The 72,089-nt window shown below is 40.7% G+C and overlaps 5 protein-coding genes and 1 pseudogene across 5 annotated transcripts; 2 read left to right on the forward strand and 4 right to left on the reverse strand.

The window, feature by feature from the left end:
* Positions 1-6,394: 6,394 nt before the first annotated feature.
* Positions 6,395-9,499, forward strand: LOC143441008 (trace amine-associated receptor 7c). The gene has a single exon (XM_076928035.1). It carries the CDS (start codon positions 6,634-6,636, stop codon positions 7,708-7,710), a length of 1,077 nt encoding a protein of 358 aa, XP_076784150.1. The 5' UTR covers positions 6,395-6,633; the 3' UTR covers positions 7,711-9,499.
* Positions 9,500-13,721: 4,222 nt separating this feature from the next.
* LOC143441009 (trace amine-associated receptor 6) lies at positions 13,722-15,989 on the forward strand. The gene is made up of 2 exons (XM_076928036.1): positions 13,722-13,835; positions 14,086-15,989. The coding sequence occupies exon 2, from the start codon at positions 14,164-14,166 to the stop codon at positions 15,199-15,201; it is 1,038 nt and encodes a 345-aa protein (XP_076784151.1). The 5' UTR covers positions 13,722-13,835; positions 14,086-14,163; the 3' UTR covers positions 15,202-15,989.
* A 7,924-nt stretch (positions 15,990-23,913) lies between these two features.
* On the reverse strand, positions 23,914-29,463 carry Taar5 (trace amine associated receptor 5). Its single transcript, XM_076928037.1, has 2 exons — positions 26,512-29,463; positions 23,914-25,393 (listed from the first exon to the last, which is right to left on the reverse strand). The coding sequence occupies exon 2, from the start codon at positions 25,345-25,347 to the stop codon at positions 24,334-24,336; it is 1,014 nt and encodes a 337-aa protein (XP_076784152.1). The 5' UTR covers positions 25,348-25,393; positions 26,512-29,463; the 3' UTR covers positions 23,914-24,333.
* A 4,462-nt stretch (positions 29,464-33,925) lies between these two features.
* Positions 33,926-41,448, reverse strand: LOC143441011 (trace amine-associated receptor 4). Its single transcript, XM_076928038.1, has 2 exons — positions 41,353-41,448; positions 33,926-37,456 (listed from the first exon to the last, which is right to left on the reverse strand). The coding sequence occupies exon 2, from the start codon at positions 37,401-37,403 to the stop codon at positions 36,360-36,362; it is 1,044 nt and encodes a 347-aa protein (XP_076784153.1). The 5' UTR covers positions 37,404-37,456; positions 41,353-41,448; the 3' UTR covers positions 33,926-36,359.
* Positions 41,449-46,959: 5,511 nt separating this feature from the next.
* On the reverse strand, positions 46,960-47,868 carry LOC143440622 (trace amine-associated receptor 3-like; annotated as a pseudogene).
* Positions 47,869-55,016: 7,148 nt separating this feature from the next.
* Taar2 (trace amine associated receptor 2) lies at positions 55,017-59,055 on the reverse strand. The gene is made up of 2 exons (XM_076927477.1): positions 58,652-59,055; positions 55,017-56,251 (listed from the first exon to the last, which is right to left on the reverse strand). Exons 1-2 carry the CDS (start codon positions 58,673-58,675, stop codon positions 55,256-55,258), a joined length of 1,020 nt encoding a protein of 339 aa, XP_076783592.1. The 5' UTR covers positions 58,676-59,055; the 3' UTR covers positions 55,017-55,255.
* Between the last annotated feature and the right edge of the window lie 13,034 nt (positions 59,056-72,089).

The following is a 72,089-nucleotide window of genomic DNA, read 5'->3' on the forward strand; positions in this document are numbered from 1 at the left end:
ATATTTGTCTTTCTGTGCCTGGCTTATTTCACCTAATTTGTTAACTTCTGGTTCATCCATTTTCGTATAAATGATAGGATTTTATTCTTTATGGTTGAACAATACACCATTGTGGATATATGCCATGGTTTTTAAAATCAGCTTTTAAAATCAGCCTGTTTTCTAGTGGAGATCGCAGTTAGTTTTTTTTTTTTTTTTTTTTTTTTTTTTTTTTTTTTTTTTTTTTTTTTTTTTTTTTTTCCCGAGACAGGGTTTCTCTGTTTAGTCCTGGCTGTCCTGGATTGTAGACCAGGCTGGCCTCGAACTCAGAAATCCGCCTGCCTCTGCCTCCCAAGTGCTGGGATTAAAGGCGTACTGCCCTGCCACAGTTAGTTCTTTATTATAGCTATTGGGACTAGAGCTGCAAAGACCCTGGGATCCAGGTATCTATTTTGTGTGTTGACTGACTTTCCTCAGGCACACTCAGATCTGTAGAGTAAGGCCATATGTTAAGTCTACTCCTCAGGTTTTTTGTTTTGTTTTTTATTAAAAATCAAACGTATTGTTTGTTTTGTTGGGAAATTGGCATGTGCATTTGCTATTGTGTGTATGGATACTAATCTGCTATTGGACAAATCGTTGTTCGTGTTTTTCCTCCCATGTGTAGGCTTTGGGGCTATTCCACTCTTCTTCCCTTCGTTTGCAAAAGTCATTTAATTTAATGTAATCTCAGTATTCATTTTTTTTATTGAATATTTTCTTTATTCACATTTCAAATGTTATCCCCTTTCTTGTTCCCCCCACCTGGAAACTCCTTATCCCATCTCCCTTGCACCTGATTCTATGAGGGTGTTCCCCCACCCACCCACTTACTCCTGCCTCCCCAACCTCAAATTCCCCTACACTGGGGCATCGAGCCTTCCGAGGACCAAGGGCCTCTCCTCCCATTGATGCCCGACAAGGCCATCCTCTGCTACTGCTACGTATGCTGCTGGAGCCATTGGTCCCTCCATGTGTACTCTATGGGTGGAGAATTAGTCCATAGGAACTCTGGGGGAATCTGGTTGGTTGATATTGTTGTTCTTCCTATGGGGTTGCAAATCCCTTTAGCTCCTTCAGTCCTTTCTTTAACTCCTCCATTGGGGACCCTGAGTTCAGTCCAAGTTCTGTTTTTTTCTTTAAGAATTTTGTTTATTTATTTATTTATTTATTTATTAATATGGTCTCACTGTGCAGCCCTGGCTGACCTGGGGCTATGTTGACCAGGGTGGCCTTGAACTCTGATCTGTCTGTTTTTTTCTCCCTAGTGCTGGGATTAAAAGTGTCAGCTACAACATCTGTCTTAAACCATTTCTTTTACAGATTCATTGCACTTTTAATTTTGCATGTGTCTTTTCTCTGTGTTTCGTGGGCATGTGAGTATAGGTAGCTGTGGGGAAGAGAAGACAGAGTTCCCCGGAGATGGAGTTACAAGGGGTTGGGTCACCTAATGTGGATCCACCCAGTGGATCCAAACTTCACCTTCTGCAAGAGCAGCACACTCTCAGCCATCAAACTATTTCTCCAGCCCCTATAAAACATTTTTAATGAAAGTTCTGTATTTGAAAGCTATTGACGTATTGTGTTAAAGCCACAAAGAAGCCAGACTTTAGTTTTGTGGCGATTTATAGACACCTTCCTTGTGAGCTGGCTACATCTCAACTACTCCGTCCCAGGGGTCCACAGTAATCCTCACTTCCCTCCCCCCCTCCCCCCGCCAAAAATACAAAAAAATTCAATCCCTAACATCAGCAACCTTTTATTTTGTCGATCCACACTCACTGTAAAAGGAATTTGCACACCTCTTGAGTCTGGAGAGGGTAGGAGAAGCTGGTTTCTCTGCAGTGGCTGCAGATTGTGGAGTCACAGGATGTCAGTGAATCTGGTAGCTCCATAATGGCTTACAATGAGTGGCTAGCTATGAGACTGAGGGACTCTGATAGCAGAGAATGGATGGCCTAATAAAGAGGGCTTCGAGACAAAGGAAACAGCAAGGTGAAAATTACAATATCTAATTGGCTGAATGAAGAGAAAAATTCAATTAATAAGAAAAAAAATCAGAATAAAAATTTGGGGACACAAGATGAAATTTCTAGCTTGGGCTACACATGGCTGGCAACAGCTTATATAAATTCCAACCCTGACACAGACAACCACAGATGTTGTGCAATGTTTGAAGCATCACAGGTCAAGCAAGACGGCTGAGATTGTTGGGAAAACTCAATGGGGAAGAAAAATGCTAAGTGAGATTTTCTCCTGTGATTCTTACGTTCCAGCATCTAATCCTGTGGAGGCCATGGAAACTAAGTAAAAAAAAAAAAAAAAAGAAAAAAAAAGGGTGTTTTAACTGTCCACTTTCAAGTAGGAATGGAGAAGAGTTCGCTAAATTGTACTGAAGCACCTGTCAAAACGCATGGCACTTACAGCTTGGCTTAAGGAAACTGCAGATCCTCTGGAAGGAGTCCAGACCTCAAAAACAGTGAGTAGTCTTTCCTCCCGTTGAGACTAAAATGACTGCTCACCAGGACGGGAGGAGGACTCACTGGGAGCCTAGATAACGCAACCAAGACACGGAGCTTAAAGCGAATTTCAACAGGAAACCAAAATGTACAAGAAATGAAAAGGAATCCTGGAATTGGAAAGCAAGTTATGAGTTTAAAGCAATCGCCCCATAGCGGCTGAGTAAAAATCGGCGAGAAGGCGCTGGTGAGCCATAGAGACATCACAATGGAGTGAAAAATAGCCAAAGTCCGCAAAACACAAGGATAACAATCTGAGTCTTATGGAAAATGATGAAAAGATACAAACGGGACAACGTGCAACCCAAATGAATCAAGTAGAATTAATGAAACACAAAGGATAGTTGGGAAGTCGTTTGATTGACCTGGATCTAGGAGGTGGCCAACGCTCTCGCTACCGATTATATTAACATAAGGTCAGCTGCATTACTCCATTGAGTTATACCTCGTTATTAATAGGATCTATGTGTGTGGCAATTGTAGAATTGTTGCCATAACATTCTGACCTCAGAAGTACAAGGTGACTGTAAAGAGGCTTAGTTTGAATAAGAACTCCAGAATTCAGATCTGGAGAGCTCTCTCAGAAGATGAAGTCAAGTACAGCTCTTGCAGAAGATCCCAGGACCCACATAAGGCAGCTCCCAACTACTTGTAACTCCAAATCCAATGGATTCTGGCTTTCCTGGGTACCTACATGCACATGCACGAACCCATATACAGACACACGTGTAAAGATTACATAAGGCATGTGCACCCGTAATTACAGCACTGTGGGACGGGACAGGTGGATCAATGGTACAAAGGCAAGCCTGTCTAGTCCAGTGGAGAAGGGCAAGTTCCAGTTTTAAAGACTCTCTCAAAACTAAGGGAAGAGTGAGCTGCCAATCATCCGCCTCTGGCTTCCACACCACATATGCCCACAGAGGCAAAGACGCCAACTATGATATATCACTTTTCTTTATGGGAGGGTCTCACTCTGTAGCTTTACATGACCTGGAAGTTGCTATGTAGACCAGGCCAGTCTTTAACTTTTAGAGATTCACCTGCCTCTGCCTCCTCAGGGTTGGGATTAAAGGTGTGTGGCACCATACTTGGCTGTATTGAGTATTTTGTGAGGGTGTATGTGTGTTTGCTTTTATCTTTTTGTATTTTATTAACAGTGAGAATGTCTCTCATTTTCTTGTTTTTCTATTTTTTCTACTAGGTTTTAGCACTGGGACCTTCTACGCAGCTTTTAGAGATTGTCTTTTCTGGATTCTTTTACTATTTACCTGAAATATTATATGTCCAATGTCATAACTTACAGTAATGTTGTCTTATTTTTATAAACATTAATATTTCTATAATGTTGATAATAAAAGACCCAACAAGGTAGAATAATACATGAAAAAAGAATAGATTATTTAAGAAATAGCAATGAAGTGTTGGGCTGTTTAAAATATGAGAGTGAGGTATTTATATCCTTCATGGAATTATAATTAATTCCTTTGGATGTTCAAGTATTAGTAGAAAATATTGGTTTTATTTCTTGGATAAAATATTAATATTACAAAACATAAACAGAGATTTGGGGATATTTGTCAAAGGAACAGTAACTAAAAAATGAATAAATGTTTGAACTTATGACCTATAAAAATGCACATTAACCCTGATATGTATATTAAAAATGATACAGTACTATCTAAAAATTCTTACAATTAAACCAATATAATGCTCTTAAAATCCTAAGCTATTGGCAAAATATCTCCAGTAACAAAATGAACAGTTTTTAGTTTGACAGCAAATTAAAAATTACTATCTTTATGTTTGGTAAGTGTATGAATGTCCATAGGTGTGCACAAGCATGTAGAAGCCTACAGGTGGCATTGGACACTTGTATACATGTACTCCCATGATTCTTTGAGGCAAGTCTCTCAGTTGAACCTATAGCTTGCTAATATGCTGTTCTAGCTAGCCCACTTGTTCCGGTAATCCACTGTCTCTCCTGTCTAAGTACTGGGACTGCATGTGGGCATCCATGTCCCTCAGGCATTACACTGAGGGTCCACACCCATCCCCACATGTGCACTGCCAGCTCCTTTACTGGGCAACTCCCAGCCATTGAAGCGTGGCTTTATTAGGATAGAGCCATGAGTGTAATACAAAATGTATTACCCTTTTGTTGTTAAGTAGTCAAGTATGAATACTATTTTGTATATCATTACTGATTATTGTTGTTGTTGTTGCTGTTGTTGTTGTTAAGAGCAATAATGCCATGCTGGCTGCCTTAAAACTGCAGGGAATTAGCCAGGTGGTGGTGGTGCACACCTTTAATCCCAGCACTTGGGAGGCAGAGGCAGGTGGATTTCTGAGTTCGAGGCCAGCCTGGTCTACAGAGTGAGTTCCAGGACAGCCAGGGCTACACAGAGAAACCCTGTCTTGAAAAACAAAAACAAACAAACAAAAAAAAAACTGCAGGGAATGCACCTGTTGATGAAAGTAAAAATCAGTTTAAAATCTTCAGATAGATGTTGATATGAAGTATTTAAAGTATAATTTATAGTGCAGTACTAAAAATTTAGTACTAATAATGTGCATACATTCAAAAGGAAAAACCTTTTCAGAGTCTAGGCAAATTCTACAATATGCCTTGTGAGGGGAAAGAAACATTCCCAAGATGAATGGGGGCACACAGTTGCAGCCCACGCTCTGAAGGCTCCTCCCACATTTGATTCTTACTGTATCTTTCCAGCAAGTCTGTTAAATCAAAGTGCACAGAGAAGCAACTCCTATTTGCTTTAAGACCCTCCTTGCTTCATTCCATGAGCAAATGCTCGCAGTCGATGCCCTCACTTTCCCAAATCAGAAATATTAAAGCTGAAAGTGGAGGAAACTAGATGTTTTCCTGGATCGGCTTTAACACACACCAATCCTTGAAGAGCAAAAGAATTTTCATGAAGAGGTTCTGATCACTTTCAATATGGGAGTCAATGATATAATTTCGGATGAAGGGAAAATTAATGAAAGGATCATCTATAATAAATGAATAAAACTTTTTTGTGTTTGTATATTTTAATATCATTAGACATTTTTCTTTATTTAAACATCAAACACTTCATCCTAATTCATATATAAAACTCCCAATGCTATGATACTAGAAATGAAAAAAGTCTGGGAAGGAGGCCATATTCTGTGGACCTGGAATATATGACAATTATTAGAGAAGCCGATATAAAATTACTACAAATATTAATTTATTTCATTTGATACCAAAGAATTTTCACTTTGAACTGAAAATGCTTCTCAGTAGCTTTTTTAAGGCACCCTTTACATCCTTGTTTCTTAAGGTATAGATGAAGGGATTCAGTGTAGGAGTTATCACTGCATAAAAGAGAGCCATGAACTTGGGTTGGTCCCTTGTGATAGATGAAGAATGTTGAAGGTACATGCTCATACCTGGACCATAAAATAAACAAACTACAATGAGATGAAAAGAACATGTCCCGAAAGCTTTTCTCCTTTCTTCAGAAGATTTAATTCTAAGTACCGCAATCCAATATTAACATAAGAAGCAAGAATTAAATGAACAAAACTTAATATTCTAGGTAAAGTTCTATTGGGGCAGGTATCACGTTCAACTACATTATACAGAAAGGTCAGTTGCTCATAGCATATTAGTTGGGGAAATTGTTTATGACATACACAACACACTTACTGACAAGCCCTCACTTGCCTCACCTTACACCATGGGAATTTGGTTCTAGGGACACACTGCATTTGACATCATTAGATGTTTTCCTGAGGGTTAGGAGTGCTTGGGGCATTAACATGGGTTAGTTAAGTAGAGCTGACAATGCTAATAAAACGTGAGATTCAGATGCACATTGCAGCACACACTGGTGCTTTGGGGATGTGAAGAAATAGAAGAAGCAAAGAAAAACTTTTTAGAAAAATGAATATAGCTTTCATAAAGTAAGGATAGTTGACTGTGAATTAGGAAGGAAATACTTTTAGAATGAAAATATGAACTGATATCTGAGTCTTGTGTTAAGATGGATAACCTGCATTAGCAGTTACACACTCTGTACTTTTTCTGAGGATCTTTGGAATAGAATACATGGCTACAGGTGATGACAGTCTTCCCTGGGACCGAGACAGTATCCTGAGCCGAGATCTGCTCTCTACCACATCTGCCCAGCTGTGCTATGAGAACCTGAACAGATCCTGTGTCAGGAGCCCATACTCCCCAGGCCCTCGCCTCATCCTCTATGCAGTCTTTGGCTTTGGGGCTGTGCTGGCTGTGTGTGGAAATCTCCTGGTGATGGCATCAATTCTTCATTTCAGGCAGCTGCACACTCCTGCCAACTTTCTGGTGGCATCCCTGGCCTGTGCGGACTTCTTGGTGGGTCTGACTGTGATGCCCTTCAGCACAGTGAGGTCTGTGGAGGGCTGCTGGTACTTTGGAGACAGTTACTGTAAATTCCATTCTTGTTTTGAAGGGTCATTCTGCTATTCCTCTATCTTCCACTTGTGCTTCATCTCTGTTGATAGATATATTGCAGTTAGTGACCCCCTGATCTACCCCACCAGGTTCACTGCATCTGTTTCTGGCAAGTGCATCACCTTCTCCTGGCTTCTGTCCATCATCTACAGCTTTTCCCTCCTTTACACAGGGGCCAATGAAGCTGGGCTGGAAGATTTAGTGAGTGCCCTCACCTGTGTGGGTGGCTGTCAAATCGCAGTGAATCAAAGCTGGGTCTTCATCAATTTCCTATTATTTCTTATTCCCATGCTTGTGATGATAACTGTCTACTCTAAGATTTTCCTCATTGCAAAGCAGCAGGCTCAGAACCTTGAGAAGATGAACAAGCAGGCTGACAGGGCATCAGACAGCTACAAAGACAGGGTGTCCAAGAGAGAGAGGAAAGCAGCCAAAACCCTGGGCATCGCAGTGGCTGCCTTCCTCCTTTCATGGCTGCCATATTTCATTGACTCCATCATTGATGCCTTCCTAGGCTTCATCACACCCACGTATGTGTATGAAATCCTGGTTTGGATAGCTTACTATAACTCAGCCATGAACCCTTTGATTTATGCGTTCTTTTATCCTTGGTTTCGAAAAGCCATCAAACTCATTGTCACTGGCAAAATTTTGAGAGAGAATTCCTCAACCGCCAACTTGTTTCCTGAGTAGATTCTTGGTTTAGTTGGGGATTGAAAAGAGATTTACAGCAGAACATTCTTGGGGAGGTTGAGTGCCCAGACCTGTTCCTGTAAAGTGATGAATTATGCTACAACTGTGATCCAAACACATAAATCCAGCTACACGTGTTCCCTGATTACCATAACATTAAAATATAATTGTAATGGTTTCAACAGGATAGGATCCTAGGAATGCTGAGATTCTCCGTACTTTGCTTTTTATTATTGTGCTCTTGTGACACTTGGTTTTGAGTTTCCCTATATTTTATGGGTTAGTATATTTCTCCTTAGTTTTCTTGAGAAAATAGTGTGTGTGCATGTTCATGTATATCTCTCCCCATATATATGGACTACATAATTTAAAATATGAGAATATATTTACCATCTAAATTATGTCATTTCCCCTTTCATATTAGCTCAATTTCTTACCATCACACATCTTCATTCTTCTGTATTTTTAAAAATAAAATTTAAACGTGGAAGAGAAAACATTAGGTATTGGATGAAAACACAGCATGTGGTGTTGTTCAGAACTATACATCACAAAGAACAATCTCACTCATGAAAAACAAACACAATGTTAGCTCAATTACTGTCAACAGTAAAGACTCTGAACATCATAAGTAGGAAGACCCATTCACAGATTTACAGCCTTGCCATGACTGTGCACAGCTGCAGTGTCAGAGGACGTGAGGTTACCCCTGAATGTCCCTCCAGCAGCTAAGGAAACAGAGCCCAGACACTCTTGTCAACTTCCTTTGAGCTTCTTGAGGTACAATGTATTCATCTATATTATTTCAGTGGAACAAATGAACCGTTGTGATGAAAAGTATAAGTGAGACTCACAGGTCAGAGTAGGCATTGAAGGAGTGATTAATTTACAGTAATACCAATGTTCGATCTGCCAATATTCTCATGCTTGCTTCTTAATCCAAAAGTACCTTTGTTGTACACGATATTTTTTTTCTCCAAGACTAAAAAACAGCGTCAATCAGATAACCCTTTGTGCTTCTTAGCTCGCCCTTTGTCAGCACACCAAACAACACAGTGATTACTACATTTTATAGAGTTTGATCCTCCAGTATCTTTGAACCTCTCCTCAATCAAAGCAGCATATTCAAGTTAATATTTTCACCCTTGGATTAGTTGAGGCGACACATCGTAAACCACTCTCCATGGGCTCCAGCTTGCTATGAGGAGAAAGTGTACACCCACATCTCTACATTGCATGAACCTCCCATGGCTTATGCATTTAACGGCACCTTGGCAAGTGTCCTCTGTACACAAGTTTAAGACAAAAGTGATTGTGGAGGCTTTCTCGTACAGTCATCCAGGCTTAAGGACCCAGGCTGCTTATCTCGTCCATCCATTGTGTTATATTCTGCAGTTTAACGATGCACACATATTTGTTTCCTCTCCTGGTTCATCTGCTGGCCTCCAGCAGGGACCTTCCAGTGTATATTAAACATAGTGATTAGTCAGTGGATTTTTGCTGAATAAACATGTTTTTTCCTTTAAATGCAGAAATATTTTAACATCTTTTTTTTTAAATCCAGAAGGATTTAAGAAATGATAATGTGCATGTTCACAGTAAGTGACTATGGAGTCCTGGCCACACTTCTGCTGTTCCTGTCTATTCACGGGGTCAGAGTGGTCCTTCAGGTAAAGCCAAGAGTCCTCTTCTGGTTACAGCACATCCCCTTCCTCCATTAATCATACTGGTCTGGTTCTATGGGCCTATGACCATCTATTCTCAGCTCTAATTAAATCATACCAGTCTGGTTCTATGGGTCTATGACCATCTATTCTCGGCTCTAATATAATTTATTTATACAGCACTCCCCACCCCATGTAGAGAATAATTTAAATAAAGGGGACTATTGAGAGGGGAGCAATTTTCTTTGTGCCTAATAGCGTTCTTGGTAGGATCTGCCTTCAATGACAGACCTAGATTTGCAGGCTCTGTGGTGGGGTTCATGTGTGAGGGCTCTGGAGAAGGATGTTCACGGTAGGTCCCTGAGGCAAGTGTGCCATCCCAGCAGACCTCTTCCTGATCCCATTTAGAGTCTGAATGTGAGAAGAAACCACATGGACTTGTGGACTTGAGGTCACTCTGTCACTCTCCTGAAGTATGCAGGACTAAAACGATTCGAGCTTCGTTCTTCATTAGGCTTCCTTATCCAATGCCCTTGTGAGCCCACTCTTTATTCATTTTGAGCAAAATAAAGGTGAGATTGAGAACAGTGGTAGAAGAAAAGTGGACTGAGAGCAGCCTTGCATTGTCACTGCCTAGAACACCATGATCCATGAGTTCCACATGACCTAGAAGGCAGGAGCATCCGGGCTTGTCCGTCTTCCCAATTTCCTCATTAACAGTGTGTCAGCTCTGCATGATATGCTCTTCAAGATCTGAGGAGGAAATATGGAGGGTTCCAATAACAGTAAGAAGGAAGCGAGGTGTCTGCAACAAAGCTTAGAGGTAGAAGCACAGAAAATTCCATACAAGATTCATTGGCTTCTTTTCATTCTTTTCTTCTGTGAGGAGAGTTTATAAAGGGGTACTATAAAGGGATATGAGAAAAACATCCTTTATTTGTTTGAGATCCATATTAAGAGTATAGTCCTCTGGACTTAGGTCTCCGACACATATGTAGCAGACATGGAGCTTGGTCTTTATGTGGGTCTCCCAGCAACTGGAGCAGGGGCTGTCTCTGGCTCAAACTCGGTTGCCTGGCTTTGGCTCTCTTTTCTCCAGCTGGGATGCCGTCTCTGGCCTCAGTGGGAGAGGATGCTCTTAGTCTTGAGGAGTCTTAATGTATCTGAGCAGGTTGGAAACAGAGAGGGGGGCTCTAAGCAGAAGGGGACGGGGGATAAGAGCAGGGGTTGGGAGGATAGGACTGGAAGGAGAGAAGGGAGGAGATCTACTATCAGGATGTAAAATAAATGAATGAATAGATAAATAAATAAATAAATAATAAAAAAGAAAATAGTTCTCTCAAACATCAGTATGAAGGAAAATCAGTCAGAGAAAATATAGTCACATAAAGCCTGGTGATTTGAAGGCAATAGTGTGTGTGTGTGTGTGTGTGTGTGTGTGTGTGTGTGTGTGTGTGTGTGTGTGTGATATACATACATATACATATGCTATACACACACACACACACACACACACTATTGGGTGCTGGTGCATGCCTTTAATGTCAACATTCAAGAGGTAGAGGTGGACAGATCTTTTTGAGTTTGAGACCAGTTTAGTCTAAGTAGTGAGTTCTAGGATTGCAGAACTATACAGTGGGCACAGAGAGAGAAAGAGAGAGAGAGAGAAGTTGACTCATTTTAGACATTATGTATATGATTGTATAACTACATGCTATTTGTCATTATAAAATGAAGGGAGCTAATAAATGTAGCTTTAGTACAGACATTTCAAGTTTACAAATGATGTTTGGACTATATTATAATTGAGACTCTTCCCAGATGTTGTAGTGTACGTACACCTACCCAGCACTCAGGAGGCAGAGGCAGAGCAGGTGGATCTCTGACTTCTACAGCAGCCGAGTCTACTCAAAAAGACCATGTCTTTAAAAAATAATCCATTTGTATGTGCCTGTGCATGTGAAGAATTTTTTTCATCCTTTGCCTAAAACCAGACTTTTTGAGGGCAGACAGACTCAAGTGGATGTGCCTGAAACCTTAACTGAAGTTCTAAAACTGAAGCATTCACAGTGATGACACAAGCCTGCCTGGGACCTGAGATCTGACCAGCAGATTAAAGAAAGAACATGTGCTAAACTGCACTTGGAGGAAACAATGAACAAACATGGTTTCTTACACCATCTCACCCTGCTCCAAATACCCACAAGCAGTTAACACATTTAGAGAAACACTTGTCAACCCTCAGTGGTGATGCAGAGAATTAAAATGATTAAGTAATGCACTGAGCATCTGAGACCATTACCAGACAAGCTGGCTGCAAACTCAATGCCCAGTGTTCTTCATTTACAAATTAATGCTTTGACCTGTTTGGTGTTTGGTTACCTACAGCCTCTAATCCATGGAGACAGGACCAAAACACTCCCTCTCATTAACACTCTTCTGAGTCTGTGCCTTGCCATGACCACAGGACATCATTATCACATCCTTCCCTTACTTTGGTCATAAGGAAGACTACTTCACACGTTCAGTCACTGGAGAGATGCCCTCATTAGGGATGTCTTGAAGGACCAAACTAAAGATGAAGCATGAAAGTGAGAAGGAAAACTTTATCTGATGTAAGAACCAAAAGTTTGCCTGAGAATCCTTTCCTGGGCCTTAGAGTCATAAACCCACAGGCATCAGACTTCTTCCAAATGTTGCCAAACTATTTACTGATGCAGTTTGGGAGACAACATTAGAGAGTGGTATTTGTGCAATAATTTAGAGGCCTTGGGAAGAGTTACACCCTACCTCAACACTGGGAGAAGTACTCCTTACTAAGTCAGTAAACCTGAAGATACAAGTTAGCACACATTCCTCTGTTGAGCTTAGATGAGACAAGTGTATACATCGTAGAATTGGACAAATACTGAAGCAGCATTTGCATAACCATATTTTAGGCTCCTGGCCTGGATCCACCTGTACTTATACTTCCCACACCATTACAAGCATTGTCTTTTTGTCTCTGGTGCCGCAGCCTACATGTCCAGCTCTCCTCTTACGTTTCAGTAGGGCTTCATCTTCAAGACCTCAGGCTTTATGATGATGGAGACAGCATGAATTTTTCATCACCTTATACCAAGTTATAGACATCCACTAACTCTTGAATGGATTAACTAATGAATGAATGAATGAATCTCAGAATAATAGAGGGAGCTATGAAATTACCTCTCTACCTAATGTCAAGGATGCTGATGGCAAGTTTTACTTACTAGAACGTAGATCTCCGTGGAGGGAAGGGATGTATTTGTCTCCTTAGACTATATGGCAGTGTTTGGAGACATTCATATCTGTGGGTTGTGGGCAGATAATACTGGTTGTGCACAGGAATGCTACTTGGAATGCAACATTTAGAATTGTTTCAAATCTCTATCTATAGATCATAAATAGGGAAAACCTGGCATCGAGTTTTGCACCAAAAGCAATTGACATCATTTTATAAAATCAGACACTAAGAAATCTGAATGATATCTAAATAAGAAAGGTGATGTGATTGACTTGTGACTAGGTGGCCACTAGGATAAATAAGAAACACCTCTCGTTCTTTATGATGCACCAGGCAAGCATAAAAATGTTGGCACGTTTCCAGCTCTGTACTGCCAGAGTCTTGAACTTTGTCGGGAAGGCTGAAAAATGTTTTTCCTTAATCCCAAATTCTTAGCCAGGACTGAGACTATGAACACAAAATCCGATTCGGAGTTCTCACTTCCTGCACATTGTTCTTTGTAAACTGAAAACCCCTTAGGACCATGTGCAGAAAAGCCAGTCTCTGGTAACCACCAAGGAAATTTCGTACAAGTAGAGTGTTCACTGCAGATCTGTCACATGGATAGGGAGACTTTGCACCCAGGTTCTAGGTAACTATGGCTTAAGAGCAGAATTCATCTCCCCAGCAGTCCCTGAGAAAAGATAAATACTGTGTATTTCTTTAGGCCTCCATATAATAGATCTTTCTACCACGTAGTATTTCTCCATGGCTATTACCTTTCTGCTTAGTTGCCACAGTAGATGCATCTTAACAGATCAGAAGAAGCCAGGTTGTCTTTGAACCTAGTAGCTTCATCATACTTTTTAAGACCTCAGCAAGGTGACTAGATTATGATTGAGAACAAAGGCCCTGTTCAAGTCTGTAAACAGAGGAAAGATTATTATTTGTCCTAAAACACTTAGTAGTAATTAATGTAGGAGAGACATGTTTTGTGGACCAACTTTGCTAATAATCACTGTTGAATATAATCTTACTGGTTCACACCTTGCCCTACTGGGATTCTGACGAAGGGTTCTCCCTTTGGTGGTGTCTATTTAGTTGGCAGATGCTTAGATGCTTAGTTAAGGAGTGTCATCACGTGGACAGGAATCTATAGGTGACCCACCAATCTCCAGCTGCAGCTGCTGCTCCTGACTGCTGCCAGAACACAAGAGGTAAAAATAAAATATAAAGACGTATTTAGGAATCAGAGAAAATTTAACCAATCAAGAAAACGAGTCATTTGTTCATTAAAATCCATCCCCAATTATTTTGGACCATATAGTATTTATTGGATTTTTTTTTCCAGAGAATATTTGGAAATTGTCAGAAGGATTAAAAATTTAAAAAAATTATATTAAACTTAATATCACATAATATCCTCTGTCATCCCATTGGATTGATGTGGATCTCTTCCCCTTACAGTATTGAGGATTAGAAATCCTGAATCTTGAGAACCGAATCAGATGCAGGCCTTCTGCTCATGCAAACAGCAGCAGCAGCATGGAGAGTAACTCATCCCCGCCCGCTGTCCTTCAGCTCTGCTATGAGAATGTGAATGGGTCTTGTGTGAAAACCCCCTACTCTCCTGGCTCACGGGTCCTTCTGTATGCAGTTTTTGGCCTTGGGGCTGTGCTGGCAGTGTTTGGAAACCTCCTGGTGATGACAGCCATCCTCCATTTCAAGCAGCTGCACTCTCCCACCAATTTCCTCATTGCATCCTTGGCCTGTGCTGACTTCTGGGTGGGGGTCTCCGTGATGCCTTTCAGCATGGTCAGGTCCATCGAGAGCTGCTGGTATTTTGGAAGAAGCTTCTGCACTTTCCACACCTGCTGTGATGTGGCTTTTTGTTACTCTTCTCTCTTCCATTTGAGCTTCATCTCCATCGACAGGTACATCGCTGTCACGGACCCTCTGGCCTATCCCACCAAGTTCACGGTGTCCGTGTCGGGAATTTGCATCTGCATCTCCTGGATTCTTCCCTTGGTGTACAGCGGTGCTGTGTTCTACACAGGGGTTTATGATGACGGCCTGGAGGAATTATCCAGTGCCCTCAACTGCGTAGGCGGGTGTCAGGTAGTTGTGAATCAGAACTGGGTGCTGATAGATTTTCTTTCTTTCTTAATACCTACTCTTGTTATGATCATTTTGTACGGTAATATTTTTCTGGTAGCTAGACAGCAGGCTAAAAAGATAGAAAATATCAGTAGTAAGACGGAACCATCCTCTGAGAGTTACAAAGCCAGAGTGGCAAGAAGAGAGAGAAAAGCAGCCAAAACCCTGGGAATCACAGTGGTGGCATTCATGATCTCCTGGTTGCCCTACAGCATTGATTCATTAATCGATGCTTTTATGGGCTTCATCACCCCTGCCTACATTTATGAAATTTGTGTTTGGTGTGCTTATTACAACTCAGCCATGAACCCTCTGATCTACGCTTTATTTTATCCATGGTTTAAGAAAGCTATTAAGGTTATTGTGAGTGGTCAGGTGTTCAAGAACAGCTCGGCCACTATGAACTTGTTCTCTGAGCAATTATAAGCATTCATTTCCAAATGAACTGAGTCTTTAGAAAGTCTCAGCAAACCCTTAATGGAGAAGAATAGTGGCTGCTCACATCAGAGACAATGAGGTAGCATCTCCCAGTCTTGTCAGGATGAGTACCTTACTGCCATTTCTCTGGGGGGTGGGGGGACGAACTTGAGCAATAAATGTCAGATTTTTATTAGTTTGCTACTTCCAAGCTGAACAAGCCACACTTCTTTCCTTCAGTTCCCTCCCTCAGTCCCCTCTGTAACCCACTCATTTCCCTTTATCCTGCCATATTCTTCTGAAGCACCCAGATACCCTCTGATGCTTTTCCTCTTTTCTTTACAAAATTTCCAGGTTGACCCAGGCCTGCTAAACATTTCATTTCATTCATGACTAGGCTTCCTCCAGTTCCCACTTTCTTATGATCTTTCAAAGACAACATACAATAGGAGATTCTTTGGCAAATTTAACCAATTCAGTCACGTGAGAGATCCCCAAGTGTAGGGAGACGGTTTGCAAATGGACACCACCTTGAGTAGGCTGTTGTTACCGGTCTCCTATATGACGATTTCCTCTCCCATAGTAGGAGACAGAAGGTGCTACACTTTCCAGAGAGAAGGCACTGTGATTATGTGTGATTATGTGACTGCTCCCTTACTTGGGAACTGACCACATGTGACACATGGAGCCCTGCTTCACACTGGCGGGTTTATGTGCATGCAATATTACCTGTTCATTAGGGAGATTCTTTCGAGTGAAGCCCCTAGTCTTCTTTAATAAACTCTAGTTACAAGGAAGGCGTTGTGAGTTTCAGTAACTATGTAGAATATAAACTAACAGCAAGCATTCAAATATTCATTGATTTACTTTTTTAAAAACCCAAACATGAACCCTGTGCCTACACCATAGTGAAATCCATGCTTTAAGCCATGGGGACAAGGAATAACATTCTCCTTTTGAAAGCCATGACTCTGGTAAGAAGCAATGCAGTTCATTGCAAATATTTTTAGTATAAATAAGCTCAGTTTCTTTTCTCTGAAATACATAAAAATTTAGCAAGAGAACAAGAGAAAAATTGTTGCTTGCTATATACCTGGCACCTGAACTATATAAAGAAATAAAAAACATAAATACTAGAAAACTAGACACAACAGTCAAGAAATGAGCTAATGAAAGAGGCAGATGACTCTCAAAATGATGTGCAAGTGGCCAATAAATATATAAAAAAGATTTTGGCATCCTTATCCATCAGTGAGATGCAGATATAACTTACTTTGAGATTTATTTTATCTTATTACACTCATAATAACTAAAGCCAAGACCACAAATAGCTGTTTATGTTGGTGAGACTGTGGAGAAACAAGAACCCTTTACACAATGCTGCAGGAGTACAAGCTAGTCTAGCCACAGTGCAAACTAGTGTGCAGATTTCTGAAGGGGGCGGGGGCAGACCTTCCATATGTGTGTGCACATCTGGATGCATTGAAGCACTTTGAATCAGCATTCCACAGTCATATGTTTACAATAACCAAGTTCTGGACTCAGCCTTTCTGCCAACAGATGAATGGATAATGAAAAGTTTTATATATGCCCAATGGAGTTTTATTCAACTATAGAGAAGAATTTAATTGAACCACCTGTAGAAAAAAAAGTGGATTCAACCAAAAGTCATCATGTTAAGTGAAACAACTCAAGCTCAGAAAGACAAATATATTTCCTCTCATTTCTAGATCCTGGATTTTACATAGACATAGACAACTACATAGATATACATAAATAATGTACAGATGCCTACATATATATGACATAAAAACAGAAATGGGATTAGTGGGAAGAAAACAAAGGGAAGGCTATCAGGATGAATATGGTTGAAGTATGTCATATATTTGAATGAAATGTCATTATGAAACTATTATGATATATAACAAATATTCAACAATGAGAAATTAAGCAGTAAATAACAGCAGGAAGAAATTTAAGACAGGAAGAAATAACACAAAGGAGTACAACTAATAAATTCTACACTTAAGAGAACATGTAGGTTTATCTTGCTCATGTTTTTAAAAATCATTTTTAGGTCATACTTACATTGAAATATGCATATATGCATTCACTGCCCCCACAAAATACACATAATATATTCACAATATCCAGGATTCTATTCTGGAGTTTTTCCAAAGTCTTAAAACTAATTGCAAGTAAGTTAGACATGGCTGAAGCCAAAAAAAAAAAAAAAAGGTACGCTCCACAGTCTAGCAATAGAAAGGTCAAAGGTCTATTTCTGGCTCACGTGAAGCCCTGTGGTGCTGAAGCGCTATCCGAGGCAACCGCGCTCACATGAGCATGAGGTATGCTTGGATTTCATTGCTCATTCTCTCAAGCAGAAGCTTCCTTCATGCTTCCCTGGTGCCAAGCAGACTGCTCCACCTAGCGGTCATAGAGAAAGGGCGAGCAAATGGCACCTCCCACAGGCGCCCCTCCCCACAGTATCAGGATTTTGAGTATAGCAAAAACTGACGAAAACACATTAGCAGTCATTTCTATAAAAATATTGAAATATGGTGTAACCGAGAGAGAAAAATCTAGCCTCAAAGTGTGTAGCACCTTCCAAGGGGTAACTCAGATATGAAAGAGGTGCAGCCCTGCTTCTCCATCCAAATTGAGTGTGTCTAAAGATGCTTTTGCAGCTCCCTGATGACGTCAGACTCCCGCTGCTCCGTCCTCCTAATATGGACTCTCCGAGGAGCCCCAGGCTTTCAGTGCCAGGTTGGAATTGCTGAGTAGGGCATGCTGCTTCGTTGAGCAACTACTGGGTTCTCAGCCTCCGCGGAATGCAGATATTTATTAAATTACTTAATATACATCATAAATCAGTCTATTACATCCCCGTCTCTGCTTGCCTCCCCCCTTCTCTACATACATAATATCAAAAATCAATAAAAATCACAGAACGTTCTTATTTGTCCAAATAAAAATGCTTTCTAAAGAATTAAGGATGAAAGACTAAGATTTGAACCATTACAGTGAACTGTGTCATGTTGTGGTCAGTTAGTCATTTTCAGTGAAATATCTAAAGTGTTACTATCTTGTACTGCAAAAAGAGGGCCCTGAAGTCTAGACAGAAAAAAATTTCAAGTCTACTTAGGGACTGAAATTTTCAGCCCTGGTTATCAAGGTTAAAATGTTAGCCAACAGGGCTGGAGAGATGGCTCAGTGATTAAGAGCACTGACTATTCTTTCAGAGGTCCCAAGTTTAATTTCCCAGTTACCACATAGTAACTCACAACCATCTGTAATGGATGCCCTCTTCTGGTGTGCCCAAAAACAGCTACAGTGTACTCACATGTTGTCGCCAGCAGCAACATTAAACCGGGTTCACCTGCAAGAGAGGCTAAGAATAGGGAAACGGGTGGGAAGAGATGGAGCCAAGACAAAGTTCTCTGATCAAGGCTCGAAGTTTAATAATTTGCTTTCACATATAAAGGGGAAGCCCCACCCCCCAGAGTCTCTTCTCGGTTCAGCCCAGGGGCTGGGCAAGGAGATAGCAGTCCGAAGGTGTCAAGGCTAGCTCAGCAGGCAGTCCATTCTTCTTAGCTCAGGTAGCAGGCTCCAAAGGCCAAGGCTGGCAATGCAATGCATCTCCTAGGTCCTACTGTTGCTTGGTCTATTGTGGTAAATGACTTTGCAGGCCTGCTCAGGCCTGGGGGAAGGGCACACTCACATACATAAAATAAATAATTCTTTTAAAATAATTTTAACAAACAAAAACAGTAAGAGAAGAAATGTTGAACCCCAGCTTGCCAGAGGAAGAGGTACTGACAACAGGTCCCGGGAAGGCAAGGAATTCGCTAGCCAGAAGCAGCTTGAGTTAGCAGAGAACATGACAGTGACAAGATGGGTTTGGCCACACTCACCACACAGGTGAATCATTCCATTGACTGCCCTTGAAATTCAATTCAAGCTTTGTTTTTATCTTCCCTTTTGTGTTCAAAGTAGGAAGTGGAGGGTAGCACTATTAGCACGCAGTAACATGACAGACAAGTAGGCCTGGCTTGCTATAAAATGGACTGCCTCCCTCTCTCTCTCTAATCCTTTTCTCCCTCTCTCTCCTCTCTTCTCCATGTCTTTCTACCTGTTCCTGGGAGGCCTCTTCTCTTCTTTCTCTCTTTTCTCTCTCTGTCTTTCTCTGCCCTCCCCTCCTCTACACCCTTCTCAACTCCCCTTCCCATGTTCCTAAATAAACTTCATTCTATGCAAGACATGTCACATGGCTGGTACCACAGGGGATGGGGAAATGCCTTAACATGGGCCCACTGAGGCACCCTCTCCCACTGCACCATACCATGCTTTACAAAATATATCAAACAATCCCCGGGTCTTGCCATTGCTACTTTCTGTGGGTCAGAAGGATCTTGTGCCTTGCAGCTGCCTGGACTCTGCTGTCTGTACTAGAGCCTCCAGCACACTCCCTCTCTTTCCATTTTCATGCTGCATTGTTCCATTCGGGGGGGGGGGGAGTTCTCCCAAGTGGAACAGCTCATTTTCCCAAACCTGAATCACTTGCCTTTGAATTATATTTAAATAGTAAGTGTAGCGTGGCCTTTGCAAGCTTACAAAAAGAATTGAACGAAAGACTAGAAGAAGTCTGTACAGCTCACTACCTGCCATTCCTGACACTTCTAGATACACCTGAGTCTAGCCCTTGTAAGCAGACCTAACCTCCTAGGCACCTATGCTGTCTGGTGAATCTGGCCTTCTTGGAAAGCTTCTTCCTGTGATAATGCCTAGGGCCATCTCTTCTCTTCTACTTTTTGTTTGTGTCATGCAAGTGCTGCAGGAATGTGGTAACCGTGTTTCAGCTGTGTATTTATACCATTCTTCCTTCCTGGGTCTTCCTTCTCTGAGACCCCGGCTAGAAAAGGCACTTCTGCTGGGACCATCTGTTCTGATGGTGGAAGACAGACGTGAAAGAAGCAAGCTCAACCGCGTATCAGTCTATGACTTTCTTCTTTGACTTCCTGTTTCAGGACAGCAAATGCCATGTCCCCTCAGGCTTTGGTCAAGACAAGTCATACAACCAAACCCAACATGAGTGAATCTGCGACTTTTCCTCAGAGAGGGGGTGAGAAAGCCATGGGAGGGAGAGTAAGATGGAGGCTAGGAGTGTAGAGGACTCATTGGGTGGTAGCATGTCACTGGGGTTCAGAACTGATGCTGAGTCCCTTCTTTAGTTGTTCAAAGCTTCTCTCATGAATATATACACACATGTGCACACACCTATTTATATCAAGATAATAATTATATTGTTTCATATATATATGCTTCATATATATTGCTTTATATATATATATATTATTTAAATATATTGCTTCACATATATGAAGCATATATATGAAGCATATATATATGAAGCAATATATTTAAATAAAATATAGAATATAATAATATAAATATATAAATATAAATAATATGTAAATATAAATAATATAAATATATAAATAACTAAATTGAGATATGTGTAGAGAATGAATTACTGGGTAGGGTCATACAAAACAAGTACAATCCACCTCAAAATTTTAGACTATATTTTGAAATTTTATACTATTTTAATTAAATGTCATGTATGTGTGTGTGTTTCTGCATATAAAGCCCACATGTGTTCAGGTGCCCAAGGAAGCCACTGGATCCCCTGAAGCTGGAGTTACAGTCAGCTGCCTGTTGTGGGTGTAGGGAATTGTACTTGGTCTTCTGCAAGAGCGACAAGTATTTTTAACCATTGGGCCATCTTTCCAGTCCCTAGACTTCATTGATGTTTTGTGGAACACACACACACACACACAATGTAAGCAAGCATATACAGACACACACATATACACAAACACACACCACTGCCACCACGGTTGTATTTTTTACCTCTTCTTCAGTGGGTTGCTCTTGATGAAGCAAAGCCCATCTCAGGTCCCACTGGTTAAGGCGTTAGTGGTGACGTCTGACTGGTTGCCCTCTGTTCACATCTGAACTCAAAGCTACTGTTAGAACGAGTGCCTGAAATTCATCTTTAAAGGGCAGTCTCATATGATGAAGAGTAGTCCACCTTTCTACCAATGAACCATACCTGAAGTTTTATCTGTTCCATTTTTTTTTTTTAATATGGGAAGAAACCACAGTGACCTTAGCACTTGCTTTGATATTTGTTACAAGAGAAATCAGTATTCTTGCATCTCAGTATAGCAGTTGCTGGTTTACAGCAATTCCGTTAAGTCATTGCTACTTTGAACTTTAATAATTTAATTACATATGCCGGCCAAGCTTATTTGGTAGTTTTACATATTGTTATATTACAGATGCGGCTATTTCCAAGATATTTTAAAGATGTGTTTCAGTGTAATTCTTTTCCTTTGGATTTCTGTCTTATACATTATATTATCAACTTAAAAAAAATATATTCTGAGGTAGGGTCCACAGTCTTGTCCATATACTCAAAAGTCAAGGCACTTGCTTTAAGTGTAGTTGCTTCTCACTTAACAGGAGCACAGAGAGAGTAGACTCAGTAAAGTGTCACATCATGCTGAGCTCCCATGACACTGAGCACGGGTGTTTTACTGTCCAAACAGCGCAAAGATATTTGCCTCTTAGAGCCTGGAATCATAGCAAAGATTGTGATGGAGCAGTCCTTCAGTCTTGAGAGCAGGTGTCTCATCCATCCACCCCGCATCTCTGCTCCCTCATGTTCTCATTCCTACCTGATTCACTGGCAATGTGAACTTTTTTATGACAACATCCATGTGCTTGTGTCTCTATACCGCATGAGAAGCCAAAACCTCCTGTTCTCTATGTCCGCCTCTCATACAGGTTGGTTAGCTGGCTAGGCTTTCCCTCCCCATCCCTCCTTGTCTTCATCATAGAGCTGGTCTGGATAAGGCTGCTTTCTCCAGCCTACTGAAAACAGTGAGGTGTGTAAGGAACAGAGTCACCTCCCTGCCTCTGGGCTGCAGAGTTTGCCTGGAGAGCAGCCAGTGGACTTGCCTTAGGGTGGAGCATGCCATGCCCAGGGCATGAGCAAGGTGATTTGCTTCTAGAAAGATAGGAAGAAAAAAAAATGAGCTGCTTAGAATGGCTAATTTATGAATACATATTATAATTGATATGTGTGGAATTTCTTAGCATCTAAAAACTGAACTTACTAAAGTAATAGGAAATATATTACAAGTAAAATTTTAAGTTTGGGGCCATTAGAGAGAGTCTCTCTCTCTCTCTCTCTCTCTCTCTCTCTCTCTCTCTCTCTCTCTCTCTCTTTCTCTCTCTCTGTCTTCCTCTCTCCCTCTCTATGTGTGTGCTTAAATACTATCTTATGTTTGTATACGATAAGTGGAATAAGCCAATTTTAATTAGCTTTGTTGGTCAAATAAAATTTTTACTTCTTTTTTCATAGCAAGAAGACGAGGTTTTTTTTTTTTTTTTTTTTTTTTTTTTTTTTTTTTTTAGCTACTGTGTTTCAGTTAGCACACAAAGTACTGGGCTTCATCTCAGTTCCTTGGTATGTGCTTATCACTACAGTTTGCTCTTGGTACTTCCCCTCACCAAGGTCCTCCATGCCTCTTACCATTCCTCTGGATGCTTCTCTTCATTCTCCACAGTTCCGCCTAGGTCTGCTCTACTCCTGTATTCCACCACCTCCTCAGTCCCACCTCTTTAAGATCTCCCCCTCGCCCACCTCCTTTCTTGTTTTGTGACTTACTTTAAATATATGCACATATATATACATGTGTACAAAGACACACACAGAGAGATGATTTTAAAGCTGGGTTCCACGTAAAGAAAATAAAGAGAAAATAAAATATTTGGTAGACATTGACTTCCTTAAAGATTGTTATCTGGATGTGAAGGGTTGTTTTACTTAAACTGCTTAATGGTAAATTCTTTGTGAATTTTAACATCGAAGTTGTTTCAGAAACACATGCACTCATCTACAGTGTGTTTATTGAGACTGGCAAAATCATATACACATACCTATAAATACATATGGACTCCAGAAGCTTCAAATTAATTTACAAAGAAATTTTTACAAAGAACCAATTATTCATTCACAAACAGAGCCAGTGCAAATGGTGGTGGTGGGGGGGGCACGAAGTCTAGAGGCTTTTGGGAAATACTAAAGAAAAAGACAGAAGCGCAATGCAGCCTCCTCATAGTAACAAATACTAATGGATATTTGTTTCAGTCCCTCTGCAGGGCTCAGGTACTAGTTTTCCCTCTGAAAATCAGGTGGGTGGGGGCACATCCTCATAGAAGCAGGAGGAGGGGGACGGAATAGGGGATTGGTGGGGGGAAATGGGGAAAGGGGATAACATCTGAAATGTAAATAAAATATCCATTTTTTTTTTTTAAAAAAGTCCTGCACTGGGCCTGTGGGAACAGTAGGTTTAGTCTGTGTGATGTAAATGTAAAGGAAGAATATTAAATGGCAAGCTATGGATAATTATCACAAAATACATCAGATATTTTAGGTTTCCCTTATATTTTTTAAGGAAGGAAATGTTCCTTTAACAATATAAAATTACCCTCACATTGAAGGGGACAAATGTGGCTTTCAGACTTTTAAACAGTCAGGCTCTAAGGTGATGGGGATTTTAAAATGAACATTTTAAGAAAGGCTTATTCTAAATGTTGGACCCCACTTAACAGTGACATGAAATTATGACTCAGTCAAATTTCCCAAAGTTAGATTAGACAACAGTATTTTATTTCGTGTGAGTTTGAATTTCTTTTTAGTGAGAAAACAATGGCCGCTGGGAGTTTTCTCACCTAACAGGTCCACTGAGCAAACGTAGGGAGAAACTCAGAGAGCAAACCCCAGGCTTCTCCCACTTCCTCCTCTGCTTCTCAGTTTTTAGGAAGCAAGGACTTGGAGGCTGGGTATTTCCCAGAATGCCTGCTTACCCGCTGGATATTCTAAAGTATTTCGACGACTTCGGTCAGCCTTCTCCCTACTTTCTTTTATGAGAATACTGAATGGGAGTTGTGCTTCTTTGCTGACTAAATATCATGCTTTTCCTCCCCCACTGAAGTCCTGGGAGCTGCCTACAAACTAGGGTAACACCATAGCCTATGGCTATTTCACTGTCCTCCTTTCTGTTAGCATCAGTCTTGGTACAAATCAACAGTCATTGTCAGTGGTGAGAGGATCTTTCTGCTCAGGACGAGTTTCAGCGCCTTCCTAAACCACCGATAGGAGAAGACGTAGATGATGGGGTTACAGGCTGAATTGAAATAAGCAAACCAGATAAAGATGTCAAAGACCAGTGGTGGGGTGATGAAATTAAGGAGGCTGTCCACCAGCGTGTCAACAGTGAAGGGAAGCCAACACACAAGGTAGATGCCCACAGCAATGCCCAGTGTCTTGGCAGCTTTTCTTTCCCGCTTGACAGCCCCGGCCAAGCTTTGGCTCAGGGTTCTGATCCGCTGAGCCTGCCTGGTAGCAACCACAAAGATCTTCAGGTACAAGCTGATCATGACGAGGCAGGGGATAAAAAACGCAGGGAAGTTTAACCACCCCCAGAACTTATTGAACAGCAGTTGGCAGCTGCCCACACAAGGCATCTCTTCTAGCCACTGGCTGAGTGCTCTCTCTACCACATCTGTGTAGAGAAAGAAGGCAGTGTAGGCTGCTGGTATCCCCCACCCTGCCACGATGTAGCGGAGGGCTGTCCTGACTGTGAACTTGGAGGGATAGAGCAGGGGGTCACAGATAGCACAATGACGGTCAATGGAAATAAAACAGAGGTGGAAGATGGAGGTCAGGCAGAACAGCGTGTCTAGGTAGGTATGCAGACGGCACAGGAAGTCTCCAAAGAACCAGCAGCTCTCCACAGAGCGGACTGTGCTCAGGGGCAGCACCAGCAGACCCAGCAACATGTCCGCGAGGGCCAGGGAGAGCAGCAGGAAGTTGGTGGGGGTGTGGAGCACTTTAAAGTAGGACACTGCAAACACCACGAACAAATTCCCCAGGACTGTGATCAGCACACCTACTGCACAGGCCAGATAGATGACGACCTGGATGGCCAGCGGGTGAACTGTCCTGGGGCAAGAACCATTCACCTGGTAGCAGAACGCTGCAGGCTGCTCTTCAGAGCCCGGGAGGAGGACAGCTCTCATTTATAGGTGATGTTCGTACGCTTTCTCTGCAAACTGGTCACCTTTTCTATAATAATAATAATAATAATAATAATAATAATAATAATAATAATACTTTTTTATCAATCAAAGAATGAGATGAAAGGAAAAAGTAAAGGGTGATTGAACTGATTGGTCTCTGAATACTGGATCAAATATACCCTGAAAACCAAGTGCAGCATTGGAAAAGAGACACAGAGCCAACTCTTTCAAAACTACTACAGACAATATCCTTAAGGAAGAAAAGAAGAATGTAGGCTAAATGTTTCCTCAGAGGAAAGTGTGGCTTAGAATTCGGTATAAAATCACAAAGCAGTCTCCACTTTGATAAGGCCCTTGCCAAATGCAAAGTGACATCCGAAGTTCTGAGTGTGAACCTAAGTGACAAATTAACTACTGTAAACAAATCAATTATTGAGAAAGAATAGCTAACTTTCTCCTTCAATCATTAAGTACATTGGCAAGAAGGTACTAGGTTAAAGTTTTAAATTTTATCAATTCATCCCCCAAAGAAAAATTCCACAGACAAATAAGTAAAAAGACAAAATTCTCCTTAATGCTGTTTTTGTGGGTTTTTTTTTTTTTTTTTTTTTTTTTTTTTTTTTTTTTTTTGCATTGTACATTTTTAAATATAACGCACAGGATAAAAGTATCTGAGATGAGAAAATGTTTATCAAACACTAACCTGCAGACTATGAACCGTGTGCTAACACACTGAACTGAGGGTATAGCTGAATCTGAATGCATAGAGCCCCCTCCTAGTGTGCCCAAAGCCCTGGGCTTGATCTCTAGAACCGTATAAACAGACTATGGTAGCACACACCTGTAATCTCAGCACTTGGGATGTGAATGTAGAAGAATCCTAAGTCCAGGACCATCCTTGGTGCCTCAGCAAGTTCAAAACTAGTGTGACTAATCTGAGATATATCAGACCTGTCTTGAAAAAAAATGAAAGAAAGAAAAAAGAGAGAGAAAAAGAAAGAAAGGAAGAAAGAAAGAAAGAAAGAAAGAAAGAAAGAAAGAAAGAAAGGGAAGGAAGAAAAAGAGAGAAAGGGAGAGAAAGAAGGAAAGAAAGAAAGGAAGGAAGAAAAGAAAAGAAAAGAAAAAAAACTTCAAAGGTAAACTTCGGGTTTCCAGACTACTTACTCAGGCAGGAAATCCCCCATAAAAGAAGCCGGTCCCAGATGTACACAGACTTGCAGAGAACTCCTCTATCAACAAAGGTGACAGGCAAGAGGTCAGGGGAGATTTTATATTCTCAGAAGAAACAGCTCAGTCATGTGAGTTGATAACACACAACAGCTTAAGAACGCCAAGGGAGCCCCTCACCTCACTCACAAATCTACATTGTTTCTTTCCTTTCCAATATGGCAATTAATTAAAGATATAATTTAAACACCTTGAGTTTTTAGATTCTACTTTACACTCCTGTGTCTGGGGCTAGCCACAAAGTTATTATTCCTTTGTAGACAACTACTTTACAATTAATTTACAGTATGCTTTACTGAATTTCAGGGGTGGGGGGGTTGAAAGTTTCATAAAACCTTTCTACTCCAGGAGTCCCTTTGTTCATTTCTACTGGGCTGAGAAATGGCTGAGAAACAGCCCTGTTTAATCTTTACCTGAACAGTGGTGCTGTATGCCTGGAAATCCCTTAATTTGGAAGTTAGAGGGTCTGAACAGTAAGGTACTGTTTAACACAAATAAGTAAAAAGGAGTAAATTCTTAAGATAACAGCTCTGAAGGTTGGGATGACAGACTATTTGGAGCCACTGTAGAGAAAATGTCAAGGACCCTGAAATCCCACTGAGCAGTGTTAGAATCAGCCTGATAATAAGGTTTTAAAAATTCTTTCTCCTTTCTTTCCTTTTACTGAAAATGGATTTTATTTCTCTATAGATCTTGATTACAATTTATTTTCCTCCCAGTTCCCCCCCCCCAAGACCCCTCCCCGCCGGTTTCTAAAAGGATAATAATGAAATACCACAAGATTAAAAAAAAACAAAACTAACATATCAGAATTGGACAAAACAAACAAAAGGAGCCCAGAGAAGACATGAAAAACAGAGACTCGATTATTTGCACATTCAAGTCCCCATAACAGCACTAAACTGGCAGCCATAATATGCAGATGGAGGGCCCGGTGCAGACCTGTGCGGGCACTCTGCTTGCTGCCTCCTGCTCTGTGAGTTCCTAGGAACTTTGAGCAGGTTGACTTGGAGGACTTTGTTCTCCTGGTGTCCTTCATCCCCTCTGGCTCTTACACTCTCTCAGCCCCTTCCACAGGGTTCCCTGAGCCTTGAGTGGAGGGATTTGCTGACATCTCACTTAAGGCAGATGATTCCAGGTGTGCAATACAGGCTACTTTTAGTAGTGCCTCAGATGCTAAATTCAGTAAGTAGGAAGACCTGGTAAGCCAAACAATACAAATAGCATGAGCTTCCCAGAGAGGTAAATCTGCTTTGAATATCACTTCTAACCCTGGAGCACTGTGGTCTTTGAGTTGTGAACAGGAAGTTCTAATCCACTTGGATTAAAATATTTGGAAATTTGAAACATATTAGACCACTGTCCTAGAGCATAGTAGATGATCAACAAAAATTATTTTCTCTTCTACTTTGTGTATGCTCTACATTTAAACTCTATGAGGCATTTGCTTAAGTTTCTTCTTTGTGTTACTTTTGGAGTACTTTTTTTTAAAACATATTCACTTTATATCCCTCTCACTGCTCCCCATAATCCTTCCCCCATCTTCCCTCCCCTTTTCCTCTGAGCAGGTCGGGGCCCCTGGGTATCCCCCCACCCTGGCACATCAAGTGTCTGTAAGGCTAGGCACTTTCTCTCCCACTGAGGCCAGACAAGGCAGTGCAGGTAGAAGAACATATCCCGTATACAGGTAACAGCTTTTAGGATACCACCGCCCCAGTTGTTCAGGACCCATATGAAGGTAAGCTGCACATCTGCCACAGTACCTCCTGTGCCAGGAGGTTTAGGCACAGCCTGTATATGTTCTTTGCTTGGTGGTTCAGTACTTTTTGTTCTTAAGAAACTTATGTTTTATCGTAGCATGCTAGTAAATGTTGTCAATTTTCTGGTGTCTTTCAAATGCATCCCACTGTTCCATACACATTATTAAATAATTATTCCATGATTCCAATAGACTGTACTACATGCCCTACTTATATATATATATTTTTAAAGATTCTCTGTACTTCATTACATAGGATGTTTGATTGTATATTCCTATCTCTTTCTGGGTCGCCATCAGATCTTCCTAAAGTTCAAAGTCTCTCCATTATAATGGATCCCGCAGAGGACGTGGATCCATTATAATGAAATATGCTTCAGACTAGCTCACACGGTAAGAACGCTGTGAATGGCGCTCAGCAGGGAAGTTACTCCAGACACAGGCACCAAGTGAGTTAAGACACAATGCACAACCCAACTTAGAAGTTGTGCTGCTGCTGCTACTATGGGAAAGCTGTGTTGGCTGTAAGGGTCCACAAGCCCTCACGGGTGGCATATTGGTACTGAAAAGGTGTGATGGTTTGCATATGCTCAGCCCAGGGAGTGGCACTATTAGATGGTGTGTCCCTGTTGGAGTGGGAGTGGCCTTGTTGGAGTAGGTGTGTCACTGTGGGCATGGGCTTTAAGACCCTCATCCTAGCTGCCTGGATGCAAGTCTTCTGCCAGCAGCCTTCAGGTGAAAGATGTAGAAGTCTCAAACTCTGCCTGCACTATGCCTGCCTGGACGCTGCCATGCTCCTGCCTTGATGATAATGGACTGAACCTCTGAACCTGTAACTCAGCCCCAATTAAATATTGTCCTTACAAGAATTGCCTCAGCCATGGTGTCTTTTCACAGCAGTAAAAGGGTTTCAGAGACACAGAAGGATGGCAGCCAGACATGGGAAAGAACAGGAGCCTGTGGTTAGGATAACGTTACTTGACTGCACTCTATGGAACTGCTGCTCTTGGTGGCAGAACTTCATCTTGCCATGGCCAGTGTCATCTCCCACATCATTCTGGTTTTCTTTTCTCCTCTTTTAAAGATATTTGCCATGTCTCCTTCTTATGTGAGTTCATTGAAGCCTTCTTAAGTATTTTCTAGAACAAGGAGTGGGAGAAAATAGTCATCATAAGTTTTTGAAAGCAGCAGTAACAATTCAAGGGCTGTGTCTCAGAGAGACGTCCACACAAATATGAACTGTGTATACATGGTCTAGGGATCACTATGAATAGTAGCTGGAAATAACTGTAAGGCCCCTACGAATGGAGGACCTCACCCAAGCCTTGGGAATTCGCCGCCACCCATTAACTACAAGACACCAAACTTGATGTAATCAGCAAGAGGCATATTTTAATCAGTATAATGAGGTCAAGACCCATGACCCATGCGGGGGCAGTGGGGTCTGACACCGGGGCTTTGGAGACAGAGAGAATTTAAAGCCCAAAACCACAACTGGGGGTGGGGGGAGACCACAACCCAGGGGGAATAAGGGAGGGCTATTAGAGAGCATCTGTGGAAAGTCCCAGCCCATTATTCAGTTTGTGACAGGGTACAAGGAACAGGCTATTCTCTAAGAGCCTATACGTAATTAGCCAATTTCCTGGTATCCAGGGTGTACAGGCACGCAAACTTGAACTCCCAGCTCAAACCCTATTGAATCTATCTTATGGTCAGTTTTGTTACTGGTATCCAGGATGTATGGGCACGCCGAGAACTCCCAACTCAAACTCTCCTGGTATCCATAGCACTCGGTCACACTGACCTGAACTCCCATCTCTGAACTCCTATGTCATCTAATTTGTCTTGTGGATAGCTAATTTCCTGGAGCCCAGAGCACAGAACAAGCTGATCTGTACTTTTGACTCCATCTATGAAAAGTTTTAAAAGATTTTTAACTCTTTCATAACCTGCATGTGTCCGACAGAGAATGGATTCAACAAACACTATTAAAAATTATACTATAGTGTAATTCCTGCAATAATGTATCTTTCCATCACTAAAACTAATTACATAATATATCCCCACCGGTGCAATAATGTCATGAATTTTAGGCAACCAGGAACTTTCTGATTGGATTTGAGGACTGTCCTCAGGCGGGAATGTATACCTGTTACTGTAAACCTGAACAAAAGCCCATGCCAGGAGAAAATGTAGGCCTTAAGGAAGAACTTACTACTGCTGTTTTGGTAAATGATCATGTTGTCTAACTGCATTCTGTAGATTTATAGTCGTACCCAAGGGTTTATGTTGCTCTGAGCTTGGTTAGTGAAGCTCTTTTAAGTAGTCAGTGATGCCGCACAGAGTCAGAACTGGTCACAGCATTGAGAATAAATGACTGACTGCTGTTATGTGCTCAACTCTAAAGGGGACTTCCTATAACATCTGCCCCACCATGGTTCATGGAATATCATGGAAGGTGGGGTCTGGATGTAAGATAGAGAGGATGGGAGGACTGCTGTGAATACTCTCTTCTGGACATGACTTGACCATTGACTTATGAACTTGTAGCAATTGAATCTGACTACACCAAACATGGGCGAAACCGAACCTGTCAATATTCCAGCATAAACGACATGAGACCCCCACTTCAAGATGAAGAGTTAATGGCAGCTAATGGCTGCTGCAGTACAAGTAGTAATTTTCTTTAGTAGTAGCCATTACCCATGCCCATAGCCACACTTATGAATGGAATCCTAGTTAAACCTAGTAGATCATTTTTTAAGAATATGTGAAATGGAAGAGAAACTTGGTGAAGAGAAGGGAAATGGTAGAAGAGGGACAAGAGAAGGGAAGGGGTAGTAATGTGGTCAAAATATATTTTATACATTAAAGTGTCAAAAATAAATAAAACAAATTTAAAACTTGATGATACAGTTTTACTATTAGTGGCCAATATGGACATGACATTATTAGTAAAAATGATGGTTAATCTTAATTCTTAATTTGATAGGATTGAGAAACACCTAGAAGATTAATAAAACACACCTGGGAGGTATTTATATAAGTAATTAGATCATCAAGGTTCTGGCATAATAAATGAGTTAACCTCTTCCTTGATTTGTACTTGATGGATTTAGTGGAAGGAAAGGTGGGAAGTGATGTTTGGTAGGACAGAATGGGTCACTGGGGTTTGTTCTTGGCAGCTGAATCTTGCCCAGCGCCCTCCTTCACACCTCTGCTTGCTTCCAGGCTGCCATGCTGTGAGCAGCTCTCTTCCACCACATATCTCATACACACACTTTTGTGACATTCTCCAGCACATGGGGTCATAGCTGATAAAACAACTAATGGTTGGCATATATCTGTAAGTTATGTGGAGCAAAACTGAACAGGCACATCTGTTCATGCTCACAGGAAGTAACACATATTCACAGGAAGTGACGTATGTACATAGAAAGTGACAGATCACAGTCGGTCTCTGGTTGGTTCCCTCATTATACTTTATGAATTTGGTTTTCTTCCACTTTTATGTGGGTTCAGAAGATCGAGCACAGTTTTCTAGGCTTGTTCTGCAGGCTCCTTTACTTGAGCCATCTCACCAGTCACTTTTGAAAAAAAAAATCTCTCCCATTAAAGTAAGAATCCATAAAGGTTTAAAAGAAAGATTATTAGTAATGGTAAGAAATTATTGCATGTGCCTTGATTGTGTAGGCATTGGTCCCACGAAACAGGAAGACTGTTGCTGTATATAGGTTAGAGACTAAAGACTTAGAAAGGCAAGGGAGTATTCCAAGATTACCCAGGAGGAACTAGCCAAGCCACTGTGGCCTGTCCTGTTGTACAACTCATGCCTTCTTCAGTAACTCAGCCCTCACAAAATGATGGAAGCCTTGAGTGACCATCTTTTCATCTTTGCAACAAATCCAGCCCTTCTGTTCAGGAATAGGTCCTGCTGTGTGCCCCAGCCCCTTCTCAGGTGAACAGTAAAGGGGAGAGAAATCACTGAGAACAACAGGATACGTGTAACCCATAATAAGATTATTCTTTTTCATAATGGCAGGTAATGACTATGGACATAAAAGACAAGTTACATAACAAGAAATTCAAGTTTCATTTAATTACTTTGCTCTCTAAAATGGTGGGGATTAAGAAATAAGCTTTATGTTACCAGAACTGACCCTTCAGTAGACTATAGCTCAGAGCAGTGGGGTGGTAATCTAGACAATAATACTAAGCTGTTTCCACGAGCTGGAACTCAAAATTCTCCCAACTGTAGATCAATCACTACAGGGATTGCTTTGGAACTCTGTCTTTTGTTTTCCCCCCTCCTCCCTCTATAAGAAAATATGTTCTCCCTCAGAAGATCATTTCAGAGATCACATGTAGTCAAACACTGAAGCAGCTAGCACAGGTTTTGTGGAAGAGCTATCCCAACCTGGGAATAAACCTGAGTGAGAATAATATTATACATTATCTTTACTCCAAATAACTTGGTTTTTATCTTCATTAATATGTCCATCTAGAATAGCATCACAACTAATTTGTACTAGAGTTACAGGTCTGTTGTCTTAGCACCCAAGGGACTGAGGCAGGAGGATTGAGACACCTAGACCAGCCTGAGCTACACAGATCCTATATGTTTTTAATGGGGTATAGAGAAACATGTGGAAATTCAGTAGTTGAAATTTCTTCATATTTAAATGCTTCCTACTCACCTAATGGATGTAGTTTCTTAACAGGTTGCATATGGGGCTCCCCAAGCCTTGTCACTCCCTTGCAGCTCAGCCTGTCCTCATTGGATGGCTGAACTGACTCTATGCCAACATGGTTGGCTGTTCTCTTCTTTCATCGTATTTCCTGTGACAAGCCATGCTGTGACAACTTCAGCTGGAAACTGCACCTCCCAAGTCTCATTCTGGACATGATCCCAAGTTAAAGGACCACATTCCAAAAATGCTCTTGACACTCAAAAGGACTTGAAAAGGACAGGGGAAGCTGTGGCCATCATTCTGTACTTATGCTTAAGTTGATACTATGCTGAAGAGAAGGATCCCATGGGCTGCAGCTTAGCAGAGCTCCGTCCTGACAGCTGGCACCGCAATGCAGCGGTGGCCCTAGGTTTGCCATAATACTCATGAGACTGAGCTGCAAAGCACTAGCTGTCTATAGGCAGCCACTCACCACCATGTCTTTGCAGCTCATGTTGCAGCCCCACTTCAGTGCCCGGTGGTCCCTGCACCATCCTGCTTCTTCAAAGTATCATGAGATAGCCCAGTGGTCTTTTTCTGATGCTCTAATTACCTTCCCTAGCATTTATCACAATTCCAGTAGAGATGCAACCTCTCTTACTGAACTCGGTATGTCTCCTTGAGTTAAAAGGTCCATAGTCTCCACTATATTTAAATAAGGCTAAGCCTTCCCCCTCGATGCTCTCAAAGCTTCTTATGTCTGGATTTCTCATATACTTGAGCTTCAGTCCTGGTGAGTGTCTCCTCCTCCCTGCTATGAGGATGGCAGTGCCCTGAAAATGGAGTTTGTCTTGCCTCTGGAACACGAACACACAGAGCAGCAATAGCAAATAGGGGTTAGACAAATGTTTATTAACCCAAATGCATTTTAGTCCAGAGCCATGGATCCATGGATGTCACCAGATTCCTGGAATAATGGTTACTCTGTCCAGCCTACAGCATCCTAGAAAGAGAAGAACTAAGGGATGCGTGCTGAGGTGCTTCATTCCTGCATGAGCTGCCATATGAAGAGTGGACCAGAATGTTCTGAAGGACATTCAGTTAATGCTCATGAACACTCTCGTAAATTGTGGAGTCCCTTAGCGTAAGGAATGATTGTGACTTCAGTAGTCTTCCACCAGCTCCTTCATTCTCCTTTATTTTGGCTTTCATGTAGAAAATGCTGACCTGTGAGAGGGCCACAGACCCCAGGTCTTCAGAATGTCACAGGTAATGTGTCCTTTTGAGGCTCAATACAGACAATGAGTCTGTGATGAGCAAATGCCCCCAACCCCATGCAGTCACTCAGACTCCGCAGGGCAAAGAGCCTTATTAAGCTACCAGAAGGAAGGAGGCCCACCATCGAAAGGAGTCCTAAGCTGTCCCTGCAGTTAATTACAAGGAGGCATCTCTGCCTTCAAAACCTGGCCTAAGGCTCAGCCCTAAGGAACTCTCCTGTTTCTTTGGCTCTTTGAAAAGAAAAAACACGGCAGCCTCTGTATGCTGCCACCATATTTCAGGGTAAAAAATATCTAAGTGGAAGGGGGTGGGGGCACACCCTCATAGAAGCAGGAGGAGGGAAGATCGGATAGGGGGTGTCTGTAGGGGAAATGGCAGAAGGAGATAACATCTGAAATGCAAATAAATAAAATATCCCCAAAAAGGTAATATTTAAAGGATTAAATGACTTCAACCATAAGACATAAACTGTGGCCAAGCCCCTCAAAGTCGAACTTTCACTTCAAATATTTTCTTGTAATAATAAAAGTAATTGACAGACGTTTCTGGGAACCTTTGAAGGTGCTCTATTCAGATGAGCAAATCCTGACTTCTGAAAGCTCCAGTATTTAACAGAACTGCAGGTCAAGAGGTTTCCCAGATGGAAATAGAAATGTTTCCTTCGAGGTCTATTGAACTGAGGCATAAGTGGCCAGTGGAAATGTTGGGCCAAGGGTAGAGTGAGAGACGAAAACAGGCTCATAAATGCTCACTTAGGACTTGTGAAATCCCCAGGTCACAGTATCTGACAGCAGACGGTGACATCATTTGGCCAAGTGACTGGGTAAGGAGAATCTACTTAATCAAGCATTCCGATATTACTGCTAGAATTGCAAAAGAAGAAAACAAGACACTGAGGGACAAAAGTTAGTGAAAGAGATGTATGAGAGATGAGGAAGGGAAAGACAAAGGGACATGGGAAAATGACATTTAGTGAAGCAATGATGTCCCAAGAGCACAGGAAGGGAGCAGGGCGGTGGTGGTGCACAGCTTTAATCCCAGCACTTGGGAGGCAGAGGCAGGCGGATTTCTGACCTTGAGGCCAGCCTGGTCTACAGAGTGAGTTCCAGGACAGCCAGGGCTACACAGAGAAACCCTGTCTCGAAAAACCAAAAATAAATAAATAAATAAATAAAAGTACGGGAAGGGAAAATGGCTCAATTTTGTAAATAAAGTTCAGTCTTGGCAAACAATTAATGCACACACACAACACACAACATACAACACAGACACATACTCCACCCCACCCCACACACACATACACATCAGTACATATGCTCACAGGTTGTGTATATCTTGATATAAAGACGTGTGTCACAAGATAAAAGAAAAAGAGTTCCTAAAACTCTTTCTTCTTTTTTTCATTACTGACAGCTCAGTGTTACTATAAATCCCTCAGCAATTCCTCTCGTAAATTTAAAAGTACCGGTAGCTGTTTGCTTCAGTTTATCTGCTCTTGTTTCATAGTCCTTAGTTGAGGCCTCTGATGTGCTCAAATCCTTTCTCAAACCTTTATGAAAACAGTAACGGACTCAACAGAGCTTTGGATAAAGTCAGATGCACTGCACAGCTGCCAGTGACTCTAGAGGGTCTCTGTGTCTCCTCCTCTGATGTTTCAAGTTCAGGTGAGGATAGTCATTAAATCTAAGCCTAAGTAGTTAAAACATTAAACCTCATAGCTCAGGACTCACCAGCCTTGGGGGGAAGTTAGTTTTGTTTTTCTTGTTTGTTCACATGAGTGCCTTATGTAGCACCCAGAAATAAACCACTCTGTGAGGTTTGGCGGACACCACCACCACCACCACCACCACGACCACCATCACCAGCAGCAGCAGCAGCAGCAGCAGCAGCAGCAGCAACAACAACAACAACAACAACAACATAGCTCACTAGATCTAGTGCTTTCTCAGGTGGCCGTTGTGTCTGCCGGAAATTTTTTCTTGTGTAACCACTTCATCCCTCTTTTCCTGGAGAGAAAGGGCATCCAAGATCCTTCCTTTAAAAAGAATCTAGGCTAAGGGGGGGGGGAGGGGCATTACCTAAGGATGTGCAGAATGCAAGCTTGAGATAGAAGAGTCAGAGCGGAAGATCGTTCCCGTGACTATCATCCTCAGAGCCTTTCGAAACCAAGGATAGAACATGCTGTATATGATGGGATTGAAAGTGGAATTAAAATAACCAAGCCAGAGGAAAACATTATACAAGTCTTCCGGAGTTGTAAAATCAATAAAAGGGTCTGTGATTGTCAAGACAAAAAAGGGTAGCCAACACAACACAAATACTCCCATGACTATGCTTAAAGTCTTGGTGGCTTTGCTTTCCTTTCTGGATGTGGCCTTCATTTTGCTTTCTGGGAGGGCCTGTTTTGTCCTAGGACCTGTACCAATCTGCCTGGCATGTTTCCGGGCAACTGTGAAAATGTGTATGTAAATCCCCACCATGACTGTCCCAGGCAGAAAGAAAGCTATGAAGGAAGCCAGCACTCCCCAGAGCTTGTTAAATATCAACACACACAAACCCATACAGTCAATAGCTGCAACAAAATCTTCAGCACCGACCAAATTTAATTCTGAGAATACCAAGCCAAAGGCAAAAAAGATGGGAACCGACCAACTGATGAGTAGAAAGACCCCTACGACACGGGTGGTGATTTGGGTGACGTAATGCAAAGGGTCACAGACGGCATAGTGGCGGTCAACTGAGATGAAACAGAGGTGGAAAATGGAGGTGGTGCAGAGCATGATGTCACAGCAGCTGTGAACTTTGCAAAAGAGGTCTCCGAAGTACCAGCACGACTCCATGGACCGGATCATACTGAAGGGCATGACCACGCAGCTCAACAGGAAGTCCGTGGTAGCCATGGAGAGAATAAGGAAGTTGGTTGGGGAGTGGAGCTGCTTGAAGTGGGCAATAGAGATGATCACAACCGTATTTCCCAGCATGGTCATCACTATTGCTCCGACCATGACTAGGTACATGGCGCAGACAACGAGTGCAGGCCTCACCTTCCTCGGGCAAGAGTTGTTTGCAGCAGCAAAGCAAAACTGGACGTCTGGGGAGCTCCAGAGGTCAGGTGAATTCATTGTCTTTGTCTTGTGAGTACTGTGAGTCCTTTTCAAATGAGCTGTGTTCCTTTCTGTGAACGAAGGAAAAGAACAATAAAATTATTGGCAGGGTAATTGTCCATTGACTCTAACTTAGGTCTGAGTCTGAAACAAAGTTGGAAGTCCCTAATGACCAGGAATTTGTTCTCCAGAAACTTCATGTGCATTTGAAATCACCTGTGGAACTTTCTAAAGCTTGGATTCTGATTCTGACATTAGAGGCTACAAGTTTGCATTCCTACAATCTCTTGGGAGAAGACAAGAATGTTAGTCTGAGACCATACCTTGAATAGGAAAGCAACTGAAAAAAAAAAACCTGAATTGATATTGTTACCCAGCATCCACAGATTGATACTGTTACCCAGCATCCACAGATTGATATTGTAACCCAGCACCCACAGATTAATACTGTTACCCAGCAGCCACAGATTGGTACTGTTACCCAGCATCCACAGATTGATACTGTTACCCAGCAGCCACAGATTGATACTGTTACCCAGCAGCCACAGATTGATACTGTTACCCAGCAGCCACAGATTGATACTGTTACCCAGCGTCCACAGATTGATACTGTTACCCAGCGTCCACAGATTGATACTGTTACCCAGCATCCACAGATTGATATTGTTACCCAGCAGCCACAGATTGATACTGTTACCCAGCAGCCACAGATTGATATTGTTACCCAGCAGCCACAGATTGATACTGTTACTCAGCAGCCACAGATTGATATTGTTACCCAGCACCCACAGATTGATATTGTTACCCAGCACCCACAGATTGATATTGTTACCCAGCACCCACAGATTGATATTGTTACCCAGCATCCAAGTATCCCAGATAGAATCACATATCATCATATTAATTTGTAGCTCTGGCTCCTTAAACTGATTAAGCATTTCTCTTGTTCAATTATATTAACCAATTTCCTGGATTAAAAACCACTCAGGAATGTTTGTGAGCAATGGAATTGCTAATTAAATTAAACAATGGTTAAAATCTGAAGCCATACTGTTTCTTTTACAAGATTATTACAAAATTATCTTTTCCATAAACTGTCACAAATGCTGCTGCCTCTGCTACCTCCACTTAGAAGCATTTCTCCTTACAATATGAAAAACAAAGTCTGCAGAATTTAGAGTAAAATCATGGCCAAGATTACAAGAGTGTACATAAATAATGTCCAAAATGAAAAAAAAAAAAAAGGTTGAAATGACAGACTCCATCAGTCTTATGGGCTCTCATTTCATTTAGCATCTGCATTTAGGAAGCAGAGTTGTGGTTGAGGACCTCCAGGGACAGAGATTCCACATTTTATATTGCTATTGAATTTGACATACAGCTGTATATTATTTAACCTGTCATTTGTAACATTAATAAGCTGAGAACAATGGGGCTAGCTCATGCTGGCTTTGACACGTTTGTTTTTCCAGTGCTGAGTCTGACATGTCTTTCTCATAGCCCATGGCAAATATTTGTGAGACTGAATGCCAGATTGGAGAAACATACTTTGGCCTGAGAACAGTCTAAAACTCATTGAACGCCTTGGGAAAGTGAATGCATGGTGCATCCTGAAGCAGATTTACATGAAGAAGACACTACTGAGACTATAAAACATTTGAAAACAGAATTTCTATCATTAGCTGTGACACCTCAATAATTATTTCCAGTGTCCATGGATTATTTGAAATCTTAACACTATAGCATATTTTATTGGCTTTAGACATAGAAATTGAATCCTTAAGGTTAGTATTTTTTTCTTTTTTTGATTGTATCAACCAGCATCACAATTAAAGTAAACGTGAGAACCTGAGCTGTACAGAAGAGAAATACAAGAAGAACAGACATTTACAAGGCTCTATCACATCTATTACAGATATTCAGGATGATTATATATCATTTTGGGTTCTTAGCTGTGAGACTAAAGATAACAAAAATCCCAAACACCTAATAACCTCATTTAATAAGTTAAATTTCTAGCTAACTTTAAAGATAAGCAAGAATCACCATAAAATTACTCAGGCATATTCTGCTACTGATTATTCACAAAAATCTCACCCCCTCAAAAAAAAAAAAAAAAACCTGAACAATCTGAGATATGCTGCTACATGGTTAATAAAATTTTAAGTTTCAGTTTTGTCAAACTAATGATTCAGAAAACTGCACTTACCCTGAGTCTGTAAAGCATATTTTGGGAGAAGAACTGGGGACCCAAGCCAAGGTCATAAGCATGCCGTGCAATGACTAACAGTAAGCTACACCCCCGCCTTGCTTTTCTTAAAACATGGAAGGAAACACTTCTAGCAATTACCAGCATCTGTTCTCATTCTTGTCTCATAGTTACATGTATAGGAAAATAGTTAAAGGTTAGATTCAAGACAGAAGATAGAGTAAAATATAATTACATATACTTGGGAGATAAACAGTTAAACAGTAGCTGAAGATAGGAGATACATAAAACACACGTTGTATTAAGATGATCGTCCAGAAGAATAGCTAAAATCATGACAAAGATGCCTAAATCCATTTCCTGAGCTCCTGGCCAACAGCTGTACACACAAATCTAACTGCTGGATGCTTCTTTGTTCTTCAGAAACTGTCAGGGGAATGAACAGAGATAAAACTTTTGTGCAATTTTAAACCTTGGCATGCCCACCCCTTTTGGAGACTTGCCTTTGAATTCTAAAAAAATAAAAATAAAAAATAAAAAAATAATATAAAAAATTAATAAAAAGTCTCTACAGTAATTTTTTTTAAACAATAAAATGTGAAATTCTTCATGGTGTCTATCTTTTGTAGTAGGAAACTGTTGTCTTGCTCATTTTTTTCCATAACCCATCACATTTCCCCCAAACTAGAGCAGCAGAGGGGTAAATTAATCACTATGTTTCTACAATCATTCACGAAAGCATGGGAAACTTTTGATTATTTCTTTTGGGAAATGGGAAGAAAGACTTGCCAATCATTCTAGCGGAAAATAATTGCAATTACTTGGTTCAAAGTTAGTTCCCTGAGGGAGAAGTTTCCAAACCAATGAAACAGACACAAGGACAGTGGAATACAGATTCTGAAAATTCAAGCTGTACACGGTGTGCACGATCATAATTCTAGCATTCTGGAAGCTGAGGCAGAGGGACTACAAACTGGAGGCCAGCCTAGGTGATATAGCAAGAAAGCTAGAAAAAAGCCACTGTAATCCCAAAAAGGCAGGAAAAGGAAGACCCCAGCAGATATGCTATCCCACCTGTTCCCTTACTTAAGAAACTACAGGATGGGTCAGATGTCTCTAAAAGCTAAAAAGAAAAGCCAAAAAGCTTTTCTACAAGCTTTTAAAAGATAGAAAGAAACAATATATTGCTCCAAACCAGAAATAAATGGGGAAAAAAGTCAATGTGCTAACATTTCCGAGATATATGCCTAATGTATATCAATGGATATGTATTTCTCTCAAATAGGGAGATGGTATTTAACAACTCAGTGATATTAATATGTGGAGAAAACTAGAAGGCACATCATGGCAGCTTTACCAGACATACGTTTTGTTTTAATGGTTAAGTCATGAACACCCCACTCTGAAGACTGTCTACAAAAATATTGATTCCTTCTTACCTCAATACATCTGACCCATCCTGTAGTTTCTTAAGTAAGGGAACAGGTGGAATAGCATATCTGCTGGGGTCTTCCTTTTCCTGCCTTTTTAAGATTACAGTGTTCTTTTTGAAGTGTTCCAGGTTTGTTTATACAGACCAGTATTCTAAGTATGGTTGCCCTCAACAAACCAACAAAAACAACTCCACCCCAAACCAATCTGGATTTATTTTCCTTCTCATGATGGGATCTCCTTTATTTTACCAGGATTCAGTTTCCTAGTAGGTAATTTAGAGCAACAGTTATTGAACCACGAGAAACTAGTGTGTCAGTATCTTACCAGGCAAGGGACACTTGTGTGTCCTCTACTCCTGCTCATTCCTCCCTCTGTGATAGGCACATAGGAAATAGGTCCATGCTCCTGAGGGAGGCTCCTGGCAGGCTGCTCTGTCCTCCGGATTTAAGTACCAACCATGCCTCTTGAGGCCACATTTCCTGCATCCTGCAGTTTGCCGGAGACTCCTTCACCACCTTCACTGTGCCATCAGTTGAGATCACAGGAAGCCACCAGAGACTGGGCTCCAGAGAGCAAACTAGCTTTGTGGTTCTATGGCTGAGGCCTCGGAGACAACTCAGAATTGTCTTGCACGAGGTCAAAGAAGGAAAAGTGTAAAGTATGGGGAAAAACGAAGCAGAGAAAGATGAGGTGGGACAGAGAAGAAGAAAATGTAATTCATCAAATAGTAACCTTATCTCTTACTGGACTCTAGATTATTGGTCCTTTTAAAGGTTTATTTTTAATAATTCATTACTTTGTTTTTATTTTAAATAAATTATATTTAGTAATTTTGTTTTTAAATTTTCTTTCATTCTTAATTATGTATCTGTGAGGGAGTAAGTAGAAGACTAGTATGCACACAGGAGTGCAGGTGCCCTTAGATGCCAGAGACATGGAGAGCCCCTGGAGCTGGAGTTATAGGCAATAGTGAGCATACTGATGTGGGTGCTGGGAAATAAACTCAGGTCCTCTGTCTGAACAGTACAGTCCTAATCCCTGGGCCATGCTATCTCTCCAGCTTCTGTTTGGCTTTTTGAAACAGGGTGTGGCTGTGCAATTCTGGCTGGCCTGAAAGTTTGGCTTTTTGAAACAGGGTGTGGCTATGCAATTCTGGCTGGCCTGAAAGTTGCTAGGTAGAGTGGACAGGCATTTAGCTTGGTAGCAATAGAAAATATATCAGAGTCAATTCTTCACTAAGGAATTTACACTGTAGACATTATGTAGCTGGATATTTTAAATACATCTATAATTAAAACCTTCAGGAAGCAGGCACAAGAGGATTGCAACAATTTTCAGCCTAGACAACAGCAAAACTAATAACATTTGAAAGAAAAAAAAAAAAACAGGAAAACAAGCCAAACAAAAACAGAGGAAGAGGAAGAAAGCCCTGAGTTTGGTCCCCACATGCTCTTACAAGGACACTTATGAGATGGGACAAGCCCATTATAATGCAAATAGATTTAAGGTCACTGGAGATTGTACCTCCATTAGAGTTCGATACACCATATCAGATCATTCTTATCTTTCACTAAAAGCCAAAAAAAATATTAAAAGTCAGCCTATGTATTTCTACAAAAACAAAATCAAATCTAAATCAACTTGTTGAAAAGCTAACTGGAGTGTCTCCTCTGAGGAATTTATGAAATAAAATGAAACACTTTCATAAATAAAGACAGCATAGCTGGAGATGTTGACATTTGATTTTATGCTCACTTGGAATGACAAGACTCATTTTTCTGAACTTTCCAGATTGAGAACACATACTGTGTATTTGGTTGTTTTAATGTTACATGTTTATGAGGGAGATTTGTGAGTGTGTATGTGAGTGCGTGTAGGCGCAGGTTGGTGCCACTGCATCCTGAGTGCAGATCAGAGGACAGGCTTAGGTGTCCCACTTCACCTTCCCACTCATTTAAGACAGGGCTCTTGGTTGGCTGACCCCTGAGCTCTTGGAGATCCTCCTGTCTCTGTCTCTCATTTCCTGCAAGACCACTGAACTACCCCATGTGGCTTTTACTCCGGTTCTGGGCATCCAAACGCAGATTTCCAGGCTTGTAAAACAAGTACTTTTACACAGAGTCATCCCCCGGCTCTAGTTTTATTAATTTTGACATTTTCAGTGGCGTGCAGTCATGGAAACACAAATGAAAGTTAATATTTTAATAGGCGGTGAAGTGGTTTAAGGTCTATTAGAGGATATAAACTGCAAAAGCAAAAGTAAAATGAACATTACCAGTACGGTCAGTCCATCTCCCTCCTGGGGCTGGAAAACTAGGGCATTGGTGGGATTTACAGAATCTAAAAGCATGAGGCAGGCCCCTCAGTTTCTCCAAGTTCTGAGACGAGGCTGCTAGCTGGCTATTTCTAGTTCCTCTGGAGCTTGGAAGCCACCCTCTTTGAAGGTCAGTTCTTGCTATCCAGTAATTGTTGTTACTGTTACTTTTGTGTAAATTATGTTATGAAAACTGCAGGTTATTGGTTACATTCTAACAATGGTTTAAGTCCTCAGTCTCTCTCTCTGTCTCTCTCCTCCTCCTCCTCCTCCTCCTCCTCCTCCTCCTCCTCCTCCTCCTTCTCCTCCTCCTCCTCCTCCTTCTCCTCCTCCTCTTCCTCTTCCTCTTCCTCCTCCTTCTCCTCCTCCTCTTCTTCCTCCTCCTCCTCCTCCTCCTCCTCCTTCTCCTCTTTTTCCTCTTCCTCCTCCTCCTCCTCTTCCTTCTCCTCCTCCTCCTCTTCTTCTTCCTCCTCCTCCTCCTTCTCCTCTTTTTCCTCCTCCTCCTCCTTCTCCTCTTTTTCCTCTTCCTCCTCCTCCTCCTCCTCTTCCTTCTCCTCCTCCTCCTCTTCTTCTTCCTCTTCCTCCTCCTCTTCTTCCTCCTCCTCCTCTTCTTCTTCCTCTTCCTCTTCCTCCTCCTCCTCCTCTTCCTCCTCCTCCTCCTCCTCCTCTTCTTCTTCCTCTTCCTCCTCCTCCTCTTCTTCCTCCTCCTCCTCTTCTTCTTCCTCTTCCTCCTCCTCCTCCTCTTCATCCTCCTCCTCCTCTTCCTCTTCCTCCTCTTCCTCCTCCTCTTTTTCTTCCTCTTCCTCCTCCTCCTCATCCTCTTCCTCCTCCTCCCCCTCCCCACCTCTGTTCTTTCCTCCCTCCCTTCCATACCCCTCTATCTCATTTATTAATGTCTTTAAATGCTGATGCTGGGAAGAACTCAAAGGTTTCCATATTAATGAAACAAAAAGTCTGCTGGGCTGGAGCTTTTTAGGGCAAAACCACTTTTGGAGTCTCAGTATTTCTAAAAGTAGCAGTAAACCACCAACCAAAGAGCACACATGAGCTGGACTGAGGCCCCCAGAACATATGTATGGAGCAGATATGCACCTCTGTCTTCATGTGGGTCCCCCAACAATGGCAGCGAGGGCTAGCCCTAAAGTTGTTGTCTGTTTATGGAATCCATTCCCCTAACTGGGCTGCCTTGTCTGGCCTCAGTGGGAGAGGATGTGCCTAGCCCTGCAGAGACTTGATGTGCCTGGAGTCGGGGTGGGGGTGTTCCTGGGGCTCCGGTGATCAGGATGTAAAATGAATAAATAATTAATGGGAAAAAAGATTTAAAAAACAAAGTTAGTTTACAAAAGGAAAGGCTAGAGGTCAAATAATCCAGATACCAAACACTACAAAATCCAAACACTTTGATTGTAAACATGATGCCAAAAGTAGAGAAATGTCCTGCCTGATGCCATGAATGGGTACATAGTGGAAATGCAGGTACACTGGCCACTGAGGTGGCTTACTGGGAAAGCCTGACCATCTGAGCTCAACTCCTGGAAGGAAAGTCAACTGCTACAAGTTGTGCTCTGACTTGACCTGTGAGCCATGGCATGCACAGACCACACACACACACATACACACGCACCTACACAAATAAGGAAATAAATAATTTTTAAAAGTTAAAAGCAGGCTTACTTAAAAGATTTCCTAAAATTACCTTTAAATGTGAAACAATTAAATTTCATAGATTTATAGCTCATTTCCAAAATGTCTTATTATATCCATATAAATATTCTAAAATTTAAAAAAAAAAATAGAATACTTCTGTCCTAAACATTTTGGATGAGGTATATTCAATATATGTCCATTTTGATAGTTTTAAAAAATACTGTTTTTCCCTTGCATGTCTGTAACCAATAAACTGTTCTCAGGTGTTAATCTTCCCTCCAAAATTAAGGAACATAAATGAATGGCAAAATATAAATAAAAATTAATTAAAGTGAAAGCAATAATAAATAAAGAGATGTGGAATAAAATTAAAGCAAAAGGTTTAGGTAAAGTATAATTTCAAAAACAACTCAAATATTCAGACACCATACCTAACCAGGTGTCTAGAAACCAAATACTGGAAATTTTAGCAAGATTTTTCTCATAGTTTACAAACAGATATGAATTACATACAAATTTTCAGTGGATCAAATCAATCTTATTGCAGAGAAAGAACCACAATGCAGTATCATCTGAGAATTGGAGTAAAATAGTTTTAAAAAACCAAACTTCCAAACACTAGCCGATAGACTCCTTAGAGATATATGCAAGCAAAAGATCAGAAACTATACGCAGTTAAATAGAATATAAGACTCTTTAAAACAGAACATTATACAGTCTTAAAACACACAGATTTATGCCTTTTGACATATATTAAATCTCTGAGACATAATACACTATAGAACAACCAAGATGATGAAAACTATAAATAATATTTAGCCATTTTGTAAGTATGGGAGCAATATTTACATTTGTGATGGCTTATAGCTATCCTTATGTTCATTATGTTTCTGTAAGATCTGTGGGCTTCTCAGGAAGATGTCTGAAGAATTAGCACACAAAGATGACAGGCAGATGTTGTTTCCCATGTACACACTGCAGTCATCTTTGAACTTTTGGTGTTTATATATTAGACTTCAAGATTTAAAAATTATCAGACATCTTTGGCAAAGTTTTCTTTTAATATTTTCATTAATTTAAACCAGACTTAGTTTAATTTAAAATTTTATAGTTATGAGCACTATCTGAAGAACCTTTATATTCAAGTTTGAGAAGACTTCAAATTAGTGCAGAGACGGCTCAGTCCAAGAAAAAAAAACACACATCTTGAAGCCCTGAAACCTATGGAATATTGTAATTATTAAGAATCCTAAAACAGCACATTTGTAGGTCATCAGTTCAAAAGGCATTACACAAGCTTGAGAATGGGTTTATAATATACTAGTCTGCCAATTCAATGATCAAAACCAGAATGTAAACATTTTAACCTCAAAAATACAAGCACAATGTTAAGGCTATGATTATACTTAAAAGTGGTTTTCAAACATCGCAACTGTACAAAGAGAAGTTCTATTTATAAGCTAACGTTATGCCGGGAAGTGGTGGCTCACACCTTTAATCCCAGCACTTGGTAGGCAGAGGTAGATGGATTTCTGAGTTCAAGGCCAGCCTGGTTTACAGAGTGAGTTCCAGGACAGACAGGGCTACACAGAGAAACCCTGTTTTGAAAAACTAAAAACAAACAAACAAACAAAAAGTTAAAGTTATAAATAAATTTTAAAAAATCTACTTTTTCTAATATTGTTTTATAAGTGAAGTCTTAACTTTAAAAGTAGATATTACCTTGAAGAATATTTATTTGCACAACAGGAATATTGAAGAATTCAATCTGTAAACTGATCTTCAAAAATGAAGAAAGTTATGGCAAGTAGAAAAGGAGGGTGAGGGGTTGACAAATGGGACAGACCTTCAGGGAAGCCAGCAATTGCTTCAGAGGATGCGAACATGGGGAACGGTCAAGTCTGCTTGCACAGTACTGACCACCGGTAAGAGGACCTTCAAAACTTCCTGGAACAACGAAAAGCTCCTGTTCATGAGATGTTCAAAAGGGAACATACCAGAAGATCAAGCACTATGAAGGGCGTGGAGTAGTCTAAATATGGATCAATCAAGACAGCCCGAAAGCATGACAGCCAGCACGCTAGAAACACTCCCATGACGATTCTCAAGGTCTTATCTGCCTTCCTGTCCTTTTTCTTAGACAGGTTTTTCCTTACTGCTCCTTTTGTGTTCTCAGGCATATTGATGAGGACTCGAGCATGTTGTCTGGAAACAATAAAAATTTTACCATAAATACCAACCATGATGGAGCCGGGAGTAAAGAACCAGGTAGCAAACAGTATGGTCCCCCAAAATTTGTTGAACGTAAGCGCACAGAAATTGAAGCAAGAGACGAAAATATCAGCTCTGCATACCAGAAATATTGGCCTCTGACAGAACAAAACCAAAAGAAAAGAGAGCTGGGGCCACCCAGCAAAAAGCCAGCAGTCTCTTCATTGTGGACACAGTCATGGTGGTGATGGAGTGTAAAGGGTCACACACTGCATAAAACCTGTCGCTAGCGATGGAGCACAGGTGGAATATGGCGGTCAGGCTCAGCATCATGTAGAAGCTCGCATGAAATTGCAAAAGCTGTCTCCAAAATACGAGCAGCTCTCCGCTAATCTCACCATGCTGTAAGGCATGATGACAAAACCCAGCAGGAAGTCCACGGTTGCCATGGAGAGGATCAGGAAGTTGGTGGGAGAATGAAGTTGTTCGAAATGCAATATGGAAACTTGATTATCACCAAGTTTCCAAAGATGGTGATAACCATGGGCTCAGGTCATAAGCAGGTACATTATCATGCATACACGAAAAGAGCGATTGGTGGGAGGGGAGGATTTATTTCCAAATTTGGGACAGCCGGATAAGTCTTCAGGAATGTAGGTTAGATCCATGGTGCTTTATCCTTCAAGGTCCTTTCCAGGAGGAAGTCGGGGTTTCTTCTTTTCTTCAAAGGATCCCAGTGAACTTCGCCTGCCAGGAGTACATTAATGTTCAAAGTCATTCACACTAAATACCATTAATTTAAAAATTCAAAATTAGGGGCTGGTGAAATGGCTCAGTGGTTAAAAACACCGGCTGATCTCCCAAAGGTTCTGAGTTCAATTCCAAGCAACCACAAGATGGCTTACAATCATCTATAACAATGATTTGATGCCCTCTTCTGGCATGTAATCAGAGCATCCATACATTAAGAATAGAGTACTTTTTTTTAATTCAAAAATTATACCCACCGTGCTTATCATCTGAATTAGAAAAATGTAAGTCTTGAATAGTTCATTCTTTCCTGTGTTGATGGGGTTTTTTGGACATTTATCATAAGCAGCCTCATGCCAAGAACATTGAAATATAGTAAGCTTGCATATCTTTCACCAAAATACTGAGTATCTAAACGCTTAAGTCAAACCACAAAGTCCTGCCCTATGTGTTTGTTCAATAATTTGAATCCTTCACGTGCAAAAATTCTATACACATTTCAGGCATCAAGAAATAGCGCAGTGCTCAAGGGAAATGTTCATAAGTAAATCATTTTAAATAGTTTATCAATGGGATATTTTATTTCCCTAGTTTTAGTTTTGAGCTGATGAAGCTGGCATGTCTGTAGACACCTATATTTGCCAAAAGTTGGACACGGAATGCAGTATGTTGTTACACAATTAAGCCAATTGGCATCTTGCTGGACACTTATGTTTCAGCAGGAGGCATAGTGACTCCACAGTGAACATTAGCTGCACACTCCAATCTCCTTAGCCTTCAAAATGAAAGTGATATCAGGTATGTTTGAACTAAAAACTGCCTCCAAAATTCTATCACAGAATACAAATAAATGTACGTGCACGTTACTGAGTAATATAGATACCACCATTCTCTTAACCAAACTACGTCCAATTTTAGGGTCTAGAACTAACTATGGTTCCCCATCTAGTTTCACAGGTTAGAAAATAATATGAGTTCTATACATTCCACTAAAGGATCATCTCAGAGCATAAAGCGGTGACTCACCCCAGCACTCAGGAGGCTGAGGCTGGAGGATTGCCGGAATCTCAGACCTGCCTGGGTCACATAGTAAGTTCCAAGAAGTAAGTGAGACAAACAGTTATCTGGACAGATAAGTAAGCATCTTTAAACATCAATTCTCTGATTTAAATTCTGTTTGTAAAGACTCCAAACCATTTTTTGGGCGGTATTATGACCACATGGATAATTTCATAAACTAGAGTGGAATAGTGCAAATGACATGGGGTGCACTGGGAAAGATAAAGTACATTTCCTAGGATTTGTGACTCGATATACTCTGTTTCCTTCTCCAATTGTCAACATCTAAGATTGCAACAGGAAAGACTTCTTGGAGACCATTGCAGGGCTGACAGTAGGGAGACCATATCCAAGTGTCCCACTGAAAACTAAGGTGGGGGAAAGGGAGACATTTCTCCTATAAAGTTACTTTGTAAGTACGTGGTGGTTTACACTGATAGCATCAAAAATTGCAAGCAGAGACAACAGCCAGTTCTTAAATGATGTATCTTTTGAACGCTATCTTCTGAAAAGCGGGTACGTGCAGGCTCAGTATTGTTAGATGGTTGATGCTTACACGGCATGGAGAGAGCAGCCTGATCAGGACAGAAAGGTGAGCGAGAATTACGATGAGCCTCTCTTATGATTTCCATTAGATTGCTCGATTTGAAAATTAGGCGAACAGAAGGTATCTACCAAAACTAAGCACGAGACAATATGTTAGAGATGGAGCGGGGAGCATAAACCCTTTCCTCCTGCCTCTCCCTCTCCCAAATACAAGGAAAACTCAGATAATGGCAAAAATTCTAGGTATCTAAAAGTTTCAAAACTGCTTACCCCAAATTGTTCTTCTTTTATATTGCCCTATTTTGCTTTTTGAGACAGGGTCTCACTCTGTCACCAAGGCTGCCCAGGATGCCACAGCAGTCCTCCTTCTTCAGCCTTGCAAATGCTGGGATTACAGACACAGGGCATCACACTCAGGGGGCTGAACTTGACTGTTTCATCGCATGGTCCAGCTGTTCCATATATATGAAATACCTCAGATCTTGAAGTAGCCACTGCAACTATACACTGGGACCAATATTAAACTCCAGCGCTCCTGTACCTGTTCCAGTGAACCTCCTTTATCCCTTTCTGTCTGCAACATATTGCTGATTTACCTGGTCAACACAAGTATTTATGGCTTCAGCCTAGCCTATTAGAGTTAATCTATAGGCCGGCCCTGTTCTCATTTCCTGGAAATGTGCTTGGAATGAAAAATCAGACCATCCCCCAAAGACACATCTTCATAATGTTTTTATGGAATGAACAAGAACTCTTAAATCATAGAGACCTGGTGTTTCCAGTGTGGTCATTCTGTGAATGAGGGAGCAGTTTTGACAAGTGAGCCAGCAACAGAAAATCTTAAGTAAATGCTGCTTGCAAGGGAAAATATTAAAATAACATATGGCATCTGGAAATGATTTAAATAAATATATGTTATTTCTGTTGCTACACTATCAAAATTCACTTTAGCATTACTGAAATACCTTACAATTATTGAGACATGCTTTATATAATCCTTGTACTTAGTAAAAAAAAAAAAAATTTATATGCCACATAAAAACTTATAAACTCTGCCAAACAAATTTTGATAGAAATGTTAAAAAGCCTTTCAGGAAAATACCATAATAATTATTTTCCAATTAAGAAAACAAAATTCTACCTTTTCTGTTATAACCCATGTGTAACACATTCTAACTTCCAGACATTTGTATCAGTGAAAGAATGGTCATATGTTTCCCATTCTTTTTATAATATAACACCTTTTGTTTCTTAGAATGTCAGTTTCACCTTGAGAGTTTCTTCCAGTGGCTTGGAGGGTGTGGTGCAGGACGCTCTGGAGTGCTCAATGCAGAGACTCAGCTTACTGCATATTATAGGCTTGTCTTTGCTCTCAAGGGGGCTACACTGAACGCATATCCAGGATCCTGAGAGCAGTCCTAACTGCAGGTCTTCGATGGAATCGCCATTTAACTTTCTTCCCTTGAGGATATTAAAATATTCTGTGTATTTCAGTGTCCCGGAAAATCTCAATTTCTTTTTTTTTCAAATGAAGGACAATAGTTTCAATTCTGAGTTCTTGGTTACTCGGCTTTTGTTCCAGAAAGGGAAGATAGGGAAACTGCCATACGCTAACAATAGGTAGACAAGGGAAACTAAACTAAATATTGGCTAATATTCCAAGGCAAGAATAATTGTCTTAATTCTGAAAGGTGTTGGTTTTCCCTCTGAATGAGAAGACACTGATGTGGAAAGGAAGTGCTTGCATTTACTTCAGTGTTTGAATAAAATAATTGTCATGGGGTTAGTGATGAGGAGGTAGGAGGGGTAGAATATATCAGATCATTTTATTAAAAAAAAAAACAAAACAAATAACCAGGAGATGTGGTTACTAAGGCCCCACTGATTCCTGAAGAGATATAGACAGCTGTTGGCTACTGGGGAGGGGAGGGCTGCCATGTTCTTTAGTGCTGTAGAAACTAATAAGTTGTTCATGTTCTCATGTTCCATTCAACTGCAGGTGACCCTAATTAAACCCAGTAGGTCACACACACACACACACACACACACACACACCCCAGAGACAGAGAGAGAGAGAACAATTTAAAAAACTAAAAAGACAGGAAAACAGAGAAAACCTTGCTGAGAAGAAGAGGATGTTACTTGCAGTAGGAAGAAATGACCAAAAATGTTTGTGTATGAAACTGTCAAAGAATAATAAAAATTAAAAACAAAAATGATTAATTCATCTTAGGCTTTAATATACTAGGTTAGTTTTCGTGTGTGTGTGTGTGTGTGTGTGTGTGTGTTTAGGTTTTTGTTTGGCTGGTTTTGTGTGTGTGTATGTGTGTGTTTGTGTATGTGTGTGTGGTTGGTGTGTGTGTGTGTTTAGGCTTTTGGTTGGTTGGTTTTGTGTGTGTGTGTGTGTGTGTGTGTGTGTGTATGTGTGTGTTTGTGTGTGTGGTTGGTGTGTGTGTGTATGTGTGTGTTTGTGTGTGTGTTTGTGTGTGTGGTTGGTGTGTGTGTGTATGTGTGTGTGTGTGTGTGAGTTTGGTTGGTGTGTGTGTATGTATGTATGTGTTTGTGTGTGTGTGTCTGTTTAGGTTTTTGTTTGTTTGGTTGTGTGTGTGTGTGTGTGGTTGGTATATGTGTGTGTGTGTGTGTGTGGTTGGTGTGTGTGTGTATGTGTGTGTATGTATGTGTTTGTGTGTGTGTGTCTGTTTAGGTTTTTGTTTGTTTGGTTGTGTGTGTGTGTGTGTGTGTGGTTGGTGTGTGTGTGTGTGTGGTTGGTATGTGTGTGTGTGTGTGTGTGTGTGGTTGGTGTGTGTGTGTGTGGTTGGTGTGTGTGTGTGTGTGTGTGTATGTATGTGTTTGTGTGTGTGTGTCTGTTTAGGTTTTTGTTTGGTTGTGTGTGTGTGTGTGTGTGTGTGGTTGGTGTGTGTGTGTGTGTGTGTGTGTATGTATGTGTTTGTGTGTGTGTGTCTGTTTAGGTTTTTGTTTGTTTGGTTGTGTGTGTGTGTGTGTGTGTGTGTGGTTGGTGTGTGTGTGTGTGTGTGTGTGTGTGTGTGTGGTTGGTGTGTGTGTGTGTGTGTGTGTGTGTGCTGTTAGTCTCCTTGACCATGCTCATGAAGCTGCTCGATTCTACGTCATCCCTTCAGTTTGAGTACTCAACCCATCAGAAGGACAGTGCTCATGCAGTCACAGGTCTACAGGTAACTCACAGAGCCACTGTTGAGCTGCATTTGAGCAAGACTGATACTTAATCTACCAACTTAATGGTCATTATCTCATTTAATGCCTTGGATGGGCTAAAATCAAAGCAAACTTATTAACTATTATAAATATATATATATATATATATATATAATGTTAATTTTTTTCATTGCTATGGCAAAAAGTAAAGAAATTAAATAAAAACAGTTCCTCCATAGAGAGTTTTCAGATATATCACACCCCACATGCACACAGACAGATCTGTAATTAAAAGTTTTTAAGGTGACACCTTCAGTTCAGTCAGGGATGCTGATATTTGTTGTCTTCTCTTCCCACTGGCTTTTCATTGGGAATGTTTCTTACTGTGTAAGTACTGACATCACTACTGCCCATTTTAAAGAATAGATGCCTAAGTTTTCAGGAATTTTGACAATTGTGTTCATAGCTTAGAATCAGATATATGGATATTGGGGGCTATTGTTCATATGGTACAGAAAGTGTCACATTTTAAACTGCATTTTTTTCCTCCTGAGGAGCTGAAACATCTGCCAGCACATCATTGACTATAGCCCACGCATCACTGATGAGTCTAAACAGGCAGGAAAAAAAAGAGAGAGAAAAGCAGTAGACACCAAATATAAAGTCACTAACCCTTGATCTTGCCTTTGAATATTGAGGGTTTTTTTTTCTTTCTTATTACTCTTAATGCTCAATAAGTATAGATATTCATCAAAAATATGGATTCATAACACAGCATATTTAATCTTGCATTTATTAATTATCAACACATCTGATACAATACGGCTGCTCATAAGCCTGAGGGGAATAGAAGCCACCAAAGAGAGTTCTTCTGTAAATAGAGACCAGCCAACCGCAATCACAAGATGATACACTGACAAGGATTTTTGTAGGGTGTTTCTATTCTCTTTCCTTGTATGTTATTTATTTGTGTGTCTGTATACACATGTGTGTACACGTTCCACGGCCTTTGTGTGGAGATGAAAGAAAAACTTATGCAAAAACTGGCTCTCTCCTTCTACCACGTGGGTCCGTCCTGGGGATTGAACTCAAACTTTGTGGCAAGCACCTTCGTCCACTGAGCCATCTCAGCAGCCTTCCAATTCTTTATTTAAAAAGAAAAAATACATTTAATCTCACCACAGTAAAATCTAGGAAAAGTCTAACCCTCATCTAATGAGTTGCTGTTTTCTGCCTGAATGATAATCCTTGGCATTTAATTACCAACAATTTTTACTTAAACGTATTTTGAAAATATGATAGATGCACTTAGACATCAAGAAAGAAACATTAAAGGGAAATGTCACACAGAATGTGCGGCGGTCACAGGAAAGAGGGTTTCTCAAGTTCAGCTGCACTCTGATCCTTTAAGAGAATAAAAGAAGTTGGGCAGGGCTAAAGATGGCTGGGAGCTCAAGAGCACTGGCTGCTCTTCTGGAGAATGGGGATTCGATTCCTAGCACCCACACAGCCATCTCACAACCATCTCAAGCCCCAGCTCCAGTAGGTCCAGCACCCTCTTCTGGTCACCATGGGCACTGCATGCACATGACATACTTATAAACAAAACACCTGTACACATGGAATAAAATAAATAAAATCCTGTTTTTCAAAAGGTGTTTACACATCTTTTTTATTCCTGAATCTCTTATCTTCTATTTCCTTTTATTTTTTTCTTCTTTTTTCTTTACTAGTGCTATGCAACTGGTGGGTTAAACATAATTTGGGTACAAAGAGCAATTAATTTTCCCCCTTCCATATTAGAAACCAAGAGCCTTCTATGCTAGCCAAGATCTCTCCTCACCTCTTCTCTGTGTCTCTCTGACTCTGTGTGTGTGTGTATATGTGTGTGTGTTTCTCTGTGTGTGTCTCTGTCTCTCTGTTTTTCTCTTTCTCACACACACACACATGTTCATGCACACACACACACACTTTAGGCAACTTTATTTTTTTTCTCTTTTTCTTTTCTGCAATTTGTCCATTTCTTGGAGTTTATTATGGTAATCCAGGATGAGTACACAGTATGCAGCAATCAAACCAGAGTTAAAATCATCTCCATCACTTCCACCATTTTCAAGTATTGATAACTTCATTACTTTCAGATAATTTTGAAATGTCTTATGTGTGTTTTAACCAATAGTCACCCTGCTGTACTAAAGAAGAATTAGAAACAGTTACTGCATGTATCTGTGTTTTGGTACTCTTTATTAAATTTTATTATTAAATTTTACATTACCGCAAGTGGGTTTTACTATACAGAGTCCTCATTTTTCTACATATATTTGATCTATCATATCTTTGTTATTTAGTTTTTGTTTGTATATATATATGTATATATATACACATATGTATGTATATATATACATATATATTCACACACATATATTTTCTTTGTTATTCATCCCCTTCCCTCCATGTCAACTCTTCTTTGATGGTCCTCCTCAGTCATTCTTTGAGTGCCAGTCTTTGATGCACTTGTTCAGATCAAGTCTATTCCGTTTCTTTTTGAGTAAACAAATTAGTATTGTGGAAATGCGAGCTGAAAATTTTACCCAGCAAAATGTATTTGAGTGCTCTGCGAAACCAGGGGTAGAAGAAACCATAAATTAAGGGATTACATGTGGAATTAAAATAGCCAAACCACGTTAAGGCGTCAAACAGAACTGCAGGTGTAGAGAAATTCAGAAATGGATCTAACAAGATTGTGAAGAAACACGGAAACCAACACAGTAAGAAAACACCCATCACTATCCCTAAAGTTTTGGCCGCTTTTTTGTCCTTCCTCATTTGATTATTTTGATTTTCTGGCAAGCTGTCAATTACACGAGCATGTTTTTTGGATACGGCGAAAATTTTGCTGTAAATCCCCACCATCATGGAGCTAGGAGTAAAAAAACCTGCCACAAACAAGGTGGTCCCCCATAGCTTATTGAACATGACTGGACAGGAACTAGAACATGCAACCAAAATGTCATAGCCTTCAATTCCATCAGCATAAGCCTCAGAGAAGACCACCCCAAAGGCAAATGCCCCGGGCACTGACCAGCAGATGATCAACAGCCGCTTAACCACTGGAATAGTCATTTTGGTGCAATAATGCAAAGGGTGACAGATGGCATAAAATCTATCGACGGCCACGGAACAAAGGTGGAAAATGGATGTTATACTAAGCATCAAGTCAAAGCTGTAGTGGATCTTGCAAAATGTAAGCCCAAAATACCAGCAGTTTTCCACTGACCTGACCATACTATATGGCATGATGGTGAATCCCAGCAGGAAGTCGGTGACGGCCATGGAGAGAATGAGGAGGTTGGTGGGTGTGTGAAGCTGCTTGAAGTAGGAAATGGAAACGATCATGGCCAGGTTGCCAAAGACTGTGATGAATATGGCTCCCACCATCAGTGAATACATGGCAGCTCGGACCCCTAGAGACCTTTCATTTTCTGGGCAAGATCCATTCCCATATTCTGAACAATCAAAGGCTTCCTACATAAAAGCAAGAATACACGGGGCTTATCAGAGAATAGACAAACACTCTATACTTTATCTCTTTTTTCGCAGACAGATTCAAGAAAAAATTCTGACGCCTCAGGGAAGATAACTACACTGAAATATATAAATATGTATGATGTGTCTTTCACATTTGCTTTATGATTTATAGAACTCTAATAGATTAAAAATTGATTACTTTAGATTTTTAATGCCTCCTCAAGTTTTACCACCCACACTTAATCCATTTACTTTGTTGTTATAGGATCTGTAATTCAGAAGTGGAAGAGGAGAAAGGATGGAGACAAGAGGAAGCAGAAAGAGAAAGATGAGAGGACACAAATAAATAAATAAATGTATTACTGACTTAACCTCTAACTGAGCTTCCTTGTGTGTGTAGAAGGAACAGATAACTGTTAGAAAATGCATACACTTTGTCCTCAGATGAATCTGGAATCATCATCAGCCTGATTTGCTTGGTGTGATGTTCATGTTGCTTCATAAATATATTGTGTGAAAATGGTTTCATTCCTATGATCTATTATGTTATCTATGCTTTGAATTTTTTCTTATTAAAGATTTTTACGTAGAAGAATTACTGAACGATCTTTAATTATCTCATAGAGCCATCCTGTCTAACAAATCCCCAAGTATTAGCAAGCATCACAGAACAGGTATGTGGACAGCTTTCAAGACTTGGTTCTCTCCTTCCACTTTGTGGGTCCTGAGGATGGGACTCCAAGCATCTGACTTTGAAGTGATTATTTTTAATTGAAACAACTAAACCAGCTATAGGAAAAGTAGCAACTGATAGCAAGGAATGGATCCAAGGCAGATTGATTCCCCTTCCTTCCTATTCTGGGACTCTAGGTCCATTTGCAAAGAAGAAATGGAGGCTATGACAGAATGTGCTTTCACAGTGGATAAAAGTGGAAGAAGGAGCTATTGATATACAAGACCTGGGTGTTTAGATGCTGCAGGAAGGACTATCACCAAATTACATTGAAGGTCTCTTTTAGCTAATGCCTTAGATGGTATTTACAGAATATATAAACAGAATATATTCCCAATAGGTGGTAGTGGTGGTTTGTTGGTTTGGCTTTGGTGTTTGGTTTTTGAGATAAGGCCTCATATCACCCAGGTTGGCCTTGAACTCTTGATCCTTCTGCCTCCATTTCAGGAGTGTTGGGATTCTAAGTGTGTACTACAATGCCCAGCCTAGAGGAGCAATTTTTGTTCATTTCTTTGAAACTTTCTTACCTGCATGTAATATGTTTTGATCAAGTCCATTCCTGGTCCTTCACCTCCAACTGTCCCTTACCCTCCCTACAACTCTGTCCTTCCACCTTATGTGCTCTCTCTGTTTTTAACCCTCTGAGCTCACATAGTATAGCCAGTGTGTACGTAGGTTTGGGGCCATCGACTAGAGCCCAGGAGGTCTCTCAGGGACCACATCCCTGAAGAAAATCTACCTCCCCCGGCAGCCGACTCTTACCAACAATTCCTCAGTGCTGGCACTTTATGACTTCCCTTCTTCCATGTTGAAGTTTTATCTGACTTCATCTGTGCATGCAAGAAATTTGAACTATGTGTGGAATGTTCCTGTCATGTCAAAGCACTGTTTCACTACAGTGAACCTCTGACTCTTAAAATCTTCCTGCCTCCTCCTCTTCCATGAATGTCCCTGGGCCTTGGGATACTTTCATTAAAATCCCTTTCCCATGCATTTTAAAAAATATATATAATCAGTTCTAAACTGTACTTATTTTTAGTATCTAAAAATAAGTGTTTCAATTAGTACAGTTATTAAAAAACGCAGGAAGGGATTGAGATACAGATAGAATAGGTATAAGGTGATGATAGACAGGCTGGCACAGACAGACTGACAGATCCCCCACCCAGACAACTCTTTATTTTCTAAGTGAAGTGATTTTAAAATAAGCCAATCATATTTCCTCTGGATTTACTATGTTTTTCCCCTTGTCTTTCTTTTGTGAAGTGGGGATTCAGCCCAGCACCTTGGTCACAGTGAGCACACATTCTGTTCCTGGAGTCCCTCTGCCTCACCTAGGGGAATGCCTGTACTAAGCAAATCAGTTGGTCCTTAGGAAAAACTCTTTTCCAGGGTTCTAAATATTCATCTCAGGAGACAAGACAAAAGGCAGTAAATCGTTTTGTTTCCACGCTTAAGCTGAGCTGCCTTTCACTGCAAATTTACAGTAAGCCCCGACTGAATCACTAACAAGCTAGAATCTTACTTATTCTCTTTGCACATGAACAGATGGAAAACAGAAAACAAGCAGAAACAATGTCACTGCTCTACAGCGGAGACATTTTACTTAATACTCAAAGAGGAGAGAACCCAGATCTTCCCCCTCACATCCCTTCTCCACGTACCTGCTGTGCTTCAAAAGATGCCATTGTAGCTGCTCAGTGGAAGTCTTCTCTGCTGACCGTTAATGCTGATGTTGAACTATGAACATGAACTATGTTAACTGTGCTGCTTTATAATTTAACAATTATTCTCAAGGGCATTGCCTATGCATTGGGGGGGGGGGACCCTTGTCATTCTGAAGTTTAATAGCCTAAGTGACCCTGACCTACCCCCTCCTCCTCTTAGGAATCTCTGTTTGCCTAAATGTTCCTCACCCACAGCACTGTGACTACTCTAAGGCAGCTATTCTGTACAGGCTATAATAGTTAAATGGAGCTCCTCCAGTGATCAGTGGCTCTCAGTCCAGTGAGAGATAGATGGAATGGGAGATTCAAGGAGAGAAATAGATTAGATAGGTGTCCCCTGCCACTTTAGGATGACCAGAATGAAGCAGCACAGTCCATACTTTATATCACATTTTATACCCACAGGGTTTTCTCATCCACTGTTGTCTGTGTTCAGCTAAGGTGCAGCTCGGGCTCCTCACATCACTGGAGGAGTTACGCACAGTTATTTCTGCCTTAAGTAAGTAACTCCCATGACTATGCTCATATCCTCTCAGGTATCATGTGTTTAAATCTGTTCACATCTAGTCACTGGTGCCTGTAGTTTTGTTTATCCTCTTTTGATATGAGAAAGTTTATTTTCCACTGCTAGGATATGACCCCTGGCTCCTGCTTGGGTTTTAGCTATGCCTGTTGTCAGTGATCTTAGGTACTGTGGTACTTACTTTGGATGTACAAAACTTGGATAACTATGTAGGGAATCAGAGCTTTGAAGGGATTTAAAGGGCTCGTTGATCTTACGTCTCCCTCTGTAAGTTCTTAGTGACATTTTAGCAAGGAACTCTGCATTTTCACTTTGTTTGGTCCCTCCAAAATATATAAATGATTTGATTAGACCTTTCTTGATAGCTTTTCATAAGGGAGAAAAACAACAACAAAAATCACCCATTTAGTAATTCAGAGCAACGCAATTATATTACAACATAATCGGAAAATTTATATTTTTAAAGAAACATTCTAAATACAGATATCAGCCCAAATGATTATGAAGAAGTTAGGAATTAATTTTTAATATTTAGCAGACAGCATTTCTACTCAAGAGTTTTCAATATCTTTCTTGGCTCTGTAAAGAATTATGCAAGTATTCTTGGAGGCCAAGATATAGCTCAGTGGTAGAGTGCCTGCTTAGTTTGAAGGAGACCCTGTACTCAATCTCCAACACTAAAAATCATTATCATTATTTCCATTTTTATTGTCATCATCATCATCATCATCATCATCATCATCACCACCACAACCATCTGTTAGTTACACAGGAGAGTAGTAGCATCTGTTAGTCCCTTGGTAGTCATTTCAGCTATCAAGACTACTGCCAAAGCATCCTGGTGCATTTGTTCAAATACCTCTTATATCCATAATACAGTATTTCAATGCTGAACTACAATGCCCATATTATCCGTCTCTTGTCATCTCATCACATAACTCTAAACATTGTTACCAAGTGTGCTTGTAATGTAGTGTGTAAAATGTAGTAAATTTAAAAAGCAAAGTCACATACAATTTTTTATAATTGTTTTGCTTTATAAGCTATCAATAAAAAATTTGTCCTGTCTTACTTATGTTAAAATTTGTCACAGGGGTGCAAATGCAGAGAAAATCAAAGTGTATATAGGATTTAGTACTGTCTGCAACATCAAGCACTTACTGACGGACCTTGTGTCTTCCATAAACAAAGAGCAGTTGTGTGTCATTTTAGATAGGCTGCTAGAAAGGACACTAGACCTTTCTGGGTTAGATAGATCTTGACAGGGCCTAAAAAGGAGAAATGAAGTAAAGTCAGTATCAAAACTTGACCAGCATCAAGGTTGAACTCCAATAAATACATGTCTAATCCTGAGGAAACTCTTCTGAACCTGCCTGTCATTAGATACAAGACACTCAAAACAAGATTTACAAATAGCATTACTGAGCTGGCCATAAATATAATGGATCCCAGTTCACTTTCTCGTTCTACACTCCAGGAAACAAAGCTGCACCCACCCCAAGCCTTCTCGGGACGAGTGACCGTCTGTTCTTAACACTGACACCTCAGGCAGCCTAGGAAAACTGAATACTTGGATCTAGTTCCCAGAGATTATAACCAAAAGAGGAGAAGTAAACGAAAATGCAAATGTAAATTCTGCAAGAAGATATGGACAAATTTTATAACTTAAGCTCGAGGTAAATCGCTAACACAAATGTTTACATTTTAATGGAGTATCGGAATATAGAATTCAAGTTCATTGCAGTTAATTGTGACACATGTCTTACTTGTTTGTTTGTTAGCAGCATAATAAACACCCTTGGTTGTAACCTGGAATAACACTAGCTTCCATGCATCTGCATGCCCAGAACCTCAGGCAAATACTCCCTTCAATTTATAATAATCATTTATTCTTTAGTAAGTTAAAAAAAAATACCAAGCTCAATCAGCATATAATTTGACTTGTTTTTTAAAAGTCCTAATAAATGGGTTTTGTTTTCTGTTGAAAAATTTTCCCCTTATTTATTTCTTATTTTTTATCTGTAATTCATTCACTTCTTTATCATATAATAAATCTGTTCTCTTACTAATGGTCATTTAAATTTTTTCAATTCTTTTGCTAATATGAACAATGCTTTCTGGAACATTCTAGGGCAAGTCTGCTGTAGCATATATTAGTGAGATTTTTTTTTCATAAATATACATTGAAAGGCAATTTCAGAGACAGAAAGAATGTGGATATTCATCTTTCACAATATAAAAACAAATCGTATTTGTTCTAGTTTGTTTTCTATGCCCATGGTAAATACTGCGGCCAAAATCAACTTGGAGGAGAAAAGGATTTGTTCTAGCTTTCACTTCCAGAGTCTGTCTCTGAGATAAGTAGGATCAGGAACTCAGTCTAGGAATAAACGTGCAGGCAGAAACTGAAGCAGAGCTCACCTATCCTTCTTATGGAGCCCAGGCCCAAAGAAATGGTACTGCCCACAGTGGGCCGAGCCATCTAACACCAATTAACAGACAACCTGCTTAAGGAAGGCACCACTCATAGTGGGCCGGGCCATGTAACATCAATCAACAGTCAACCTCCCTAGGGAAGACTCCGCCCACAGTGGGCCGGGCCATCAAACACCAATCAATCAACAGTGGAGACAATTCTCTACTGACTCGCTGCCAGGCCACCTGATCTGGGCAATTCCACCCTCACTGACTACTTCAGATGACTCTGGACTGTGTCAAGTTGATAGGCAAAGCTAGTTAGGACTGTATTCCAAATGGCTATACTGATTTATATATGATACTTATGACAAACTAAGGCTACAATTCAATTTTTTCTTGTAAATCTTCTTTACCCACTTCTCTCTACAGAGTGATCTGACTTTTCTCCATAGATCTGGCATACAGATATGCAGCACATCAAAGCCCATATATATTTCTGAGCTCTCTAATTTCAATACTATCTTATTCAATAATGGATAAATCCCATGTTGCCTTAGCTGTTTGAGCTTCACACTGCCTTCATACTTAGCAGAACAAGACCTCTTCTTCCTTCTTCCTCTTCTTAAAGTGACCTGAATGTTTCTGACCTTTTAGATATTCATCAGTTTTCCAGGTTCTGCAAAAGCTATGTTGGATTTTAAGTGGACAGGAATAATATCTGTCTAACATCGAATTCTCCCCTTCGGTAACATCAGTGGGTTTCATATTTACTTGGTCTTCTTTAACTCTCTTCCAATAAGCTTTGTGACATATTATAAAAACATGTCTTATACATATGAGTTTGTTCAATTCTAGAAATATATCTTTATTACTTGCACAGTTTTGCTTATGTTTGTTGTGAGTTTGGTTTAATGTTGCTTGTATTATGTTAATCTGGGTCCCTAAAATTGCACGAGAATCCACACATTTACATGTAAGACACTGAGGGAACCCCTTCCCCAGTTGGTTTTGATTGGTAAATAAAGTTGCCAGTGCCCAATGCAGAGAGACGGAGCCAGGACTTTTAGGATTCCCAGGCAAGGGACTGGAAGAAGGAGGAGGAAGAAAGAGATCCACCATGCCAGGGGAAGGTAGCAGAGAGAAGAAACCATGACTGAGAAGGTGCAGGACAGAGAGTATAGCCTCCATGTAGGAGCCAGGGAGGAGCCACCCCAAAAGGACCCCCCCCTACACACACACACACCCTCGACTAGGTCTAGGGCAGCAAAAATGAAGTACAGATCCTAGTAAGTAATAACTTGAGAATATCAGAGGGAGGTAGATTAGCCACCTCCACGTGGCTAACTGAGCTGTTAAAGACATACAAAAACATAAAGCCTCTGTGTGTGTGTGTGTCTTTAAATTGGGAACCCAGAACATTGGAGTGGGTAGCAAGGAATGCAGTGCCACTGCAGGGGTCTACTTGAGTAGCATCAGTTGGGTACTGCTACATATGTTTGTGTGTGTGCATGTAGTGTGCATGTGTATTTGTGTGCTTGTGGAGGCCGGAATTTGATGTCACTATCTTCTGTTATTGCTCCACTTTATCTTTTGAGATAGGGTCTCCCACTAAATTCAGGACTAGACTGACTGGCCAGCAAACTGGAGATCAACTTGCCCCTGCCTCTGACACTGGGATTCCAGACATGCATTACTGCGCTCATGTGTAAGTGCCAGAGATACAGCTCATGCTCACACTGCAGGCACTTTACTGACTGAGCCATCATCTCCCCGTCCCCTTGTACCACTTTTTACAGCGTTGCTCCTATGTTTCTTATAGTCATTATTTGTAGTTTTATTTTCCTGCCTTATTATTTTTATTAGCTTACAAAAAAATTGCTCATGTAATGAAAATAGCCGACTTATAGATAATACAAATGTCAAGCTCTACTGACTCTATAAAGACAAACTATTCAAGTTACAGAAAATGGTTGATTTTCCAATTAACTTTATGAAGCTGACGTATGGCATACGCCTGATACAAAGCCTGCCAAGAATCAACAAAATTGGAAAATTAAAGTTCAATTTTACTCAAAAACATGAATCCAAACCAAAAGTGACCTTTGAATCCAAAGGTGTTTTAATTCATGAACTATTCATGGAAAAAAATGGAAAAGGTTGTCTTTATTGGCTTATCCCAAGGACAGAAACATGGTTTAAGAGTTTGATATTAGGATATAATTTAAACATCAGAATATCAAATTAAGGGAGAACAATCATTTGATTATTTCAACAGGAACATGGTAAAATTAAAGTTGATTTACACTGTTCAATAAGACCTCTGTGCAAACTGAAAGAAAAGGCAGTTTATGTAACAAGATTAAGAGCACTTATCAAAACCAAGAAAATACAGTGAGAATGGGTTATGACCTTAGCCTGGGCAATATTTTTACATGACCTCAAAACCACCACGCCAGAAGCATAAGCATACAGATGAGATTATAGCAATCTAAAAGACATGACAAAAGAGGCAAGTGACAGTGTGGAAAGCCCTCTACAGAAGGGAAAGAAATCTGTCCATCCAACAGAAGGGAGAGAAATCTGTCCATCCAACAGAAGGGATGGTACTCAAAATACATAGGAAATACAATAACAAGAAACACGAAATTTAAATAGGAAAAAATGCTTCTTTAAGGACAAATTATTATAATGTCATCATCGTGTTCAGTCGTAGTCCTGGACTGGAATTAGACTGGGGGATGACTGAACCTAAGCAGGGAGGGTCCTGGAAAGAGTTATTATGCTTAAAGCAAAGCTTCTAGAACACGTAAGTTAGGGGCAGCTTGTTCATGGACCAAGAGTTTTGACAAAGAGCCAAGGGTTCAGACCATTTAGGTAAATTGGTTTGTCTGAAATGTGATATGAAGCAGGGTAGAGGGTTCAGACAGAAATAGGGCAGGGCAGCTGAAGGACCTTCATGTTAGTCAGAAAATGTGGATCCTTGTGCTGTGAGACAACAAGAGAAACACAATCACAGGAGGCTCTTCAACACCAAGGTTGAATTTCAGAGAAATCTGTGACTTCATAGTGGAGAATGTGCCAGGGTGACCAATACCTACAGAACACAAGTCAGTTGTGGGACTTATTCAGAGTCCACAGGAGGGAACACGTGGGCTACAACACATGGCCCGTGTGTGATGGGGTAGGAGGGGTGAGAATCAACTCCAAATTCCTAGGTGGAGCAATTACAGAATCCTGGTGTTGTTCGACCGAGTAGCTAGGCTGGGTGATTTCATTGTCTAGCTCACCCAAAATGTATCTGTATCTGTCAATAGATTAAACCCAGTAGGCAGAAATACTGCCTTGTTTTATACCATTGGACACACAAACAAAAGGGAAGGTAATACAGAGTTTGATCACAGTGGCCTCTGAGGTCAGCTGGTTACAGAAACAACAGAATGGAGTGCTGTGGTCTGAGCTCAACTGTGATGGGAATGTATCTTAAAATTCCATCTCCACAGCAATGGCCCAGGTTGACAACTGTAAAGTGAATTCGCTCTTAGAACAATGAGGATCTGAGTGAGAATGGTAAATCTGAACTGTTGACCACATGCTATGAACCATGTGCTCCTGAACGTTATTCAAACATTTGGTCAATTTAGCCTCATTTCACCTCCAGAATGCTAATTTTATACACTCCTTTCTCTACAAATTCTAGAGACGTAGCAAACTTAGTCGTCCTACGTCTATATTTCTTGAATACAGATAAAACAACGGCTGGCCCATGAACCTGTGCCACGTGAATTAGTAGACAATGGACAAATCTTTAGGAGAACCCTAAAAATGCAGTGTCCATTTTACAGATGGAAAAATCCTGAAATGTGTTAGATAAGTTGGGGAGCTGGAGAAATGGCCAGAGAGGAACATGCCTTGATGTGCTGCCTGTAATCCCCACTTTGGCTCTAGTCAACCACTCCAGCCTCAAAACTTCTGGGTTCATTGAGATACCCTGTCTCTAAAACAAGGTGGGAAGCAGTAAAGAAATCTACGTACCCGATGTAAATATGTAGCTTCCACACATGTACACATACATGAGTGCCTGCACAGGGAAGAATACATACACACAAGAGTTACTATTGTCATTTTTTTTTCAGTTTTTCCTTGTTGTTTTTATTGTTCCTGGTCATATGAACTATGGAAGAAAACTCAATTTACAATCTACATGTTTTTCCTGGTTGACCAAACTTTCCATGATTTTCTGTACTTAGGAAATTGAACAGGCATATTAGAAAGTTTACAATTTAAAAATGAAGCTATACTTTTTTTTTTTCTCAAGCATATGATGTCATTGCCTGCAAAGCCTCCTGTCTGCTTAAAACCATCTTGAGAGAATTGCTAATAGGAGCAATTAAATGTGTTGATTGGCTATTTACCAATACCCACTGTACTTTATTTACTGGCTCACACACTGCAGCCACAGTTTAGTCCGAAGAGACAAGTCTAAGTGGCAGTTCCTTCTCATCTGCCAAACTTCTGAGTAAATACAGACCAGTGGGTGTCATTAACACTTCTGTTTGGTGTCATCTTGAAGGAAAACATTTTCATCTTCTAGGTCCCTGAGCAAGTAGTTGCCCTTAATAGGGATGGGAAAACATTTATCACAGGGCTTCGTTTGTGCCTAGGGGGAATTCTCAAACGAGTAAGCGAAATCCAAGGGTAAAATTGAGAAAGAAAACTTTAGCTGAGGCAAACACTGCAGAGCAGTGACTGGCCTTCGCCTGCCATTTCTGATGCAAAGGTGCTCACAGAGCTGGTATTGTGAGCAAAACTAGGGTCCCCCACGTGGGCAATTTCAGAAGTCTCTGGAAAAGTACTGGACTGACATCACACACACCTCAGCCCTGGTTGGCTGCCATAAGAAAGTCCCCAATTAAGTGTCTACTTTCTTTACTCTTAAATAATTTCCATTTTGAAATGCATAACTTTATTGTATGCACTAAATAAAGTAAAATTTTCTGTCAAGTGGCGGGCACATTGGTACATTACAGGCAAGTTTTAGGAAAGATTTCAATTGTGTTTGCCTGTTGTCTTGGTCACGTTCTTCCTAGGAACTCACTGAATGTTCTTAGTGTTCTTTGTGACTTTATTTATCTGAAAACGATGTCCCCCCTGGTATGTTTTATACTCACTTTTTATTCTACCATTTAATTAACAGGCTGACATAATAGGTTGAGAAAGTTTACAAAGTTTTTAATTGAAAAACAAACAGGTTTGTCAAATAAGAGTATTTCAAAAAACCTTTCTGCTGGGGTTGGAGAGATGGCTCAGTGGTAAAGAATACATACTGCTCTTCCAGAGGACCTGAATTTGCACCCAAAGCAAGCAGCTCACAACCATCTGTATCTTCAGATCCAGAAAGATCTGACCATTTGGCTTCTGCAGGCATACTCAGGTACACACACACACAGAAACACACACACACATGCATATATACATAATTGAAAATAATACAAATAAAATTTCAAATTGAAAACCCTTTTGCTTATTATTATCATGGCTTCATAAAAGAGAAGAACATTTTAATCCTGAAATTTAGTGGAAATGTAATCTTAGACAAATGTTTATTCCACTGAAAAATTTACAATATGGGAAAGCTACCTCATTATTTTGATTATCTTATTCTATATTGAACTACACAATCTTTTCTTGATACACATTGTCTATTTCTGCTGAAACTCTGAGTTTCTGATTGTGAAGATTTAAATAAAAACTACCCTTATAGGCTCATATACACTAAATGCCTAGTTGTCAGGGGATTGTACTATTTGAAAGGATTATAAGGCTTGGGAGTTGTGGCCTTGTTGGAGTAACTGTGTCACTGAGTATAGTCTTTGAGGTTTCAAAAGCCCACACCAGATGCCCCCCTCTCTCTGCCTCTGAATCATGATGTAGCTCTCAACTACTGCTCCAGTGTCTTCCTACATGTTGCCGACCCCCCCCCCACCATGATGATAATGGACTTTACCTCTAAAACTGTTAGTGCTCCCCCAACTAAAGATTTTCTTTCATAAGAGTTGCCTTGGTCATGGTGTAGATTCACAGCAACAAAACAGAAACTACGACACTGATCAATTCTTTCTTTCAAAAAAATAAAAGCCTGGAAGCCCTTTGGAAAAGTTCTGTGAATCTGGATAACCAAGATCACAAGAGCTCAAAGAGGAATACAATTGTAATGTCCAGGGAATAAAGGACGTGATAGCACAGTCAGTGTGTACACATAGCCAAGGCATGCACATAGCCAATTGTCTTGGCCCGAGCCGCCCCACGTTTAGGGGCCAGAAATGTCTCAGACCATTCTGTCAATGTTGGAACCAACACTGCCAAAAGCCTTGGGGACTCAATTGTCCTGCACTGTCCCAAGCAGCTCCAGTCTGCAGGTCAGGGTTCAGCAAGAAAGAGAGTGAGGATGGGCAAGAGGAATGAAGACCAGACAGAGTGTGATTCAATTCCGTTTATTCTTCAGTCTCTCTTCTTCTCTCCAAGTCCCAAGTCTTGAGTTCCTAGTCCCTAGTTCCTACTCCCTAGTGCCTCCAAGTTCCAAGTTTCTTCTTCCAAGTGCTAAATGCCTAATACCTAATAATAGTTGCCTGCCTCGAGTCTCAAGTGCTTACTATCTAATAATCAACTCCGAGTTGTACTGTTAATGCCTAATTCCTACTCCAAGTTGTACTCTCTGAAGTGTCTGATTCTCTGATCCTCTCTTCTGTCTGCCTCTCGCCTTTTATATGTCTCACTTCTAAGCCACGCCTCTAAGTCACGCCTTTAATCATGCCCTTGGGTCTTGTCTCTAAATCAGATCTCTAAGTCACGCCCTTAAGTCACACACCTTTAAGTCTCACACACCCAAGGGAAAATCCTGGGTATCTAAAGAAAGATGTTATCAGAGTGTGCTCAGCTGTTGTAGGCTATTGTAATCAAGTCTCTTGTCAGGGTATATGACTCAAGATGGCTGCAAGGATGATAGCCACCTTCTGTCGGCTCCCCACAGCCAATACATGCACATAGCCAACGTATGCACACAGTGAATGTGTACACATAACCAGTGTGTGCACATAGCCAGTGAGTACACATAGCCCGTGTGTGCACATAGACAGTGAGTGCACTTAGCCAGTGAGTATACATAGACAGTGAATATACATAGACAATGAGTACATATAGACAGTGAGTGTACATAGACAGTGAATATACATAGACAGTGAGTACATATAGACAGTGTGTGCACATAGACAGTGAGTATACACAGACAGTGAGTATACACAGACAGTGAGTATACATAGACAGTGAGTGCACATAGACAGTGAGTGCACATAGACAGTGAGTGCACATAGACAGTGAGTATACACAGACAGTGAGTATACATAGACAGTGAGTATACATAGACAGTGAGTGCACATAGACAGTGAGTGCACATAGACAGTGAGTATACATAGATAGTGAGTATACATAGACAGTGAGTGCACATAGACAGTGAGTGCACATAGACAGTGAGTGCACATAGACAGTGAGTGCACATAGACAGTGAGTATACATAGACAGTGAGTGCACATAGACAGTGAGTATACATAGACAGTGAGTATACATAGACAGTGTGTGCACATAGACAGTGAGTGCACATAGATAGTGAGTGCACATAGACAGTGAGTGCACATAGACAGTGAGTATACACAGACAGTGAGTATACATAGACAGTGAGTATACACAGCCAGTGAGTATACACAGACAGTGAGTGTACACAGACAGTGAGTGTACATAGACAGTGAGTGCACATAGACAGTGAGTGCACATAGACAGTGAGTGCACATAGACAGTGAGTATACATAGACAGTGAGTGTACATAGACAGTGAGTGTACATAGACAGTGAGTATACATAGACAGTGAGTATACATAGACAGTGAGTATACATAGACAGTGAGTGCACATAGACAGTGAGTGCACATAGACAGTGAGTGCACATAGACAGTGAGTATACATAGACAGTGAGTATACATAGACAGTGAGTATACATAGACAGTGAGTATACATAGACAGTGAGTGCACATAGACAGTAAGTGCACACAGACAGTGAGTGCACATAGACAGTGAGTGCCTGCTTACATTTATAAAGATTCTGGAGAAAAATCTTCTGAAAAATTTAAGGGAGGTCATACATTTATCTACGGAATTATAAGAGAAGGCCAGAGACCAGGGACCCAATGACAATTAGAAGAGATTTTGTCCAGTTAAAATGGAAAATCCCCTATAAGCTTACTGGTTTTCTGCTGGGGACTGGACAAACCAAACAAAAATGACTTCTGCCTGAAAAGACACAGGCTATTGAGAGGCTGGGAGCGTGGAACTCTCCTGTCTGTCCGAATAGTTTGGTTATCTCTTGAGAATAATAAAGCAGAGCCTACAAAGAAAGACAAGTGTTAAGGGCTTAGGAACTAAGTAAAAAATGTAGAATTATGTGACTTATGAACTTGTTCAAAGAAAGATTAATACAGGTTTAATAAAAACTCAAGTAATAATGATTCAGCATTAATATCACTATTGTTCTAGAAATTCTGACTAATAGAGTAAGAAATGAGTATGTGCTTTAAAACCTTACCAGCTGGATGCGGTGTATATAAAAACCTTAATGGCTAGATGTAATGTCTATACAAACTTAACGAGGCAGAGGCAGGTTAATCTCTATGAGTTTGAGGCCATTCTGGTCTTCATAGAAACTTACAGTCAAGCTCCATACTGAAACTCTGTCTCAAAAAAAATTAATAATTATTATTTAAAAGAAATTAAAACAATATTAAGGTTAGTGTGCTTATTTATTATAAAACAAGAAGCAAAACAAATGAAAATATAATATAAACCTTATTGTTTATACATAACATTGTTTATATAACATAGCACATATAATAGTGGCAATACTGGTTACATTGAAGAGTAGTCTTTTTCTTTTTTGTAATTTTTTTGTATTGGATATTTTATTTACATTTCAGATGTTATCCCCTTACCCAATCCCCCTCCCCTGGCCAGGAACCCCCTATCCCAATCCCCCTCCTCCTGCTTCTATAAGGATGTACCCCCACCCACCCACTCCCACCTCCCTACCCTCGAATTCCCCCACACTGGGGCTTCTAGCCTTCATGGGACCAAGGATCTCCTCTCCCACTTATGCCCAACAAGGCCATCCTCCCCTACATACACAGCTGGAGCCATTGGTCCCTCCCTATGTGCTCCCAGGCTGGTGATTTAGACCCTGGGGGCTCTGGTTGGTTGGTACTGTTGCTCTCCTCATGGAGCCGAAAACCTTTTCAGCTCCTTCAGCTCCTTCAGCTCCTTCTCTCTCACTCCTCCATTGGAAACCCCTTGATCAGTTCAATGGTTACTTGTGAGCATCTGCCTCTGAATATGTCAGACTCTGTGAGCATCTGCCTCTGAATATGTCAGATTCTGGCAGACTTCTAAGGAGACAGCTGTATCAGGTTCCTGTCAGCATGCACTTCCTGACATCCACATCAGCGTCTACCTTTGGTGACTGCACATGAGTAGTCGTTTTCTTTTCCACTCAGTTACTCCCCTTAGACTGTATTTTATTGTCCTGATCACATGTCTACATGATTGCGCATAAACCCAGAGAGTTGTTTCTGGAGCTTTTCTCTTCATTTCTAGAGCCTTTTACCTCACGTAAATCAGTATCATAGTTTTTAATAGATTTATACAACATCTGGAAATAAGTTTTAAGGAATGTCTTGAAATAAATAAAACCACAGAAACTCACTGTAAAGTATAGAAGATTCTCCAAAAATGCATTTTTGGTCTCATGGGTGATGGAATTCAAAGTAGTGTCTTAGACTGAAAAGAGGCAACTTGTATTACAATTAAAATTTTCAAAGGCCAGCTGTACTATTCTTAAAAGTGTACTGTTCTTAAAACAAAATCTAACCCAATCAATAAGACAACCCAATCCTGAAATGGATTATAACAGAAGGAAAGGTTTTATAGTTGTTACTAGTTTATTTGTTTTGAGACAGGGTCTTACTATGCAACCCTGCCCTGCCTGGAATTTGCTGTTTGCCAAACAGACATTCAATGGCAATTTGCCTCTGCCTCTGCCTCTGCCTCTGCCTCTCTGCCTCTGCCTCTGCCTCTGCCTCTGCCTCTGCCTCTGCCTCTGCCTCTGCCTCTGCCTCTGCCTCTGCCTCTGCCTCTGCCTCTGCCTCTGCCTCTGCCTCTGCCTCTCTGCCTCTGCCTCTGCCTCTGCCTCTGCCTCTGCCTCTGCCTCTGCCTCTGCCTCTGCCTCTGCCTCTGCCTCTGCCTCTGCCTCTGCCTCTGCCTCTGCCTCTGCCTCTGCCTCTGCCTCTGCCTCTGCCTCTGCCTCTGCCTCTGCCTCTGCCTCTGCCTCTGCCTCTGCCTCT

This window comes from Arvicanthis niloticus, chromosome 30 (assembly GCF_011762505.2).
Source record: "Arvicanthis niloticus isolate mArvNil1 chromosome 30, mArvNil1.pat.X, whole genome shotgun sequence".
NCBI lineage: Eukaryota > Metazoa > Chordata > Mammalia > Rodentia > Muridae > Arvicanthis > Arvicanthis niloticus.

Bases quoted from the DNA above. Each gene is read 5' to 3' on its own strand.
- LOC143441008 (XM_076928035.1), top strand. From the start codon at position 6,634: ATGGCTACAGGTGATGACAGTCTTCCCTGGGACCGAGACAGTATCCTG.
- LOC143441009 (XM_076928036.1), top strand. From the start codon at position 14,164: ATGGAGAGTAACTCATCCCCGCCCGCTGTCCTTCAGCTCTGCTATGAG.
- Taar5 (XM_076928037.1), bottom strand. From the start codon at position 25,347: ATGAGAGCTGTCCTCCTCCCGGGCTCTGAAGAGCAGCCTGCAGCGTTC.
- LOC143441011 (XM_076928038.1), bottom strand. From the start codon at position 37,403: ATGAATTCACCTGACCTCTGGAGCTCCCCAGACGTCCAGTTTTGCTTT.
- Taar2 (XM_076927477.1), bottom strand. From the start codon at position 58,675: ATGGCATCTTTTGAAGCACAGCAG. The intron at 56,252-58,651 runs GTACGTGGAGAA...GCTTTTATGTAG, and splicing joins CATCTTTTGAAGCACAGCAG to GAAGCCTTTGATTGTTCAGA.